The 70,555-nt window shown below is 46.3% G+C and overlaps 3 protein-coding genes across 6 annotated transcripts in view; 2 read left to right on the forward strand and 1 right to left on the reverse strand.

Annotated features, from left to right (window-relative positions):
• The window catches only part of Znrf1 (zinc and ring finger 1), a 99,785-nt gene extending 99,304 nt beyond the window's left edge, over positions 1 to 481 (forward strand). For both annotated transcript variants that reach the window (XM_055620790.1, XM_055620791.1), the window contains exon 5: positions 1 to 481. This exon is cut by the window's left edge. The gene's annotated coding sequence lies outside the window, so the exon portion shown is untranslated.
• Positions 482 to 651: 170 nt separating this feature from the next.
• On the reverse strand, positions 652 to 5,540 carry Ldhd (lactate dehydrogenase D). Its single transcript, XM_055620789.1, has 11 exons — positions 5,403 to 5,540; positions 5,149 to 5,261; positions 4,798 to 4,939; positions 4,476 to 4,617; positions 4,180 to 4,339; positions 3,740 to 3,939; positions 3,516 to 3,644; positions 3,307 to 3,434; positions 2,446 to 2,536; positions 2,240 to 2,351; positions 652 to 2,147 (listed from the first exon to the last, which is right to left on the reverse strand). The coding sequence occupies exons 1-11, from the start codon at positions 5,466 to 5,468 to the stop codon at positions 1,982 to 1,984; spliced, it is 1,449 nt and encodes a 482-aa protein (XP_055476764.1). The 5' UTR covers positions 5,469 to 5,540; the 3' UTR covers positions 652 to 1,981.
• A 21,523-nt stretch (positions 5,541 to 27,063) lies between these two features.
• On the forward strand, positions 27,064 to 53,159 carry Zfp1 (ZFP1 zinc finger protein). Of its 3 annotated transcripts, XM_055621492.1 has the most exons (5): positions 27,064 to 27,170; positions 31,082 to 31,150; positions 40,331 to 40,386; positions 47,824 to 47,908; positions 51,827 to 53,159. In XM_055621492.1, exons 3-5 carry the CDS (start codon positions 40,372 to 40,374, stop codon positions 52,894 to 52,896), a joined length of 1,170 nt encoding a protein of 389 aa, XP_055477467.1. In that variant the 5' UTR covers positions 27,064 to 27,170; positions 31,082 to 31,150; positions 40,331 to 40,371; the 3' UTR covers positions 52,897 to 53,159. The 3 variants fall into 3 exon arrangements, with proteins under 3 accessions (XP_055477467.1, XP_055477465.1, XP_055477466.1); XM_055621490.1 differs by lacking the exon at positions 31,082 to 31,150 and having other exon boundaries at positions 47,782 to 47,908; XM_055621491.1 differs by lacking the exon at positions 31,082 to 31,150.
• Positions 53,160 to 70,555: the final 17,396 nt, after the last annotated feature.

Consider the following 70,555-nt stretch of genomic DNA (forward strand, 5'->3'; position numbering starts at 1 on the left):
CCTGGAGACAGGCTTTGTGTACCCACCTTGGCTGTGTGAGCCCAGCTGCCTTGGCAAGGCTGTGGCTGAATTGGTTGGGGCAGTGCTGGGCCCCACACCGGGTGCTATTCTAGGCTCTCTAGGCTGGTGCTCATCTCATCCCCAGTGACTCCGCCCCCACCTGGCACACCAAAGCCCTCTTGTTGGCTGTCACGTCCTCTGAATTTGGACCCAGATTGCCAGTGCCTGGTGTGAGGGTGGGACTAGGCTTGTCTGGCTTCCTAGGTGACATTTGTGTTTGTCACCTTCCATCCAGACAGCTCTCTAGAATCCTGTGTTGTCCCTACTCTGCCTTTCTGAGAGGGGAGAAAAATAAGAGATGGGTTCTTCCCCTTTGCTCTTGGGAGCCCTCTTTGAAAACCACCCATCTAACAGCCATTTAATAGTACTGAAGCTCATAAGAGAATGTCCTCCTTAGGAGATAGATGCTGAATTATATAGCTGAATGACTTCAAGAAATGTGTAATCCCAAAGGGTTCCCCCCAAAAATACGCAAAGCAAATAAGGCAAAAATGTCCATTGTTGAATCTTCAGCGACTGATACTTCAGTGAATAGTGTATTTGTTCTTTCAACTTTTCTGTATGTTTGGAATTTTCTTTAATAAAAGAAACTGTGGGGAAATGGCTGTTTATTGAGTTGACAGTTATTGGAGGGCAATGTTATTGGAGGAACCCTGCCTGGCAGAACTTGGGAGGATTTGTGGGAGGAGTGAGCAATCTTGGCTGTGTCTAGGGGGGTGGGATTCACTAGAGCTCTCTTTCCCTGCTGCGTGTGGGACTGATGTTTGGGTTTCTTCATCCCGAAGTGGGTTGGGAGCAAGCCAGAGAACCATGAGACAGACCTTACAGAGAAGGGGTCCTAAGAGGTGAAGTTGGACTGAGAAAGCGTAGGGATGGCAGCCTCTCCCCAGGCCTGGTGAGAGAAGGGTGCGAGAGGCTGCTTCCCTGCTGTGGCCTCTTCCCGTTTCTCCAACGCAAAGAGCTAGGAAGACGTAGGGGAGACGGTGCTGCAGTTGACTTGGACCCCCGCTGGGTAAAAAGTCCGTAGAGACTGGCCCCTGGAAGGCGTCTGCAGCCGGCCCTAAGCAAATGCTGAATGTTTAAGATTTACGGTGTCAGGTGCCCTCTTGTGGACTTCTGGGGAACAACTGCCAAGTACCTCCAGACGGAAACTGGCCAGGGAATCTCAAAACTGCCAGGCCTCAAAGTGGGCAAGACCCTGACTTTGAAGGTAAAGGCTGGTGCTACACAGAGGATTGCCTCATCTCTACTTCTGAGGACCTGCCTAGCTTGGAGAAAGTGCTCTAGTCCAAGCCTTGTGGGGAAACTGAACCTCCCACCACAGGCAGTCTTCTGCCTCATGGATGCAGAAGCAGAGGGGTTGGTTGGGGCTGGCTTTCTTCCCCCTCGCCAGGCCACTGTCACAGGCCTAAAACAAATGGCTCATTACCCGAGGTCAGAGACCTGGAGGGGAGGAGAGGGTACAGCTGCAAGTGGGGCTCACATTCGTGGGGGTGGGGACAAAAAGGTCTATCACTGTGCAGTAGGGGGCCTTTGCAGGAAAGGGGTGTTCCTATCACTATATACAGGATGAATTGTGGTGATGCTCCCCCCCCATCCCACCCCCCTGCAGAGGAGAAGCCTCCACAAAGGAATCTGATCTTAAGAGTAGGCCCACACCATCTCTGGTAGCCAGGAAGAAACTCCAGTGGGAGACACTTCTACTGGAGTGAAAGGCTCCTAAGAACAGCCAGAGTAATAGCTCTCCTGTGAGTCCATCTTCCTCACCTTCACCTTGAGCCCCAACGACAGAGGACAAAGGTCTGTATCTGTACCCAGCAGGCAGAGATAGCATCTCTTGCAAAGTCAGTGGCTTGAAGAAAAGGTACAGAGCAGGGAGGGCCTCTGCATGCTGGGGACCGTGGGCCGAGTTACAAGATCCTCATAGCACTTTGCCTGGGTTCATGAGACCTCGGGGATCCAGTGTGTCTTTGAGCTGCCGCATGGTCGCCACGCCCACGCTGCCCATTTCCTCTTGCAGCAGCTGCCGCTTGCCCAGCCCAATGCCATGCTCTCCGGTGCATGTCCCGTGGAGTGCCAGGGCACGCCTAGGAGGCCGATTGAAGGAATCCTCAGCAGCCTCTCCTCCCTCTGCCTCTGCCCTCCCCAGCCTCCACCCCTCCCTGGCTCAGTCCTTTACCTGCCCAGATTTTCTGCAAAGGCTTTGACCCTCCTCTGCTCCTCCACGTCATCTGGGTCGACCAGCAGGATGCAGTGAAAGTTGCCATCACCCACGTGCCCAACAATGGCTCCTAGGGGCCCAGGGAACAACGCTGTCACCTCTAGCCTCCTTGCCCGGACCTTGGCTAACTCCAGTGCCCCCAAATGAAGTAAGTAGAACGAAACCTGTGAGTTTTGAGGCAATAAGCTCCTCCTTGGCCTCTACCAAGATCTCCGGCAACCGGGAAATGGGCACGCACACGTCCGTAGAATAGGCCTAAATCAGAAGGCAAGCTTGTGTGGTTCTCCCAATCACCCGCTGCCCACCTAAAGCAAGGATCACCTAAAGTAAGGGTTGTAAGGCTCAGGCTTATGACCAGTCCAGGGGAACTTGTCCTGGAATGAAACATCTGTCCTCTAGCCCACTTGCCGTGGGAGTATTCACTAGTCCAGGTCTTCACTACTCCCCTGAATCCAAGCCTGGACCACAGGCTCCCAGCACCCCATACTTCTGCGCTTCTGCATAATCTCAGCTTTCTCTTCTGGGTGGACTTGCCTCTTTCCTTTCTAGTCCTTCCCCATGAGGTCTTCCCTCTGTGTTTAAGATTTCTAAGGGCTGGGGCTGGAGCAATAGCTCAGAGGTTCAAAGCACTGGCTATTCTTCCAGAGGTTTTGAGTTCAATTTCCAGAAACCACAGTGGCTTTCAACCATTTGTAATGGGATATGATTTCCTCTTCTGCTGTGCATGAAAACAGTGTTCATATACATAAAATAAATCTTTTTTAAAAATAAAATCAAATCTCTAAGGGCTCAGCTCAACACTGCACCTGAGGCTGGCTCCCATGAATTTCCCCAGGTTTGGGGCATATAACAGTTTTCCCTTTAGACCGGTCTGGAATAGCTGGGTGCCATGGCCTAGAAGTCCCTGGGCCTCACGCCCACTCAGCCAGCCCTTGGTGGGCCTCAGCTGCCTCTGCGCAGTGAAGCAGTGGGTTGAGGAAAGGGATTGTGGCCTGAGCTGCAGACCCACCCCTGCCCCTGCTCACCTTCCTTCCGGGACACAAGGCTAAGGCTGCATACCAAGCATTGTGCCGCGCTGCCCAAAGCTCACTGCGCTTTTCAGCCTCCTTGGCCCAGGAGAAGTGAGAGCCCCCATTATCCTGAGTGATCGCCTCTGCATTAGGAACAGAAAGGCCGATCCTTAGCCCTACAATAAGACAGACCAGGCCCCACTGCGGCGCTCTCCCCAGCGCACCTGCGCGCTGCAGCTGTTCTGTCAGTGCCTGCTGGGAGCCATGGAACTCCAGGAAAAGCGTGGGTGCCACGGGGCAGTTCAATTTGCTGTACCTGTTGCAAGCATCCATCATGACATCATCCAGGAACTCTGGAACCAGGGAGAGGGCTGGTCATGTAAGGCCTGGTCTTCTAATGGGTCCTTTTCTGTGGAACCCACCCAGACTGACCCAGTCCCTGGCTCACCAATGCGGGCCACAGGCACTGCCGCCTGGAGGATCTGAACTGTGCTATCCACAGCAGCTTGAACACTAGGGAATGCACAGGTGGCGGCCACTGTTGTCTCTGGCGCAGGGTGCAGGCGCAGGGTGGCAGATGTAATGATACCCAGAGTCCCCTCAGAGCCCACAAAGAGTCCTGTGAGATTGTAGCCAGCTGCACTCTTCCTGGGCCCAGGGACACACAAAAGTAGCTGAGTGCACAGGCCACCTGATTTCCAGCCTGAAGCCTAAAGACACAAGACAGGCTTGGACCGGTCTCCGTGCAGCGCCAATGACCCAGAGAGGACTTGCACAGGGAGAGCCAACTCCAACACTAGCACTGGCCCTCCAGACAGAGTTCCTTCCGGGGCATTCCTGAGTGCCGCCTATCCAGGAGGCCCAGCAACGAGGTCAAGCCCTGCTCACCTATAATGGCGGCCCCGGCCTGCGGTGTGAAGCAGCCTGCCATCAGGCAGCACCACCTCCAGGTTGATCACATTGTCCCGCATGGTTCCGTAGCGCACGGCATTGGTGCCCGAGGCCCCAGTGGCTGCCATGCCACACAGAGAAGCATCTGCACCTGGGTCTAGAGAATAAAACGCTGTGGAGGGCAACTGGGGAGGCCCTTCCCCTCTTGTGGGAAAAATGGGGCCCTCTGAAATCCCCCAGATGGCATCCCCTATCCCTCGGGGCTCTGAGAAAATGATTAGCTCAAGGCCTACCAACAGGAAACCAAAGGCCACTGTCACGCAGGTGGGTATTGAGGGCTTTACGAGTGACGCCAGGTTCCACCATCACAGAGAAGTCTTCTGTATTCAGCTCCATGATGCGGTCCATATGGGTCAGGTTGATGCACACTCCGCCCTGGTAGCAAAGGTACCAAGAACGCTGCCCAACCTAAGTCTCTAGGTCTGGAGCAGCCTCTAGAGCCCCATTCTGGGGCTGAGGCCCCCAGCAGTTAGACCAGAGCTCCGGGATGGCAGGTGAGGACAGCCGTAAACGTGCTATGTATGAGGGGACCAGACCCAGGACACCCCAATATACCTGCACAGCACAGACTCCCCCCTCAAGACCAGTGCCTGTACCAAATGGGATGATGGGAACGCCTTGGTTGTAGCACAGGGTGGCCACTCGGCTGACCTGGTCCACATTCTGGGGCCACACCACGGCATCAGGAGGTTGACACCTAGGAGCAGACAGGACCCGGAGGTTTGAAAAGGTGTGGCGGCCTGTTGCCCTCTCCTTTCCAGGAACCTGGAGTTGTTTATGGACTTGAGGACAGGGCCTCAGCAGAGTGGGGCAGAGAATACCTCCCTCTTCAGAGAGAATTGCCAGAGTGGTGGGCAGAGATGAGGCCAGCCCAGGGCCCTGAGTGCCAGCAGCAGCTTCCGGTACCTGTGCATCGACTCATCGTGCCCGTGATGCTCCCTGACGGCAGAAGCAGTGGACACATGGGGGCTCCCTACAGCTGCCTTCAGGGCCTCCACAAAGTCCTGGCTGAGCGCGCCCTGCAGGGGAGAAGCAGTGCACGGGTCACAGGGAAGAGAGGAGCCACAGCCCTGCCCTGTGGCAGCAGGGAAGAGTGGGGTCTGGACGGCGAGATGACGTCACAGAGCCTCCGGGAACCCCGCCCACACACGGACTTCTACCTGTGACCCCCTGGAGCAGTAGCCCCTCCAGGGAGGCAGCCTCTGGGTTGCCACCCGAAGGAACATGGCCGTAACCGCCGCTAAGGTGAGAGAGAGTACTAGTCAGGGAGGAGGCAGGGCCAGCCTGCCTCTGCCTAGGCCCAATGGCTGCCCTGGGTGGAGCCTGCTTAAGGTGGAGCCGGCTTAAGGTGGCCCCTGCAGATCCGGAAAAGCAAGGACCGCAGCCACTTCTGTGTCTTAAAGTAAATTGCTTCCTGTTGCCCTTCAAACGCAAACACCGTGTGCGGAGGCTTTAAAAGTCCCGCTGGCTTCTCGGACTTCTCCATCCACTGCACTTCCTTCCAACCTCTTCTTTGACCACTAGGCTCCAGTTTCTCTTTCTATTCCATTAGGCTGGTCTCATGACCTTGGCACACACACACACATTGTACTCTACACCTGGAATCCTCTCCCGACTCCCCGACAAGCAGATTCTTCCTCACCCCTCAGGCCTCAGCAGCATGTCACAGAGTGGGCTGCCACCGTGGCCACAAGGAGGGAAACTGTAGCCGACCTTCCAAGACAGAAGTGGGTAGCGTAGCGCAGTGCCCCGGAAAGGCTTCCTTGCTGAGGAGTCCTGAAGAGCAGCAGGGCTGCCCATGGAGGTGAAGGAGAATACTTCCAAGAGCATCCTGGAGCAGTGTGGCTGCCGTGCTGCTTCCAAGCAACTCCCACAGCAATTCCAGGGGAGCCTCTGCTACCACCATTGAGATAACTTACCTACAGCTTAGACTTTTCCTCCTTTGAGTCAGGAATACAAACGCCTAGCAAGTTTTTATTCACTATTACTGTGTACATGTGCATGGTGAAGGGGCGCTCGGGCCACAGCGCACACATGGAGGTTAGAGAGCAGACTTTGTGGAGCTGGTTCTCTCTCTGCTCTCCCAACCACGTTAGGATGCATTTGCCAGAAGAGAAAAATTATACCAGGTATTATAAATGTTAGGACTGTGCAGCGAAGTTACACGGCGGGTTCACAAATCACGCCATGCGACTGGTTCCATGTGGGAGGTTTATTAAGGGAGGGGGGAAGGGGTCACAGAGACCGTCTCTGGGCAGGGCAGAAGAGAGAGACTGGAGGTGGTGTTAGGCCCAGCAAGAGCCTAAATGTAAGAAGGTATGAAGAGAACTCAGGAAACTAATCATCCATCGATGCAAAAAACGCAAGAGGTTCCTCTTGACCATTGCGCAATGGGGTCGGTCACCCCTGCTGGTCAGCTAGGAGTGGCACCCGGAGACAAAGACCTTAAAAGACACAAGGCGGGAATCTCCTGGGGTTGCCTTCTTGGCGATTTAGGATTGGATGAGGTGTTTAACTTTTAAAATAATTGGTTAGTTCTGGTCACCCTTAGGTCTAGTCAGCCCTGTTGTAAATATCTGATCTTCAAGTCAGTTTGGAATTTCCTGCCATCCACAGTTAAATGTGGGAGGGTGATTAACTCATCCCATGTCTGTTCTGAGGAGCGGGGGTTACAGGCTTTGGATCAAAGGTCAGGAGAAGGATTGGGGCCATTTGGCCCAGTTTCCAAACAAAGCCCATCTCACCGGCACTAGCCGGTGATTTTTTTCTCCATTTAGTAGAGATCTCTGCTTGTTCTCTTCCTTATCTCTGCCCTCACAGATGGCTAATGTCAGGAACTTTTACATTCCTCGGCTCTCTGGAGAAGCACTAAGAGGCTTTAATTAACATGGGCCTAAAACTTGCAAATATAAGTTATAAGGCAATTAAAAGAAACATAGGTTACAAAGTTAGTCTTATTCTTTCAGCATTTGTTGTTGGAAGAATGCATAGAGGAAGTTAATAAAGCAGGGTACAAAAAGCAAAAGCAGAATTCTAGATGAGCAGCAGAAAAGGTGTGAGGAAGGGCAGAATCCATTTCCATAAGAGGTTCTCGAAGGCCCAAGAGTAGAGGCCTCAAGCTGTTCCCTTTGCTTTTGTAGATTTGTCTGGAGTTGTTGGATTTTGTCTTTACTTACTATACCTGACTGGTTGACATAAAAACAGTATTCCTTCTGGAGGAAAATGCAAAGGCCACCTTCTTTAGCTGTGAGGAGATCCAATCCACGTTGGTTTTGAAGTACTACTGCTGCCAGCGAGTCCATCTGTCCTTAGAGAGTTAGCATTGTCTGAGTCACTTGCTGGAGGTCCTGGATGAACTAGGAAGAAAGCTGGTAATACAAAGGTAGTGACTAGTAGGTAGGTGACTAGTCCTGCTGTCCCAGTCCTGAGAGCTGCTGTGATTCCTGCAACAGCCAAGAGGGGCAAGATTTGAATTGCCCTCTATCCTGCTGGGCAACTATTGAGTCCACGACTGGGATTGGTAGGGGCTCCTTTTCATTTATTACCCCCAGCTCGGGAAGAGGAGCACCAGCATGCAGACAATGGTAGACCTGAGTACCATAAAGAATTGAGGTATTAGTAGCATAGGGCTTTGGGATTGAGATGAGGTATCAAGGATTATAGTTTTATTACACTCTAAGGAACTTAGCATTCCTACAGAGTATGTTCCAGATGCCTTGAAACAGCTTGCCACGCCAAAGAGGGTGATATGAAAAAGGTAGGGGGTTGTGGCAACATCAGAGTCAGGGCAGTTGGTGAATGGTGAAGTAAGGTTACTTGACAGAGTCACTGGAGAAGCTGTCAGCGGTAGTTCTGAGTTGGTCCCAGGTGGGACACACAGCCAGCAAGCTTTAGAACAGCCTGGTTGGGTCACATTAAGGAGCTTGTAGGCAGAGGTCTAAGTCTGAAGTAGGAGACAAAATGACAGGTTTGTATTATTTAGGTGGGGGGATGTCAGAGAGGCAATGGCCTTAGATGCCAGGGCCCACTGGCAGAGTCAAGCAGTTCCTGAGTGGGGAGTGAGGATTGAAAAATTTAAAGCAAGTCACATCAATACAAGAAAGACGTTCAAGGAACTGCCAAACTTGTTTTCTAAAACTACCTCCCTATAGCAGATATGGTCCAAGGTCACACAAACAAGTTTTAAGGAATTTGGTGAAACTTCCTCTTTTCTCTGTCTCAAGCTGAAGGCCAGGGTGGAAACTGTTTTTCAATAAATAACAAAGCAGCTTGACAAGCAGCTCTCCACACTTAGAAGAGTGTTTAATTACCTTCTCTACTTCTCCCATCCCCAGGGATTGGGTAATATACCAGGTAGGATCCTGTAGCTGAATGACCACAGATGGAATGGTGCCTAGCAACAGATGGGTTTTGGACATCTCAGACTTGGGGGTCCACTTGAGAGGCTGGTAAAGGAAGCGATGTGTCACAACTGGTAGGTAGGGTAGCTAGGGGAAGGAGAGAGGATGCTGATGAGCTTGGGGTCAGGTGAATGGGTGGAGTAAAGGAGATAGAGGCTCCCACTTTGGCTAAAGAGTCCCTTCCCAGTAAGGGAACTGGACAGGTTGGCATCACTAAAAAGGAATGAGTCAAGGGAACAGCAATGAAAATACAATTGAGTGGTGGAGTCCAGCAAGGCTGGCAAGGCTGTCCACCTACCCGACAGTAGGGGAACTAGAAGGAGAGGTTGGTCCCCAGTGCTCTGTCAGGACTGAGTAAGTGGCTCAGGTGTCCCCAAGGAAGGAGATGGACCACCCCGATACCATGATAATTACTCGTGGCTCCCTGCTAGTGATGGCAATGGTGTGGTCAAGGGAACCCGGATACCTTCAGTCATCTATGGCCAGACCTAGGATATTGGCAGGAGGGTGATCTGGGAGTGATGTCCCATATCATGGGAGAAACGGTTGCAGTCAACAACCCAACGTCCCTCTTGGTGGCATTTTGGACATGGCCCTGGTGCCTTGAGGGGGTTAGGACAAAACTGGGCCCAGTTACCTTCTTGACCACGTTTGAAACAATGAGTTCCTCATGGTTTAGGAGGCAAGGGAGCCTGGGTAGTGGCTGAGGCTGGTCAGATAGTCTTGGCCAGTATTTGGTACTTTTACTTGTGGGCTTTCTGATCTCTCCCATGGTACACCTTAAAGGCCAGTGCTAAAACTTCTGCCTGTGGAGTCAGAGGTCCTCTCTCCAAGCACTTAAGCTTAGCCCTGATATCAGGGTAACTATTGGAGAAAAAAATAGGTCATCAGAAGTTGCCTGCCCTCTGTACTTTCAGGGTCTAGATTAGTATGTTGTAAAGAAGGCCTTTGTAAGGCACTCTAGGATTGAGATGGGCTTTCATTCTTGTCCTGAATGACCTCCTGGAGCTTTTAATAATTAACTGGCTTAAGGGCAGCCTTGTGGAGACCAGCGAGGAGGCAGGTCAAAAATTGATCTCTGGCTAAAATGCCTTCTGGGGTATTATAATCCCATTGTGGATCCTGGTCGGGCACCGCCTCAGCCCCAACCATGTGTGCTGCGTTGTTTGGTGAACCTCATCTGCGTGCGTTCTAGCCTGTTCCCAAACTCGCCTGCACTCCTCAGGTAATAGGTTATTGGTAAGAATCATATATATATATGGAAGGTAATACTATAAGATTAAGTGAGATATTGAAATTCTTTAATGAAAGTAGAAAGATTAGAGGTATAGGATCCTAGTCTCTTTTCTACTTGAGAGAGTTCAGTTAATGAGAAGGAAACATGCACCCTAACTAGGCCATCCACACCAGCCACCTCCCTCAAGGGAAGAACGGGGGCTTGTTTTTGCTGAGTAGAAGAAGGGGGTGTCACTATAGAGCGAGCGTGGGTAACAGGGGGCTAGTAGCTGTTGGTGGGGTGAAAGTGGGTGCCAAAGAAAAATGACTAGGACAGCTTGTTGCTAGGGAGTGGGGTGAGGGTGCTGGAGAAGCCAAAGAGGAAGAGGAGGAAGCAGAGAAGATTGAGAAAAAGCCAGAGGTTGAGAACAGCGAGGTGGAGTTTCATCTACAGGGTCAAAGGTAGAGAACTCTTGAGGTTGAGACTTTATAGCTAGAAAAAGTCGGGTAGGAGAACAGAAAGAGCAGAGAGAAGGTTTAGAGCAGAGAAGAGAGAAAGCATGAACGTAAGATACCTTCTCCCATTTACCAGATCGCTGACAGTGATTAAAAAGATCCCATAAAATATTGGGACTTAGGGGCTGGAGAGATAGATGGCTCAGGGGTTAAGAGCACTGTCTGCTCTTCCAAAGGTCCCAAGTTCAATTCCCGACAACCACATGGTGGCTCACAACCATCCATAATGAGATCTGGTGTCCTCTTCTGTCGTTCTGGTGTACATGCAGGCAGAACTCTGTACACATAATAAATAAATAAATCTTTAAAAAAAAACAATAGTATTTTAAAAAATATTGGGATTTAATGTGCCGTTAATTGGCCAATTTGAACCATTATCTAAGGAATATGTAGGCCAAGTTTTATTACAGAGGCATATGAGCTAAGAGGCGTTTAACTCAGGCTCCACGTGTAGGGTTTTTTAATTCTCCAGAAGACATCCCAGTGGGAACGATGGAGGAATGAACAAATGGGCAGTTCCCATTGGGAGGGTAGGAGTCAGTGACCTGCCAGAGGCATGCCAAAGGCAAGATTTGACTCAGTATAGTATGGCCCTACCTGATTTAACAACTCATCAGCATTGGCCAAAGACCAAGGGCACAGCTGCCCATAGGAGACACAGTTTAACTAGTGCTAGGATTTTCGTAGGTGAGTGTGAGAGAGGGAGAAACTGTGCACGTAGGAGGGGGAAAAAATCTCTCCCAAGGAAAAGGGGAAGTCCTAAATGGAGGTCAGCAAAAAGGGTCAACCCTAGACAGTGAAGACCGTGGTTGGGGGTTCCTCTGTCTCAAAAGGTAGCAGGAAGTTGCCAGATACTCAACAGTCAGTCTCCCCCTACCAAGAGAGGTATTATGCTGACCATTGAGGGGAAATCACCAATCCAGCTGATAGCAATCTAGTTGCCAGACGGTGGGTCACAGGCAGGTTTAGAATGAAATAGGTTTCTAGCAGCTAAGGTGGGGTGCCAGCACCAAAAAGCAACCACCATGTGGCACTGGAGGCACCTATCCCCAGCCAAGCACACCAGTGTTAGGATTGAGCAGCAAAGTTACACGGCGGGTTCACAAATCACGCCATTCGACTGGTTCCGTGGGGGGGTTTATTAAGGGAAGGGGGAAGGGGCAGGGGAGAGAGAGAAAGATTAGAGGTGGTGTGAGTTCTCTTATAAGGTGACCCAGAGCACGGTGCAGGTGGCTTCAGGTGGTCCATAGGTGGCTTCACAGATGCCTGACATCTGGTTTGTCAGGTACCTTGGGGCTGGCAGTAGAGATGCCTGCTTCCAGATCCCAACAGTAGGTACCTATAATCCCACACAGGGCCACTGAGTTAGGATGAGGAGAAGCCAGTCTGAGCTACAAAAACAAAGCAAAAAAGACAAAATTACAAATTTAATCAACGATATAACTGTCTTTTATTCTCTCTCCATGAACTGTTGCACCCTCCAAGTATACAAAATTGGACAAAGGCCCAGTGGACAGTGGTGGAACAGTGGGGTTTAACATGGGTTAAGATTCTTTCTTCACAAAGAATATAGGGGTGGGAGTGGAGGAACTGATTGTTTAACATCAGTTTGGCCCTCTCAGTAAGGTTAAAGCAGAGGGGACTTTTTGTTGATGTTAGCATACAAAGTCCTGGGAGTCACTGTCACAGCGACATACATGCCTATCATTATACTCTGTTCTTTTTCACAACCCCACACTTCCTTCCCCAACCACCTTCTCTTCAGGGGTTTCCTTCTCACAAAGACCACGGTGGGCTGGAATCTCAGTGGCAGGAAAGCTAGCCTGATGTTTCCTTACAGTTTTGCTTTGATTGTATGGCATTGATAGTAACTCCACTTTGGTTTGGTCTCTGTTTTAGTTTCTTTTCTCGAGGTGTGACAGAAAGAAGAAGACAAGCTCCCCATCTGACTGTTGGCAAGCATTTCCTTCTCCCGTTATAAGATTCCCAGGGAAATTCTCATTTCTTATGGTCCTTTATCAGGGGCTTGTAGAGGGCAGAGGCCATGGGGAGGGAAAGTCCCAGGGGCTCTTTCAGGATGGAGGGGTGGAGTCTAGCAGCACCCCAGGCTACTCTGTCTTTCTGATAACCAAGGAAGGGTAAGGCATAGGTCTGTCTTTAGAACATCTTCATCCCTACCAAGATGGATACATTCTCAGGTTTTGTTTTTATACTTCAGTCCTGGGGTATAATATGCCTGTGTCTGAAATAAGTATCACAAACATAATACAAGTAGGGATCAAAGTCTGAAGACAGTTAATTTAGTTACTTGACATTAACCAAGTATTCGAGTCATTTCTCCATTTCACTTGGTTTTAGTTACTTTGGAAGGGATGGCACAGTGATTTCATTTTTGTTGGCTTTCACAGAGAGTTTTGCTACAAATCCCACACTGTCCTCTTAGTCACAATCCTCCTGCCTCAGGTTCCCAAGTGCTGCAAGCACTACCATGCCCAATGTAACTTCATTTCAATTTTAACATTTCCTCCCCTTGTCTTTGAATAATGTTTCTCTGGAGAGATGGCTCAGAGGTTAAGAACACTGGCTGCTCTTCCAGAGGTCCTGAGTTCAATTCCCAGCAACCACATGGTGGCTCACAATTATCTATAATGATATCTGGTGCCCTCTTCTGGCATGCTGCCACACAGGCAGGCAGAACATTATACATAATAAATAATTTTTTTTTTTAAGAAAAATGAAAGAAAGGGCCAGAAGTTTACAACTCAGTTATTTTCTGGGATTCTTGAAACAGATTAAGTGCTGCTGCCTTAAAACCATCACAAGCATACAAAACTCTGATCAAATTCCTCCCTAGGGGGCATCAAGATACACAAATCACAGTAAGGATTTCCTTAACGCCCTCATTTCTGTCTCAAGTGGTTGAACAGAACCTTAACTGGCTCAACAAAGGCCCCCAAATTTCCGAATTAACAATCCCATCATACAATCCTGGCATAATATTCCAAATGGTTCAATACAACCCAAACAGCTCAGAGTTCTAAAAGACAAAGCCAGGCACCACACAGCAATTACGAAAATGGTTCAAAATGAACCTAAACAGCTCAAAGGTGCCCCAAATCAACAGGAAGGCAAAGCCTGGGACGCACTGACTAGAAAGAAACTAAGAGTCAAAAATTTTTGAAGTCTGAAAGAAGTCTAAATACTCTTCTCTATTTCATCCAATGAAGGTAAGAAGCAACTGATGTCCTCCAAAATGGGAAAAAAAAGGAAAAGGTCCTGGAATAAAGTGACGCCAGCAGCTGTGTGGGACCCTTCAGTCTTCTTCATCTGACATCATCTTGCCCTAAGTGGCTAAAACCAAAAGAAGTCTCTCTATTCCTGGTTAGGTCACTGAAATTGTGACTTGGAGTTGGTAGGGCCAGAGCCTGGGCCCTGGCATTGTCTAACAAGTTTAGCCACCCACTGCCAACAGGCTGTCGTGCGCGGCCTTTGCCGATAAGGACGACGCAACAACCGAGGATTTCTTCAGTGGCAAGTTTATTGTACAGCTCTTTCTTGCAGATGGTGAAGGACCCAAACCCCTGGCAGTGCCCCGTTTAAATAGCCAGCAAGGCGACCTGTCCATCTGTAATTGGTGCTCTGCTCGAGTCCTCATCAGTATATGGCTGGCAATTGGATTGCAGCCTAAACCCTCATCAACATAAAGCTGCGCATGCGTAAAGCGCAGGGTGGCGCAGGCAAGAAGAACCAGGAAACAGGAAGCCGGCGCCATCTTGCAATGGCGGGAGCGGCTCCCGACATCTCCCCCTTTTATATATATTAAAGGCCATCTCAATCAGAAAAATAACACACCATGAGGTTACCGATCAGCCTGCTGAGCCAACAGCATCAGCGATCAAGGAGTTTACACAGTGTAAGAGACCCTCTGCACCTTGAGTCCCGTGCAATGGGAACCTGAGCCCTGGGAGGTGCAGAAGTCAGTCTTGAACAGCATCCTGGTGCAATGGGAACCTGTGCCCGTCAGGAGTGCTACAAGTTCGGACAGTGTCTCAACGATTGAGCATGTTAAGCCAAACTTGGGGGGATGCTCCCTGCTCTACAGCCAACATAGCCTGCACCATGGCCACATTTTTAAGATGTTGCTGTCTCTTAAAACGGCAGAGCAACCAAAAACAGAGGAACAGCCCCGCGAGCATAGACATGCCAAACATTCCTACACCAATCCATTCTTTAAAATAGGAAAATGCAGAGGACAACCAGTTAAATAATCCTTGAGTAACAGAAACATCTAGGCGAGTGGAATTAATTTGAACAATTGCTAGGCGTAATTTTCTCATTGTCTCATCAAATTCGGCGGACCAATTAGATTGTTGAGACATTGGCAAATATGGTAGCCCTATGGAGTCATTGGTGGTAAAGAGCCGGGGGAAGACTTGTGCATCATACATGACTGGCATTGGTCGTGGGAATGTTGATAGGATCCCCCAGCGGATCTCCTGGGTCTCCACCTCCAGGTTCATCTGCACTCCGCTCAGGATCAGGATCAGGGTTAAAATCAGGCTCATCTTGCTTGACCACTCTGGTCAGCCGCGCTGGAACCCAAATTGGATTTTCTTGATCCTGCGGAAAAACACAAACAGCTCCCCTGGATCTTATTAAAATAGGATCCGGTCTTTTCCATTGATTATCAAGAACATCCTTCCATTTCACTGTTTCATTTGATGTTCTATGACTGACATGTCTGTCTGCAGCAGACCATCCTTCAGAATCCAAAGTTAAAAAATTTATAGTGAATAAAACAAGGGAAATCTTAGTCTTAGGTCCCATAGTAGTGGGGCCTATTCCCCCTTTTTGTTTTTGGAGAATCATCTTTATGGTAGAATGAGCTCGTTCTACCACACCTTGCCCTCTAGGATTGTACGGTAGGCCGGTGATATGGCGAACGCTCATCTCAAACAAAACTGTTGAAAAGTTTTTGACGTATACGCTGGCCCATTATCAGTTTTGATCTGTTTGGGCTTGCCCCAGGCAGCCCACGCTTCTAAGCAGTGGGTTATAACATGTGCAACCTTTTCTCCCGGGAGAGGAGTAGCATGAACTATTCCCGAGCAGGTGTCAATAGAAACATGGACATATTTTAATTTTCCAAAAGTTGGGATATGAGTTACGTCCATTTGCCAAATATGAAGCGGTTGCAATCCTCTAGGATTAACCCCCACTACGGGTGGTGATCTGAAGTCTGCACAGTTATTACACTTCAAGACAATATCCCGGGCCAAGGCCCGGGGTATCCCAAATTTCCATCTAAGAGTGTTAGCATTTACATGGTAGAGATCATGGAAGGCTGTAGCCTCCTGTAGAGGGTCTTTGCAGACAAAAATCTGCTCAGTAGCCTTGTCTGCCAAGGCATTAGCTTCCGCCATGGGTTCAGGCAGCAGAGTATGAGCTCTCATGTGTTGAATGAAGAAGGGAGCTGTTCTGTGTCTAATAGACTGTTGTATTTCAGTAAAAACCTGTACCACTTGACTTTTACTATTAATAAACCCTACTGTCTCTAGTATCCGGACTGCACGCACCACATAATGGGAGTCCGAAACTATATTCAAGGGCTCTGAAAATCTCTTCAGAACCTCAGCAACAATGGCACATTCCACTAATTGAGGGGAGGTATAAGGAAAAGCCTTCTGAACCGTCTGTCCATTAACCACAAAGCTTCCAAGCCCAGTACTGGACCCATCAGTGAAAACATCAATAGCTCCATCAATGGGCTGATTTCTAGTGATTTTTGGAAAGATAAAAGCATGGTTTGTCACAAACTGAAGTAAGGGATGTTTAGGATAATGATTATCTATTTTTCCTGAATATGAACATTTTAAAATAGCCCATATATCAATGGTAGAACATAGCACTTGTACTTGATAACTAGTATATGGAGTAATAATTAATTGTGGCTCCATGCCAAAATGAGTAATTGCTAGTTGAAGTCCCTTAATGGCCAATTCGGCCACGCGAGTGGGGTAATGGCTCAGAATTTGACCAGGGGACGCTTGTAAATGAACCCAGAGCAAGGGACCATCTTGCCATAACACAGCTGTGGGCTGTTGAGGGGATGGAATAACACACAGCTGAAATGGTTGAGCTATATCAAAGCGAGTCAGGAAGGCTTTATTCAATCTTTCTTCAACCAATTGTAATGCTTTAGAAGCTTCTGGGGTAAGCTGCCTGGGCAAAGTAATGGCAGCATCGCCCTCCAAAACAGCAAACAGGGGTCTGAGCTCAGCTGTTGTCAGACTTAATGAGGGTCGAATCCAATTAATATCCCCCATCAATTTCTGATAATCATTAAGGGTGCGTAACCCATCTCTTCTGATAGTAAGTTTTTGAGGTGTAACACTTGTAGGAGTAATAATTGACCCAAGAAACTGCCCAACTTTTCCCTCTTGTACTTTCTCAGAAGCCATATGAAGCCCTCTCTGTGAAAGAGAGGAGGATAAAAAAGAAAAGGCTTGAGACAATAGAGTTTTATCATGATGACACAAAAGAATATCATCCATATAATGACAAATCCTTATTTTTGGATATTTTTTACGTACTGGTTGGATTGCTGAATCAACATATAGTTGGCACATTGTAGGGCTATTAGCCATGCCCTGTGGCAACACTTTCCATTGATAGCGTTGATCTGGTTCTTCATGATTAACACTAGGGAGAGTAAAGGCAAAACGCCTTCTGTCTACTTTATTCAGGGGTATGGAGAAAAAACAGTCCTTAATATCTATTATAATCATCTCCCAAAATTTTGGCAAGGCTGAAAGTAGTGGTAGTCCTCTTTGTACCGAGCCCATAAGCTGCATCTGCGAATTAATGGCTCGGAGGTCATGGAGTAACCTCCACTTCCCTGACTTTTTCTTAATAACAAAAATAGGAGTATTCCAAGGGGATACAGACCTTTCTACATGGCCAGCGAGCAGCTGCTCCTCCACTAACGCCCTAGCTGCTGCCAGCTTCTCAGAGGTAAGTGGCCATTGAGGAACCCACACCGGGTCCTCTGTAACCCAAGGTATGGGAATCGACTCCTCAATGGCCCCTAAGAAAAACCCAGCCCAGCTTTCCCCTGCCTTTTTTCCACTGGCACTGGGCTGGTCCTTCCTTGTAGATTTTTTCCCAAGCCTCTTCCTGGAACACATCCCATATCTTTCATCATTTTTTGACTCTGTACAGAATATTCATTAGTAAGCCTGAAATCCATCTGTTTTAAGACATCTCTACCCCAAAGATTAATGGGGAGCGGCAAAACATATGGTGTAAATGTGCCACGATGTCCCTCGGGATCCTCCCAGTGCAATGTCGCTGCACTCACCGAGGGAGTTTCCTCGTATCCCAGACCCTGTAAAGACTGGGAGGATTGGTTGAGGGGCCACTCAGTAGGCCACCAGGAGGTGGAAATGATGCTAGTATCAGCACCAGTATCTAATAACCCTTTGAATTCTTTGCCATTAACCTTTAAAATCATCATGGGTCGTTGGTCTAGTTGTAAAGACAAAAAGGTATGTTGTCCACCCGAGGAGCCAAATGCCTTTTCTCCTCGGGCCTCTTCTTTTCCAGGAAATAACTGATGGAGACTTGGCAAGACCAGCAATTGCGCTATTCGATCTCCTGGGGAAATAGCACTGATACCTCTTGGGGAAGAGCATAACACTCTAATTTGTCCTTCAAAATCCTGATCTATTACCCCAGGATGTACTATCGGCCCTTTCAAAGCAGTAGATGACCGTCCCACTATGAGCCCTACCGAGTCTGGTGGCAGCGGCCCGGCTAAATCGACTGGGATCGGCTGACAACCCATTACAGGGGTTAATACTGCTCTGGTGGTGGCACAGAGGTCCAGTCCTGCTGATCCGCTAGTTGCCCTTCAGATCGCGGTGCTCTCACAAACTCTCTGGACCGGGGTGCCTCGCGACCGATCGCCCCATATATTTTCGGGCCCTGAGGGCGAGGGCCCTTCTTCCCGTTTTTTGACTGTCCCGTTTCATCTGATCTTTCCGGAAGCGGTCTCCCATATATGTCTTTGATGGATCTACACTCATTAGCCCAATGCTTCCCTTTCTTACATCGGGGGCAAGTCTCTGGTTGTTTGTCTTGCTTTTCTCTCACAGGGTTGTCTGGAGCCCTGCACTGCCTCTTAAGGTGGCCCATCTTCCCACATTTAAAACATTTCATGCCGGCCGCCTTCTGTGCAGATAAAACGGCTGCTGCTATCCCGGCATTCGTCAACGGGCCTCCAACTTCCCTGCAAGCCTTCATCCAGGCATTCAGCCCTTTTCCTTTCCATGGTGTAATAGCGTTCCTGCATTCACGGGTGCATTGCTCATAAATCAGCTGCTCCACAAATGGTAAGGCAGCCTCTGCGTCCTCAAAGACACGCCCTGCTGCCTCCATCATACGGGCAACGAAGTCCGAGAAAGGCTCTGTCGCTCCCTGAATAATCTTTGTAAGATTCCCTGTTACTTGCCCCTTATTAGGGAGACTTTTCCAAGCTCTTACTGCTGCTTTGTTTATTTGCTGATACACCTCCACTGGAAGCATGTGCTGATTAGCCCTCCACTGTCCCTGGCCGGTAAGCATCTCGTAGCTCCATTGTGGCCTCTGATTCGCTATATTCTGATTAGCTTGAGCTGAGCACAGCTCGTGAAAGATGGACTTCCAGTCTAAATATTGCCCCAGAGTCAGACAGGCTCTTACAGTATTGTACCAATCGTCTGGAGTCATGGCATTGTCAGCCAGTCTTTCTATCAGCGCCACTGTAAAGGAGGCACTGACGCCATATGTCTGGACTGCTTCCGCTAATGCCTTCAACTGTTTAAGATCTAAAGGAGAATGATGTCTATTATTCTGAGCGTCCTCCCAGATTGGGAACGCGGTTTTAATCCGCTTCCTCTCTTTTTCTGATATCAGGGAAAATTTTGTCTCTGCGGATTTGGGTTTTTTAGTGGCTGACTTCCGCATGGAGAACCCGGAAGTGCCAGCATAGGCCACATATGGTGGCGGATCCGGGCGGTAACGCCCTTCCTCATATTTAGCTGCTTCCTCATCCAACTCTGCCTGCTCGTCAGGGTCGAGCCCTGACTCCTCATCAGTTTGTTGATTCTCAGAAGAGCTGTTTTCGCTCTCTGTAGACTCCGGCTCGCTCGATGACGAGGCAACTTTCAAATTCTGAAACTCCGCTAAACTGGGATATAGCGGGGCACCACTCTTCTTTTCCTTGCTACCAGTCTGTTTTGGTTTCTTTGACTTCTTAACTAGCTTTCGCGCCTTCGGCGCTTTAGCCTTATCTTCTTTGATCCCATCCTTAGGGGATTTACCGGTCTTAATTCCCTTTTCTGCTTCGGATAGACTGTCTTGATGATCTGCCAACACCCTCTGCCCTTCTTTCACTTTGTCTTTGCATTTCTCATCTTTCAAACATGATTTAATCAACTTGTAGATAGGAAAAGTCCCTGGCCTCAATGTTCCCTTCTCTTTCTCTTCTTCTAAGTCATGGCCTAACTTGTCCCAACAACCCGTAGTCAGGTCGCCCGATATTTGAAACCAAGGAGCCACCCGATCCACTTCCTTAATAAAATTACGGAGCACATACCTCGAAATTTTCAAATCCTTCTCCTTAAGTAATACGTGCACCGCTTCTAAAAACGGCTTTACTGGATGATTTCCCATGCTTCCTTTATCTACAGGAGTGGGAAGGATGGCTCAGTTATCTACCTGAGGCTTACAGTCCGTTTGTATCACAAGGTGGAGAAACACACACTTTATCTCGTTTCCCGCAATTAAGGCACAGACAGCAAAACAAAATGTAAATGGAACAGCAAGCAATAAACAATCCACCCCACATCCAATCAATCATACCTTGCAGAAAAGTACCGCGGTTCTCACGCCACTGACTTTGAATCCTTACTCGACGAGCAGTCGGGGTCCTTCGAAGCGATCCTCCACTCCGGGGTTCGGCGGTTCCCGGGTTTCGGCACCACTTGTCGCGCGCGGCCTTTGCCGATAAGGACGACGCAACAACCGAGGATTTCTTCAGTGGCAAGTTTATTGTACAGCTCTTTCTTGCAGATGGTGAAGGACCCAAACCCCTGGCAGTGCCCCGTTTAAATAGCCAGCAAGGCGACCTGTCCGTCTGTAATTGGTGCTCTGCTCGAGTCCTCATCAGTATATGGCTGGCAATTGGATTGCAGCCTAAACCCTCATCAACATAAAGCTGCGCATGCGTAAAGCGCAGGGTGGCGCAGGCAAGAAGAACCAGGAAACAGGAAGCCGGCGCCATCTTGCAATGGCGGGAGCGGCTCCCGACAACAGGCCACTTAAGCAAACAAATAATACTGAAGAGCAGAATAAGATTTATTAAATGTGGTCACATTACGTTGTTATTGCAAATGTAAATGAGTGTTGAGCTATAAAATATATATTGTTATTAGCCCTATAATTATTGTGGTGGTGGTATTTAGCCCACTGTCACAAATAATAAGACACAGATACCTGGTAGATTTTATAATTGCTTATTTACCTTGGGCAGATATTTTTACCTACACTGTCTCAACAACCTCACCATCCACTGTCCAGCTCCCATCCAACGGCATCCGCCTTAACCATCCTTATCTGGGCTACCTACCATCAACAATCTTATGAATACTTGCTTATATTTGGTGTTTTTCCATCCACACCATCCTTGGAGTCCTTCCTCATGGCCCATGTGGTTTCTTCTTCATGCTAACCCACTGTGGCATCCTCCTTTCTCCTCTCTTCCCATCCATCTTCTTCCCATGATCCTCCTGTCCTCAAAAGCCTGGGAACCCATTCTGCCCTGCCCAGGAATAAGCCATTTAATCAGCCAATCAGGTAGGTTTACACAACAAGGATAGGTGTATCATAGCAGTAACCAGACCTTGAGGGCCAGTAATTAGCAACCAAATACAAGCATCAGACCAACCCAACAATTCCCCTTTTCCGTCTAAATAAAAAGGCCATTTTTAATATAGTAAAAATAATTATGAAACTATTAAAAAAACTAATAGGTAAGAATATATATATATATATATATATATATATATATATATATATATATATAATGTCTAGTCTAAATGTATGTATTTGGCTATCTTGAAGAAAATATCTATCCTGTATATGAGAGTCTAAAGATTTGTACCTGTTATTTTTATTATAATTTGCATTTATAAACTTAAAAACATCTATCTAGACCTGAAATATATCTTTAATTTCTAAGCAACTAAGCTAGTTGGATAACTATGCCTATCTAGTCTTCAACCCCATTTTATTCCTTGAGAAGGAATAAAATTAATTACTTGAGTAAATAGGAAGTACATGCTAGCAGCTTCCAAAAATAACCAAAATGACAGAGACAGTTTGCTCCCTGAACAGCCACCCAAAACTCTCTATAACACTGGAGCATCATCTTCAGCCTCTGGCCCAGTATATTTGACAGATGTATATGTGAAACAGAAACTATTTAGGACTTGCTTACCCTGTCTTGGCAGAGTTTGGCAGTCTACTTGGTTTGTATTTAAGCTTGCCCATTTTAGGCAGAATTCTGTCTGTTGTGAAGCGAGGGCATTTTATTTGTCCAAGTGGCTGGTTTGCCACTTTTGAAGCCATCTCCATTTGGAGGTTCTTTGATGCTCATCATCTTCTTTGAGGTAGGCTGGGTGCTACCGGGAGATGACATGTCTCATTGTTAAAGAATCATTAAAATAATAAAAACATTTTAAATGCCATGTTCTGTAGGTCTTTATGATTTTTGAAGACTTATTTATTTTTATATAATCTATCTGTGTATAGAATCATGTCTATCTGTTAAATCTAGGATATATATTTCTGTGATAGATTAGAACAGTGTCTGATAGGAGCATGAGTTGATTACCAATTACATTTACCAATTACCAATTGTATTACCTAATATCCTAAAAGCTTATAATATCAGTTTTAAAAGTATTGAAAATTAGCCTTAAATTTGTATCAATCTAACAAAATTTATACCAATGTATCATACATACTTATTTTTGTATTACTATACAAAATCCTATGCCAATGAGTTAAAAATAACCTGATTTGAGAATAACAAAGTCTTAAGTTGAGTAGATTCAATAATCTACCTTCTGTCTTATTATTCCTATAAGATATGTTTTTATTTCCCTTTCTTTTCAACCTTTTCTCTCCTTATCTAAAAAAGAAAGATAGAGGAAAGAAAAGAGAGAAATCCTTGACTCTAATTCCGTCTTCTCTCTGAATAAGACCATTAATAACTTATAGCCATCTCTCAATGACAATAAACACTCGTAGCCGCCCAAAACAACCAAAAACTTAAGGGAAATGCAACTTCACTCTCAAGGTTGCTTCTACCTGATTTAGATACAAAAAAAATCCTATTTGGGGCCCAAAGGAAATTGGGGAAAATAGTTAAGTAAGCTGGCATTAACATTTGTGATCCAGTTTCTAAATGTTGAGAAATTCCAGACTTAATAGAAGTCCTGTTTGGAACAGTCTGAAACACTGGACCAATTGAGATCAGCAGCTTACTCTGAAGCTGTTTTGGGAGCAGGCTTTGATGAGGAACAGCAATTGAAGTACAAGTAGAATGCTGGAACATGCAGGATACTGGAACAGATGCGTCAGGGTCTCAGCATGCTGGAGGGATGGATCCTGTCAGGTTTGATCCAGCATCACTGGTGTCCAGTTCTTCTGTTTTGAAAATATATAATTTCTCACAAGTATTATACAGTCCTAAAATTATAAATATATGCACAGATCAATTAAGGATGGCTCTCTGCTCTTTGTGTGAGCAGAAGACATCTGTAAATCTTTATTCATGCTGTATGAAAGGATGGCACCTACATGTTATGGGAAGTTTGTAGCCAATAAAAATTATTGGTTTGCATAGACATCCAATCAGTCAGTTTTGGAACTATTCCCATGTAGTGTGATGGACAGTATAAGTTACCATTATTGTTAGATATACAAACATTATCATCAGGAAGAGGAGCCAAGAGGTCCAGTGACCCACTCAGCTCCAGTCCATCATCACTGTCTCAGCTCCAGTCTCTCCTGCAAGGTGGTTCTGACAAGTTGTCAGAATTGCATGAAATCTCTTTCTGGGAGACAAGCTTTGCCTCTGGTTGGCACCAGAATCCCAGCCTTTTCCTCTTTCCAGCTTGTGGTCCATTGTCTCAATAGCTTGATAGCCTAAGGGAGGGACACAGTATCTGTTTATACTATCTTCTTTCCTCTAAGAATGGTTACACAAACACATCACTTTTAAATAAGTAATTTCAGTCTCCTGATCCCTAAAGGCTCATGTTCATCTCATAATGCAAAATTCATTTAGCCTACATTTAAAGTTCCCAAAATCTTAACTGTTCCAAAATTGTTCAAGAGCCCCCCCCCCAGTGTCTTCTATGAAGTCAAGGCAATCTCTAAAGCAGGAGTCCACATAAAATAAAACAAAGCAACATACTTCCAATACGACACGGAGTACACATTCCCAGCTCGGAAAGAAAGAATGAAATGATAGCAAGGAAATATTTCCCAAAGCAAGATCAAAACCCAGCAGGGCAAACACCAAACCCTGCAGCTCCATCTCTGGCCTCTGGGACTCAAAACAGAACCATCTGGACTCTAACAGCCTTAGGCAGCTCTGCCCATATAGCTCTACTGAAGGAAGTACACATTTCCTCTGTACTGGCCAGGCTCCAATCCATGCCTGCAGATTTTCTCAGCAGACATCCCAAGGTCCTGTCATCTCCAACATCCTGGAGCCCCCATTGCAGTGTTAGGCTTCACCTTCAGACCTTCACACAGTGGTCTCTCAGGGCCTCCCTACAGAGAATCTGACTCTGCCACACACTGAATGGACTGGGAAGCTTTTTGGAACTTTAGCACAAACTTCTATGACCCCTTACTCTTGCATATTTCTTGTCTTAAAACAAAACAAAACAAAACAAAACACTACCAAGTGGAAGATATGGTCAAGTTCCATTTTCTTGCAACAAGGAAACATCTCAAGCTTGAGATGTATCTTGTTCCCCTGGGAACACAGTTACATCAGCCTCTCTGTGCCTTCCAGGCTGACCCAGTAAAAATACTTTCCTGGATATTTATTTTGGAGCAGAGAATCCCGTGGTAGCATTCTCCCAGCACTCAGGGAGGCAGAGGCAGTCAGATCTTTGTGAGTTGGAGGCCAGCCTGTTCTACAAAGCAAGTCTAGGACAGCCAAGGTTACAAAAAGAAGAAGAGGAGGAGGAAGAGGAGCAGGAGGAGGAGGAGGAGGATGTCAGGTTTCAAACTGAATATAGTTCAACTGGTAGCATGTTCACATAAAGCCCTATGTTCTATCTCTAGCCCTACACAAAGCACACCTTTAATTCCAGCATTTCAGGGGGAAGAGGCAAGAGAATCAGAGGTCTAAGGCTCTTCTGGGCTTCATAGTGACTACTCCACTCCTGGGTACTAACTTCAAGACCTGTCTTCAATATATGAGACCCTGTCTCAGGGAAAGAAAGAAGAAACAAAGAATATTTAACAAGGGGGCTGGAGAGATGGCTCAGAGGTTAAGAGCACTGGCTGTTCTTCCAAAGGTCCTGAGTTCAATTCCCAGCAACCACATGCTTGCTCACAACCATCTATAATGAGATCTGGTGCCGTCTTCTGGCGTGCAGGTGTACATGGAAACACACATTGCATACATAATAAATAAATCGTTAAAAAAAAACCCAGAATGTTTAGCAAAACTGTACATTTTAAGACTTATTTATGTATATGAATGCTGTATTCTGCATGCCAGAAGACGGCACTAGATCACATTATAGATGGTTGTGAGCCACTGTGTGGTTGCTGGGGATTGAACTCAGGACCTCTGGAAGAGCAGCCAGTTCTCTTAACCACTCCGCAGTCTCTCCAGCCACACTGTGTTTTTAAAACCTTCCTCTGAGCCTGGTGGTGGCTGTAGAAGTGCACGCCTTTAATCCCAGCACTCAGGAGGCAGAGCTGGTCGGACCTTTGTGAGTTGGAGGCCAGCCTGGTCTACAGAGTGAGTTCCAGGATTGCCAGAGCTAAAACAGAGAAACCCGTCTCAAAACAAAACCAAAACCAAAACAAAAAAACAAAAACAAACATACAAAAAGAAAACACACCAAAACAACACCAAAAAAAAAAAAAAAAAACAAAACCCAGCTTCCTCTGAACTCTTCCTTTATTGAAGTTTGCAAGTTCTTCAGAAAGAGTTCTCATTCGGTGGTATTAGCATAAGAGAAAGTGTGTGTGTGGGGGGGGGTTTCACTCTTCTTTTGGTATTTCCAGTTTCATCTCAAACTATGCATACCTTTTTACAAGAATAGGGACATTTCTATTCCTGTGCAGATGTGTGTGTGGTGCTAGGAATCTAGCCCAAGGTCTTTTCAAGCTAGCAAATGTTCTATTATTGAATTACATCTCCAACCTAAATAGGACCACACTTGACAGATTCTCATATAATTCTGCCTTTATTTTTCATTTCTCAGTTAATTAAGACACCTCCATTATGTGATCAACAAACATCGTTTTCAGCACCTCTTTCAATCCTATTTGCAGTTTATTTGGTTCACAAACACTGAAAGACCTATACTGTTTACAGTCTTTTGCAAATACAAACGAAGATATAATGCACATTCTCTTTTTAAAAGAATTTTAGGATATTTTTGAGGGTGTCTGTGCATGCCCTTACAAATGTGCCACAGTGTGGAGCTCAGAGGACAACTTGTGGGAGTTGGTTCCCTTCTTCCAGCATGTGGGGGATCAGGGATATAACTCAGATTGTCAAGCTTAGTGGCAAGCACCTGTACCCTGAGTCATCTTACCAGCCCTGTTTCTGCTGTCGTTTTGTTTTTTTGAGGCAGAATCTACACAGCCCTGGCTGTCCTGGAACTCACTATGTAGTCCAGGTTGGCATCAAACTCACAAGAGATTTAACTCCCTCCGCCTCCCGAGTACTGGGATTAAAGCCACTCCAACCCTGTTTTTGAGATTGGTCCACACTCTGTATCCCAGGCTAGCCTGGAACTCACTGTGTAGCAGCCCCGCTCGTTATCACACTCATAGAAATAATCCTGCCTCGGCCTCCCCAGTGCCAAGATTACAGAATTATCACAAACTAGAAACATTTATTTTCCTCTCTTTTCTTTCTGAGACATCACACATATTCCAGGTTGGCCTTGAACTAATCCTCATGCTCTACTTTGAGCATTGGGGTCACTTCTGTTCCTTTCCTCCTCCCCCGGATGAGATGAAAGGTTTGCACTACCACACCCAGAAAGGTGTGTGTGATTCTTACACAGTTGAGATTAAGGTTGATTTCTGCCTTAGTGTACATACTTTGTAGTTGAAAAGTGGCAATCGAGTACTCGTGTCATTTCCAAAAACCAAGGTTTTTAACGGCGTAGGAGGAGAGAAGGGACTGGACTCAGCCAGGTCTCAGATCAGAACAGTCCAGACTCACTTAACTGGGACAGCACATTCCCTGACCTACAAACAACGCGTAGACTTCCCAGAGTCCCCAGCGGCGCGGCTCGGAGGCCTATGGGAACTGTAGTCCTAAAACTAGCGTCACTGTTGGGAGGACTCTGGGATCTGCGCGCTTGCGCGAACGCGCTGGCGGTCGCCCTTCCCCCACCTGCAGTCGCGAGTGGGTGACAGGGCCCCCTCGTCCGCGCGCCTCGTGACCCGGAACCGCGAGTGGAGGCTAAACCCCTCCAGGTATGTTTGCACGGCCTGGGGTGCGCGGGCCCGGAGCCCCAACTCGGGCGCCTCGCGGGCTGCGGCGACCCCCGGCCGCAGGGTCGGGCCTCGATCCCTCCCGAGAGTCGTCCCTGTGGGCCAGCGCGTGCGCTCGGAGGAGGACGGGCGGCTGCCGGCTCCAGCCCCTCTTTGTCGCGCCTCTGCCGGGCTCGCGGGGCTCGGGCCGCGCGGGAGCCAGTCCGGAAGCCCGGCGGGCGCGCGCGTGCCCCTCCGCGAGCGGGTGGGGGCGGGGCCCACGCCGCCGGCCACGCCCCCGAGGCCGGTTTAGCGGCGTCCCGTAGCCTCCTTGGTGTTTGCAGTTAGACTGTCACGGAATTATCACCTCCCCCCCCCGTTACTTCCGGTTTGAGCTTCAGCATACACAGATTTGTTTATTTTTTATTATTTTTGGCTTTTCTGGGTAGATTAGGTTGGCCAGCAGCTTGCCATGTAGCCTAAACTGGCTTCGAACTCGAGAACTGTACAAGCCCACCCAGCCTTACCTCTTATTTTCCTGACTAGAATTGTTATTTTTACTTTTTTTTTTTTTAAGCTTTCATACAAGTATATATTGTATCTTAAGCATCCCCCCCATATCTTGCTGTCGCCTTTGCTTAACCCTCCCCTTCTGCTATTTCCCTTTAACCTCCTAGTTTCATTTCAGTACATGATTTTGTGCTTCTATATAAAAATCTAAGAACCACAAGTCAGAAAACACTTATTTGTCTTTTTGAGAGTAATTTGTTTGTTCTTTTTTTGAGACAGGGTCTCACTGTAGCCTTGGCTGTTCTGGACTCAACTCTGTAGACCAGGCTGGCCTCAAACTCAGAGATCCGCCTGCCTCTGCCTCCCAGAGTGCTGGGATTACAGGTGTGGGCCACCTTGCCCAGCCGGGAGTAATTTGTTCAATATGATTATATTCAGTTGCATCCATTTTCCTGCAAATGATATAACTCGCTCTTTTAAAAAAATCAATTAATTTATATAGTATTCTTCCTGCTCACCAGAAGAGAGCACAGGATCTCATTGTAGATGGTTGTGGTTGCTGGGACTTGAACTCAGGACCTTTGGAAGTACAGCCAAAGTACTGATTAAGTACTCAGAGACTTAATCTCTGAGTCATCTCTCTAGCCCATAACTTTTTAGCTAAACAAAAATCCCTTGTGGGGTTAGTCAGAAGGCTCAGTGGGTAAAGCCACTTCCCACCAATACTGAAAATCTAAGTTTGAGCCCTGGAACTCATATGTTGCTATGGAGATAACTAGAGAGCAGATTCCTGAAAGTTGTTCTCCAACCCCGACACACGCATGTGCGCACATGAAAAAGAATTCTGTATGTCATGTTTTCATTATTCATTCCTCTATTGTTGGACGCCTATGGTGGATCCGTAACATAGCTCTTTGTGAATGATGCTGGGGGAAACCCCCACAAAGCAATGTGCAAGTGTCTCTGTGATATGGGAATCTCCGTGTAAAAACCTAGGCGTGATGTAGCGGAGTCATATGGACGATCTGTCAGTTTCTGGAGAGACCTCTGTACTGACTTCCATAGTGGCTGGACTAACACTTTCCCCTGGCGGTGTGAGGGTTCCATTTGTGTGCATTCTTGCCAGGAAGTGTGGCCTTGTTGGAGGAATTCTGTCACTGTGGGGGCAGGCTTTAAGGTTATATATGTTCAAGCTGTGCCCAGTGTGGCACAGTCCCCTTCTGCCTGTGGATCAAGATGTCAGACTCTGAGCTCCTCCAGCGCCGTGTCTGCCTGCAGACCATGATGCTTCCCGCCGTGATGATAATGGACTAAATCTCCGAAACTGTAAGCCGTCCCAATGAAGTATTGTCCTTTAGAAGAGTTGTGGGAAGAGTTGTGCGGTCATGGTCTCTTCACAGCAATGGAACCCTAAGACAAATGGAATCTCACTGCAGTTTTGATTTGTGTATCTATGATGGCTAGTGAGGCTGGACATTTTTTCTTCTCTCCTTTAAAGATTTATTTATTTATTACTTCTACAAGGTTCTGCGTGCATGTGTGCCTGCACACCAGATCTCACTATAGATGGCTGTGGTTGCTGGGAATTGAACTCAGGACCTTTGGAAGAACAGCCAGTGTTCTTAACCTCTGAGCCATCTTTCCAGCCAGTGTTCTTAACCTCTGAGCCATCTTTCCAGCCCTGGTTGGACATTTTTTTTTTTTTTTTCATTATCTTTTAGGAACCACTTGTTTTGATGAGAAGCAGGGATCTGGTCTCAATGACTACTCTGTCATGCCAGCCAGTATTTTCGGTATTTTATCTGATTCAGCTTCCAGGTTGCCCACTTGGTGGCTTTCTCTGCCCATGTATTCCTTTGGTGGTGAAAGAGTGGTGAGTAAAAGCTGCTTTTGAGGTTGTGTCAGTGTTTCTAGCAAGAAAATGTCAGTTCTTTGTTTCATTGGGGAGCTTTTGGCCGTTAATAACTCTTCTTTCCAAATGGCCACATGGGCATGTAGTTCCAAAGACCCACACTTAGAGTCTATTTACTTACTCAAGTTGTAGAAATCCAATTAGGGCAGGAAGGACAGGAATGGCTCAAAGGGCTGTGAAGTCTGTGGCTAGCGGCACATCTGTGGCATGGTTTTCTGAGCTCCCCCTTTCAAATTCCGCTTTTTCTGTCACAGGGCATAATTTAGTGTTTGGCAGGTCAGGAGTGTCATCAGCGTGTGATGCTGTGTTAATGTGCTGCTTAGCCAGTGGTGTGTCTTTATCTTTGGGCGCTGCAGGACATAAGTTTTGGTGCTTCACCCTTGATCAAGAAAAGCTTGAGTCAGGCGTGGTGGCACATGCCTGTAATCCCAGTACTCTAGGAGGCAGAAGGAGGTGGATCTCTGAGTTTGAGCCTGGTCTGCAAAGAGAGTTCAGGACAGCCAAGGCTACACAGAGAAACCCTGTCGGGGGGGGGGGGGGGGGGGGGGGGGGAGGAGGAAAAAAAAAAAAGGGGCGGGGGGGGGGGGGGGGGGGGGGGGGGGCGTGAGGGGTGAGAAGGAAAAAGAAAAACTGGACCAGGTGGTTCCTGGGGCTTTGGAACTGGTTTGTGGGAGGAATTTGGAGGAGTTTGGAACCTCGGGTTCGAGAAGCCCTAAAACGCTGCAAGCAGACCGTAGTGGGCCACTCTGCTGGGAGTGCAGAAGACAGTGCCAAGAGAAACTTAGGGAGCTGGAGAGAGCACAGCAGTTCAGAGTACTTCCTGCGTTTGCTGAGAGCATAGTTCAGTTTCTAACAGCCATATCGAGGGACTCACAGCTCCAGGGAATCCGGCACCCTCTTCTGACCTCTTCAGGCACCCACACGTAGATGGCATGCACTTGTAAACATACACACATATGCAAAAATAAATCTTAGAAAGGGAGAGGAACATAGATAGTGAAGGCTACTGAGGTTTCATAGGGAGGCAAGGCCTTCTCTGAAATGGTCTAGAGGCCATTTATGTCATATGCTGGCCAAGAACTGGGCTGCCTTCTTTCTATATCCTGAGAATCTCAGGCTGAATTCAACAGTAGTGGATTAATTTGTTTGGTGGCTTAGTGATTAAGACACTACTGCTCCTCGAGAAGACCTGGATTCAATTTCTAACACCATCTTTTGGATGACATTCAGACTTTATGAAGCTTACTGCACGCTACTCCTATCCCAGTGTTCTGTGACAGACAACAGCAAGAGAGCAAAACTGTGTGGTCTGGTGGGGAAAAGGAGGGAATTTAAACCTGTAGGCTATGAGGCCGATGCTGAGAAAGAAGGCGGCTGCAGTTGTTAGAGAGGGAGACCTGCCCTCACTAAGACCTTAGGGAAAGTTCTCTAGGGCAAAAGTCCTGCCCCAGAGAAGGCTGCAGTTTGTAACAAAGCATTCACTTGAATGCAGAGAGCCTGAAGTCGGTTGCCACGGAAGGAGTCCTCTGAAAACCACCGCGTGGGAAGGTGTTTCCTCCAGGTAAGCTTGGAAGGCAGATGGGCTGACACAAGTCTGGCCCAAAAGGGCCAAGCTGCAGCTGGAATCAAGCATCATGGTATAGGTATAATAGATGCGAGAGTAAGGGGATCAGGAGGCTTATGCCAAATTTGTGGAAGGCTGCTGAGGCCAAACAAAGTGGCCATAGTAGGAAGCTGTGAAAGCTGTCAGGTCCAAAGGACACTCCAATTCCCCAAACTCCAAAAGGCTGTCCAAATAGCCAAAAATAAGCTCAGCTTGGACTGTAGGAGGATTTCTGGCACTTAAATTAAAGCCCGCATTCCCCAGGAACTTGTGGAGCTGGTTCCCATCTACCAAAAGAAGTCATTTCCCTTATGCAGCAGGGACATATGGCTACCGGTGGCACGTGTCAGTTTATCAAAGCCCATGGTGGCCTCTAGGCTCTCTCAGTATCACAGATACCTGTTGTGTGCCTCAGAATCCATGCTAGCATCCTCGCCTTTCTCCCCTTCCCAGGCTTCCTCCTCCCAGCTGCAGTGGTGGGATCCGTTTAGATAAGCCACTGGGGCATTCTCAGATAGCCAGGCTGAGTTCTATTTGTGACCGGGCATGTGCAACCAGCCCTCCATATTTGCTGGTTCAACATCCAAGACCTCATATCTTTCGTTCTCCTTATGATGGCAAGGGTTTTCCCCCTGCCTCTGCTATTCTAGTTACATTTTCTCTATTCTCTATCCCTTGCTGTTCTTTCTTCTCCCACGGGTAGCCCTGGCCATATTCAGTCTGTTTGCTTTCTCTCTGCTCTAGACTCCTCCAGATACCTCTGAGTATTTTCTTTCTGATGCACAATAAGAACTTTTCCCCTAACCTCAGAGCAGTCATGTTGGCAGTTTCCTTATTGCACTTTTTGCATACAAAGGTAAAGTCTGAGTTGCTGTGAAGATCCAAGGATGTTGGAGATGAGAGAATTGGGGGACTCGGAAGAAAGTTGTATGCATGGAGTTGAGCTGGTCCAAGAGAGAGGCTACATGAGCCGCAGATGGCAGGAAACTGCAGGGGTAGGAGTGATCTTGGAGCCTGGATAATTTTATCACAAGCCTCAGGCGCTAGACATGTTGTGAGGTCCAGCCAAAATCCAACACCAAGGACACAGCACGTTTTCTTAACCAGAGCAGCTGACCAGCAGGGATGCAGCACAGACTCAGCTGATACTGCACCCCCGACCCTTTTAGGTGAGCAGGTTTTTAAACTCAAAACCGGTAAGCAATGTGTGTAAGATAGTATCACAAGATGGAAACCCACAGCAGGTGGCCACCTGAGATTACACGAGGGCACAATAACAGGCTGGCTTCTTAATAATAGGTTTCTTTGAACAGGGAGTAAGAAACCGAGTCATGTTATTTGCAGTTGGAACATGGAAAGAATTGGAGGAAAAACCAAAAGGAAAAAAAAAATACAGAACACATCTGCATCCTCGACTTGACCTTAAGTGGTGCTCAAACCCCAGCAAATGGGTGGCTGGCTTAAGATGGTGTTATTCACACCAAGCTTCATCTTGTCATTTCTTCCTGTTTTTGTGAAAATAGATCACAATATTGATCATCTTCTGTATACAAAGGGTTATATGAAGTTCTCATGACCATAAGCTTAATAGATCCTGTTCTTTTTTGAGTGATATTAATGAGGGCATTGATTATATGAGGCCCTATGAGGAGCAGTAAGAACAAGTCAGAGGACCAGCTAGGGCTATAAGCAGGGTTGTTAGTCAGGGAGACCAAGTCTAGGACTGTTGTCTTTTTTGCTCTCTCTCTATTAGATTTTGTTTGACCTTGGCTGAAGTATCCCTGATGACTCCAGAGTGATTAACATAGAGATTATAAGGCTCCCCCAAAGCCGTGCAAAGTCCACCTTCCCTGTAAAACAGCAAAGCTAAATCCTCTTCTGCTCTGTAGTGTCACCTCAGCTAGAGCCCACTGATTCCCTAGCCGTTGGATTGTGAAATACAGGTGGCCCACATCTTTATCTATCTGTTCACTTAACATTCTAAGACTTCTTTCTCCAACAGTAAAGGGGGACAGTGCCTAATGTTGCTAACTTGGCAATGCCAGTTCCCACAAGCAAAGGTACTAGGATGGGGCTGGCTCTACATTGTCAGTTGGGAACTCCCCGAGAGTCTGATATGGGCTCTTCCAGCTTGTCCATCAAAGTAGTAGACCTGAGGAATGATGTGGACTACAATACAGAGCTCGGGGGTGAAGTAGGAAAAATGATAGGGGTGATACTAGAGGTGCATGCAAACCAAGTAGTAGTGGGTCTCTGTTGCAAGTCTGGCCAGAATCAGTTACAGCCTGTAAATCCCAAGAAAGAAAGGTATTACCACAGCATCCTTGATAAGGGGATCAGGACAAGGAGTGTAGAGGAATGTTAATTCAGAACATGGCTGTTCTGACAAGAGATCACATCTGAAGACCTTCTAGGTCTATGTGATCTGACTAGCAAAAGATCACATCCGAAGATCTAGGTCTTTGTGATCTACCTGAAATGCAAATATGCCTTTAATCTAGGAGACAGAGGCAAGTAGTTTCAAGGCCAGTCTCTTCTAGAGCAAGTTTCAGGTAAAGAAAAGCTTAGGTCCAGGTGTGGTGGTACATGCCTTTAATCCTAAACAGTGATGGTAAAGTTAGTTTGTAGAAGGAAGCACCCATGTTTGAAAGTGATGTCTAATTGAATGTCACAAACAGTGATAAATCAGAAAGACAGAATAGGATATGCCCAACTCTCATGAGAAGAGTGAGGAGAGGGAAGCTACTTAAGGGGCAATGAGAGAGACAAAAGGCAGTTTTACTGGGACAGTAAGAGAGAAACAGGTTGCAGAGAGAGAACTCAGGTGAAGACCGAAGGAGTCAGGAGATTAGAGCAGATTGAAGCCAAGCAGAGAAGTTCAGGGGCCGAGAGAAAGTCAGCTGGGAGATGAGTTTGAGCCAGAGCAGCTGAGTTGAACCAGCCCAGAGCTCAGAAAGAGCAAGAAAGGATGAGTTTATTAAGCAATAAGTCTCAGATGCTGAAAACATTCTAGACCTAGGTTAGCAGTTAGCAGAAGGAGGCAGTAAGCCCCCGAGACAACAATTGAACTGGGAGAATAAGTTTTTACAAAAGGGTAAGTAGGGAACATGAGGCATGTTCCTGTTCCTTGCAGATCCTCTAGTGTGAGGGAAGCATGGTTGAGCCATGGGCAGTTGGTGTTTGTTTTGTTTTTTCCAATCTGGTGTGTAGGAATCTGCCGAATGCTGGCTATATTGGGCTCAAGAGTGACTAGAGTTACCGCACCCCTGTGTAATAAGGGGTTCTTGGATCTAACCAAAGCCTTTGACAAAATCTTTTGTAAGTCGTGGCTGAGTCACATTGTGGTTAGCAGTCAGGGTGTCCAATAGGGGATTTTTAAGTTCTTGTTCAATGGGAAACAGGTGTCTGACTGTATGTATGGGTGTCAGCCTCCTGGTCTGGGGTTGCCAGGGCCACAGTCTCTAGTTTTGACTTAGGAGTGAGTAATTGACCTCCCTATTTGGTCCTACAGGGTTTGGGAGTGATCTGAAGTATTGTCCCTAAGTTCAGTCCCCAGGTCTTTTGCCTGTCTGTTATTTCCTGAGACTCCCAGGTCCATCCTTTATCCCAGATGTCTCCTAGAGGGAATCCCAACTTTTTAGGGTTATGGTTACAAGGTTACAGTAAACTTGAACGTTCTTTTTTTTATTAAGTATACAATGTTCTGCCTGCATGTACACCTGCACACCAGAAGAGGTCACCAGATCTCATTATAGATGGTTGTGAGCCATGTGGTTGCTGGGAATTGAACTCATGACCTCTGGAAGAGCAGTCAGTACTCTTAACCTCTGAGCCATCTCTCCAGCTCCAACTTGAAAGTTCTATTTGCCCCTATGGTAATAGCAATATAACAATCATTGTCTTTGGACCAGGAGGACCAAGATTCACATCCCCAGTTTTTACAGTGATAGTCTCCATTTTGTTCATAAAGTGATTCAAGATTCACAGGGCATACGTAAAAAGACGATCCCCAACTGGGCCCTGTGGTGCACACCTGTAATCCGAGCATTTTGGAAAGCAGAGGCAGGTGGGTCACTGTGAATTTGAGGCCAGACTGGTCTATAAAGTTAGTGTAGGACAGCCAAAGCTACACAGAGAAACCCTTTCTCAAAAACTAAAACTAAACTAAAATAAAATGAAATAAAAAATGATGATCCCTATTGAGACCTTTCAAACTCCAAATCTCCACAACGTAGCAGTAGTTCTAGCTCCTGAGGCCCCGGATAGTGAGGCACCGTGACTGTCCTATCGTTCCCTAATCCAGATCATAATGTGCAAAGCTCGGTCTTGAAAGCTAACGGACTGAGTAGCTTTTTTTTGCTGAGCTACCCTAGTTACCATGGAACCTGTTTTGAGTGTTCAGTAGTTTCCAGTCACAAACCTTAGGCTGATAATAATTGAAGCCAGAGGCAGGGACATGAAAACCCAACAGAAAAGAATCAAGATTTGACCAGTCTTAGCTTTATTGGGCGAGCAGGGTTTCACTTAATTGTCCATTGGTGGGTATTCAAGGGGTCTTCTTCCTTTGGATGAGGTAATTAATCCTGTCCACCTTGGCAGCTGCAGTCTGAGTGATCAGGATCGCTGTACAAGGTCCCTTCTGGAGGGGAGTCAGAGAGTCTGCTTGATGCCATTTAACCCAGACTGGAACCCATGTGGGACAGTGGGAAGCAGGTACACCACTCACAAGAGGTTGAACAGATTTTTCTGGATCTTTTTGTAGGGCCTGGACAGACTGGAGTAACTGTTAGATATTTCTGCAACTCCTCCAGTATGTCCTAGACTGAAGTTACAGTCTAGGACATACTGGAGGAGGTCTTTCACACATAATTTCACAAGGAGTCACTCCTTGAATATAGGGAATATTTCCAACTCTTAAAAGAGCAAAGGGGGCTGGAGAGATCGCTCAGAGGGTGAGAACACTGGCTGTTCTTCCAAAGGTCTTGAGTTCAATTCCCAGCAACCACATGGTGGCTCACAACCATCTATAATGAGATCTGGTGCCCTCTTCTGGCATGCAGGCACACAAGCAGAAGGAATACTGTATAAATAATAAATAACAAATAAATCTTTCAAAAAAAAGAGCAAAGGGGAGGAGTGCCATCAGGTCCTCATCAGGCTCCATGGTTAATTTAGTTAAGGTCTCCTTCAGGGTCCAGTTGATTCTGTTTGTCCTGAACTCTGGGGGTGATACGAAATTAACCTCCAAAGCTGTACCTTGTACAACCTGAGATATAAAGGCTCATCCTAACCCTGAATCCTGATTTTTGCTGCTGGACCATGGAAGGAAAACATGCCTGTGCCCTTGATTTGACCTTAAATGGTATTGAAGCCCCCAGCAAATGAGTAGCTGGCTTATACGATGGTGCTACCACACCAAACTTCAACCTTTCAGACATGGACCGTTGGGATTTGGTGTTTGCCTACTGGGTTTGGGGCTTGCTTTGGCACAATCTGTCCTTATTATAAACTAATTCCTCCCTTTTAGAAAGGGAGTTTGCCTGTGCCATCATGTACTGGAAGTATGGAAATCGTGGGTTTGTTTTGTTTTTTGTTTGTTTTCTAAGGCAGAGTTTCTCTGTGTAGTCTTGGCTGTCCTGGAATCACTCTGTAGACCAGGCCGGCCTCAAACTCAGGGATCCACCTGCCTCTGTCTCCAGAGTGCTGGGATTAAAGGTGTGGGCCACCACACCCGCTTACACTTACACTTTTGAACGGTGTTGGAACTGTTAAAGAAAAAGGAACTTCTGAAGTTGGACTGACTGACTGAATGCATTTTGTATCTAGGGACAAGAGTTGGAAGGTGAGGCTTAAAATTAATGTTTGTCTGTCGGGTTGACAAATGGAAGACTTGTGATAGTTAATATTGTCAACTAGACAGGATCTAGAATCACCTAGGAGACAAAGCTCTGGGCATGTCTTTGAGAGAGCTTTTGTATGGGTTAGTTGAGGTGGGGAGACACCCATGACCAGGACTGGGTGAAAAGGAGAAACATGAGGATCAGCTTCATCTGTGCTTCTGACAGCGACTCTGTGATCAGTTGCCCTCATGCTCCTGCCGCCGTGACTTTTCTGTCCTGATGGACAGTACGCAAACTGTGAGCCCAAACAAACCCCTTTCTTAAGTTGATTTTGCCAGGTGTTTAGGCACAGCGGCGAGAAGAGCAGCCAGCACACTTGCCGTTCCTCGAAAAGGTTGAATTTGTCTCTTAGTTTGGAGAAGGGGCGGTGAGGTGGCTGTTAACTCTACCTGCTAAAGTTTAGCTTTCTGGTGTTAGTGCAAAACCAAGCTGCTGTACCTGTGTGAAAGCACCAGAGCCTGGCAGGGAGGAGGCCCTATAACTGGTGATGTAATGGCTGGCTTTGTTGTGGCAACTTGACACAAGCCAGAGTCATCAGAGAAAAAGGAGCCTCAGATGAGGAAAGGCCTCCATGAGATCCAGCTGTGAGGCATTTTCTCAATGAGTGGTCAGTGGGGATGTCCTTGCCTATGGTGGGTGGTGCCATCCCTGGGCTGGTGGTCCTGGGTTCTATAAGAAAGCAGGCTGAGCAGGCCATGGGAAGCAAACCAGTAAGCAGCACCCCTTCATGGACTCTGCTCCTGCCTCCAGGTTCTGTCCTGCTTGAGTTCCTGTCCTGACTTCCTCCACTAATGGACTATGATCTGGGAGTATAAGCCCAGTAAACCGTTTCCTCCCCAATTTGCTTTTTGGTCATGGTGTTTTGTTGCAACAATAGAAACCCTAACGAAGATAGTTACCATCCCTCAGCCCGGATGATGAATTTTGCTTAATTCCAATTAGAAAGTACAAAGAGGCCAATACTGTCATCAGATGAGGCTTTGTCAGGGCCTGTGGTGGAGCTTCCAGGAGACAGCACATGGAGGGGTTGTCCTTTGAGAAAGCAGTGAGTAAAGCTCATGTAGTTGGCTTGACACGTGGCTTGCACAGGTGTGCAGTAACTGTTTTGTACAGGGTAGGATTTCCGCATGAGTATTGTTTTGTTTTTGCTGTTAGAGACAGCAAACCGAGACTAGCTCACACTAGCCTAGATGGAACTTACTTTATACTTTAGTCTTGTCTGGATAGAACCTACTGTATAGCCCAGGCTAGCCTTGAACTCAGGGCAATGGTCCTGCCTCAGCCTTCTGACTGTTAGGATTGTAGGTGTGAATAAACACCCCCAGCTACCTTTGTCTCAGTGTTTTGTTATAGTAGCAAATGCCTGAGAGAAACAGCTCAGAAGGGGATTTATTGTGGCACCTGATTTCAGTCAGTGGTCCCTTGAGCCCATCTTTTTTAATCTAAGGTGACATTGAACATCATGGCAGTGGGGTGCATGGTAGAGGCCACTCATCTCTGCTCACTTCCTGACAGCCAGGAAGCAGGAAGACAGGAAGGGGCTGCAGACAAGTTTTAACTCCCAGGGTCTACCCTGGCAACATGCTTCCTCTAATTAAGCCCCACCTCCTAGTTTTCACTAATGCTGACATGAAAGTCCATTGGGCATTAAGCCATAGATGAAGGAGTGTTCTCGTGGTTCAGTCACTTGTCAATGATTGAACTTGGCAGCTGGGGGCCAGCCAAGCCTTTGACTTTTGAGCCTTTCAGGGGCTCACCTCATCGCCAAACCTTGACAGTCGTGGAGCTATACTCTAAGCCCTTAGCATTTTCCAATTTTTTTTCCCCTTGTGATTTTGCTGGAGTTCCTTATTCTTTCATTCTTATTTCCCTTTTACATTAAAAACTGTTGTAGAGAGACTCTTGTGCCCTGTATGGAAGCATCACCTGTCAATAAAAAGCTGATTGGCCTATTAGCTGAGGCAGGAAATAGATAGGCGTTCCAGCAGGGAGAGAAATGAACTCTGGGATAGTCAGAGGCGGGGGATTTGCATGAAACTGAAGGAAAGGTAACCAGCCATGTGGCACATATTAAATAGATAAGTGGGTAAAATAAACTATGAGCTAGTCAGGGAATGAGCCAAAGCTTATGGCCTAGGCGTTTATTCATAAATATTGTCTCAGAGTTGTTATTTCGGAAGCTGGGGTACAGGAGAAAAAGCACAGAGTTATATATTAGTTTGGAGGTCATAGTTACTTTAAATTACTTTATTGACAGCCTCAGGAGTTGGGGTTCTGTTTTCTCTCTTGATGGTGGGATGTCTTATTTCTGCCTTTTTTTTTCTGTGTGTCTCATCATGTTTGATTGAAAGTAGGTATTGCCAGGGGCTAGTGTAGAGAATTTTTAATTCAGAACATGGCTGCTCTGGCAGATCACATCCAAAGACCTTCTAGGTTTGTGTGATCCAGCTGGAATACAAAAATATCTTTAATCCAGGAGATAGAGGCAAGCAGATCTTGCCTGTTATAGAGCAAGTTTCAGGTAAAGAAAAGCTTAGGTCCAGGCATAGTGGTACATGCCTTTAATCCCAAACAATGAAGTTAAAGTTAATTTGTAGAAGGAAGCACCCATGTTTGAAAGTGATGTCTAATTGAGTGGCAGAAACAGTGATGAATTAGAGAAAGACATCCAACTCTCATGAAAAGAGAGAGGAAAGGAAAGCTACTTAAGGGGCAATGAGAGAGAGAAGACTAGTTTTACTGGGACAGTAAGAGAGAAATGGGTTGCAGAGGGAGAACTTAGGTGAAGACCAAATGAGCCAGAGAATGAGGAGCCAGGAAGTGAGAGCAGATTGCTGGAGTTAGTTTGAGGCCAAACAGCAATTCAGAGACCAAGAGAAATGCCAGACTGTATAAATTAGCTGGGAGAGGAGTTTGAACCAGAACAGCTGAGTTGAACCAGCCAGCCCAGAGCTCAGTAAGACTAGGGAGGGTAGGGGAGGCTGCTATTAAGCGTTAACCTCTCGGAGGCTGAAAACATTGTAGGCCTAGGTTAATTGTACAGAGGCTGGACGCTTCCAGAATTAGGCCTAGGTTAACTGAGAAGGCAGTGAGCCTCCGAGACAACAATTGAGCCAGGCATATAAACGTTTCTTTTACAGGGTAGTATTGTTCAGGTTGTGTAGTAGTCTGAACAAAACATTTTGGGTATCAGGCAGGTCAGATCCAGAGTAACAAGCTTCCTTTTCTTCTCTTCCAGTTGTGCCTTCGTGCTGCAGTGCCTTTACCCAACCACAGAAAATGATGGGGTCCCAGGTGAGTTCTCTGTCTGTTACGCATTTGCTTTTTCAGTGCGCTTGTAGACTGTTATGTTTATAGAAAATGAAGGAGTTTTGACAATTCATGTGGGGGGTTTTTTATGTGGGAGCATAAGTTTTCAGCTCCTTTGGGTGATTACCAAGGATTGCTGGACCATATAGTAAAAGCATGACAAATTTTTGCAAGAAACTATGACACTATCTTCCCAGTGGCTCTAACACTTTGCATTCTCAACACCAGTGAGTAAGAGCTTCCATATTCTTGCCAGCGTTTGGCATGGCCAGGATTCTAGATTTTATCATTTTGATGAAAACGTAAAAGTATTTTGTTGCAATACTCAGTTCTCTGACACTTTTCCAACCTTTGTGTGTGTGAAGTGACCAGATCTATTGCTTAGTTTTTAACCAGGAGTTTTGTTTTCTTGACTTTTAAGGATTGTTTGTTCATGGTAAATACTTTTTATGAGACAGTCTCATTTTGTAGCCCTGAGAATTCTGCCAACCTGTAAGTATAGCTATCCTGCTAGTATGTGTTCTGGGACTGGAGAAATGACCACAGGATGAATTTGGAGATCAGTGGATGGACATCAACCAAAACTCCATGCATTGTATGATCTCCATAAGCCCTTACCTTAATGAGAGGACAACAATGTTTCTTGGGGTCTTCTGAAATGTCAGTTCAGAATCAGTATCCAGTAGACTCAGAAAGTCAGCTTGCTTCCTTTCCCCCAGTGTAAGTCACCCTTATAAAAGGCTGTAGGTCCCTCTGGGGAAGGACTATGGACAGGATAAGAGTAAAACTTTTAGTATTTATGGTTCTTCCTCAGGACCTGACCACTTTCACTTGTTTGAGAATTTTTCCATTTATACAGCTGCTAGGAAAAAAAAAAAACAACAAAACAGGCAGTAGGATTCTTACCCATTTCCTGGAACTGTCACGATTGATTAGCTAGTACCAAAGGTCCGTGTGAGTCATGCCATTATAAAATCCACTGTACCTGTGCTGACCATTACAGATTAGGCTGTTGTGGACATTGCTTTGTCTGTGCTGACCATTATGATAAGTACAATCATCTTGCCTTTATCAATTCAGTGCTGCCACCTGGCCCCTGCTACCTGGGGGCTGATTAAACTCCATCGGAGCAGCATCCCCAGCCCGAAGGTGTGGCACAAGGAAAGGGGCAACAACAAAGCTCTTCAGTGTGCTGGTGGCCCTGTCACTCTTTTGCATCTTACAGGATTAGTGAAGGGCATGTCTTCTGGGCCTTCCCAATGTGGAGGATTAGGTCTTACACAGGGAACCCACTCTAGCATTGCATTTTCCCTGAGCCTTAAAATCCCTTCATCAACGCTAAGCCTAAATGCTTCAGCCAACCATTCAGACTTTTAACACCTTGGTTTGTTTGTTTGAAACAGGGTTTCACTGTGTAGCCCTGGTTGTCCTAAAATTCACTCTGTAGACCAAGCTGACCTCAAACTTAGAGATCCACCTGCCTCTTCCTCCTAAGTGCTGGGATTAAAGGTGTGGTGACACCACCACCTGGCTTGACATGTTTTGTTTTGTTTTTTTTTAACTGTGGAAGCTTCCCTATCAAACCTAGAAGCTCCACTCAGAGGGCCCATATTAATAAACTCAGACCGACCCAGTTTTGCGTTCCTTCCACCATTATCCACACCCTTCAAATCCATTCTTCAAATCCCCAGACTTCTGCTTGAACGAATTAGTGAACTCATTAAGTTCCTCAGTCTAGTGCACCTCCTGTGGATACATTTCCTCCGGGGTCTCTTTAGCCTTAGGGCTGTTTGTAGGTCTAGAGGCCGCTATTGTTGGGTGCTGTGACGTCAGTATTGTCTTGCCTGCCAACTCCTTCAGAGAAAGTCACTGCTGGCTTAGTAGTCAATGAAGGATTGTTTTCCTCAATCAAAAGTAGAAAAGGCAACATTTCAGGGATGGGGCTGGGATTACATCAGGTGAGATAAACCCTTGAGAATCTGAGGATTCAAGTTCTCAGCCTCAGTCCTCCCACGATTCTCTGTCCCATTACGGGACTCTGTAGCCCTTTCGTTCACTGCTGACGTTTTCTGAGGCTGCAACTTGAATTTTCTTTGTAATTCAGCCAACCTTATAATGGGGGATTGGTTTGATTTTCCACAACTTGAGCTCTGTGGCTGCTGAAGAGAAAATTCTCTTCCAGGGTACACTTGGAAACCTTTAGACTGTTTGTGCAGATCTGGAGTCGGTCAGTTTTATTACTGAGTTTGTCCTTCACCTGCGATGCTGGAAGTGGGTTAATTTTATCACGGAGCTCAATTGTATGGAGATGCTGGAGCAACTGATCAGCATCGTTTTCTTTATTTTTCTACAAATTGTCAAAAGTTTTCTATACTTAGTGACAGCTTCTCACACTTGATGAATCAAATGAACTTGCCCCTAAATTTGTAGAATAAGCCACACCCTGGGCTTTCAGTGTTGTCTGAGCTTCTAGAAGAGGCTTCAGTAACCGGAGGTGTTGTTGGCAAATTGGAAAGCTTATCCTTGGTGCTTTAAAAAAAATTCATCTTTAGAGCCAGGTGTTGTGGCGCACGCCTGTGATCCCAGCCCTCAAGGAGGCAGAGGCAGGGGGAGCTCTGTGAGTTCCAGGCCAGCCTGGTCTACAAAGCGAGTGCAGGACAGCCAGGGCTACACAGAGAAACCCTGTCTCAAAATAATAAAATTTTTTCATCTTTATACTTCTGTTGCTCTAGAACCATAACACACACATGCATACACATATAATGTGTAATATAGAAAACATTAAATGTCTATATATACAGTGTAGTATGTATAAGTAAATATATATTTATTTATAATATATAAATCACGTGTGTGTATGTGTATGCATGTGAGTGTGATTAGAATGGTTTGGTGTGCAGGCTTTGGTCCAGCTAGTCCAACAATGGCTGTCTACAAACTGAAGGTCTAAGAATACAGTAGTAGTTCAGTCCTCAAGGCTAGATGTCCCAGCTTATCTTCAGGATATGCTGGAATCACAAAGAGGCTCTAAAGCCAGTGAAGGAATGGGCTTGGCAGGGAGCAAGAGCAAGCAGGCAAAGAAAACAAGTTTCTTTCTTCTGTGTCCTTTATATAGGCTGTCAGCAGATGGTGTGGTCCAAATGAAAGATGGATCCTCCCACCTCAGAAGAATCAAAAGTAAATCGGGTCTTCACACTTAAAATGACTTAATTAAAAACAGACAAATAAACAAACCCCTCACAGTTATACCCAGCCACTTGGGTTTTAGTTAATTCCAGTTGTAGTCAGGTTGACAATTAAGAATATCCATCACAGGATGTTTTGTGGGATGCATGCCTTCACAGATTGTATGCGTTAGTGATTTCCTGAGTTACCAGTAATGCATTGGTAGCACACTAAGAGATAAAAGCACTTCCCCTTGGAGCTGTTTAACAAGAGTGAGTTCAGGTGTGAATTCTCTACATCATGCTCCCTATATCTTCTGTTCTCTGTCCCGTGAGTCTGAATCTGCCTGATGGCTTCCGTGTGAATTTGTCCCTGCGTCTGTCTGCTCTGTAAGTGGTGTCCGTATGTGCAGTATGTGTCTACGTGTGAGTGGGGTCTGTCCCTGATACAGGGCTTTGCTCTGTCTTTACTGAACACCAGAAAGCATCACATGGGGAATGAGATACCCTACCAAAACCTTTAACAGAGTGTTACAAGGGATTAAGTCCCTGATCCCAGCTGACCCAGGTGACAAACGTTACTATCAGCCAGTGACCATGAACGGTTGCTTTCAGCCTTTATGGTGGGTTTTAGGAAGTTGCCTTCAGCTTCTGTATTTGCCGCTTTCAGCAGATGATACACATGATTACTCTGGGTCAGGGGCACAGAAAACATACTTAAGATTAATGCTAGGCATTAGCTTAGTTTGTACAAGTTGATTACGTAGTAAACCCAAGCCAACTATGGTTGGTTATTACATTGTTCTCCGAAAGACAGAGTAAATGAAGTTTGAGTGCACAACATGCTGGCCATCGTAAGTTTTAAGGGTATTATTCACTTTGGCTGTGAGGTCCAGCAAAGGGCCCATTCTCTTAGCATGGAAGAGATGTTGTCAGAGTACTGCAGTGCAACATAGTCTGTGTGCCACATGTGTGCCTGGTGCCCCTGGAGGCAAGAAGAGGGTACCTGATCCCCGGCACTGGAGTTGTGAGCTGCCATGTGGTTGCTGGGAATTGAACCCAGGTCCTCTGGAAGGGGAGAGCAGTCAGTGCTCCTAACACTGAGCCATCTCTGCAGTTCCTGTGCATTATAAATACTCTATCAGATAAGTGCTTTTCAAAGAAAAAAAAATTTGTTTTCATTTTTGGTATTTTAAAAAAATATTTCTTTGTTTGTTTATTTATTTATTATGTATGCACAGTTCTACCTTACAGGTATGCCTGCACATCAGAAGAGGGCACCAGATGGTAATAATCTACCATGTGGTTGCTGAGGATTGAACTCAGGACCTCTGGAAGAGCAACCAATGCTCTTAACCTCTGGTTTCTCTGTGTAACAGCCTTGGTTGTCCTGGACTTTGTAGACCAGGCTGGCCTCCAACTCCAGAGTGCTGGGCTTAAAGGTATGGGGGCTACCACACCTGGTTACTGGTTACAAAGAATTTTTTAGTTTGTAATTCATCTTTTTGATTACTCAGTGGCTTAAGCTTAGGTTTATGTTTTTGTTGGAGCTAGGGCTTCACTCTGTAGCTCACGTTGGTCAAGCCTGCCTTGAAATCCTGGTCATCCCACATCAGCTTCCCAAGTACTAGAATTACAGGTGCGCACCACCACACCAAATAACATCTTTTGAAGTTGTTCCTTAGGAGAGCATAGGTGACGTCCTCATCCTCTGCTTCATTTTTTTAATGTTTTGAGGGGTGTGGTTCTCACATCTTTAATCCCAGCCCTCAGGAGGCAGAGGCAGCTGGACCTCTGTAAATTCAGCTCCAAGTAGTACTACATGAGACTGTCTCTTTTTTTTTTTTTTTTATGAGACAGGGTCTCTCTGTAAATTTGGCTGTTCTGAACTGTTCCAGGACTGGCCTGGAACTCACAGAGTTCCGCCTGCCTCTGCCTCTGCTAAGATTACAGCTTGCAACACTGCATCTAGTTTTAAAAAACTTTGTGTGTGTGTATGTGTGAATGCTACAGCGTATGTGTTTTGGTTTTCAGAAGTTGGCTCTTTTTCCTTCCTGTGGGTTCCAGGGATTGAACTCAGGGTTGTCAGGCTTACCACTGAGTCATATGCTAGCCCTTGTTCCTAATTCTTTGTGTAATAACAATAAACATAATAAAGTGCTAGGGAAGGATATAGCTCAGCTAATAGTGTGCCTGCCTTGCATCCTTGAGGCCTTGGGCTTGATCCCAGTACCCCCAACACCCCAGAAGAGAAACCGTGTGCAGTGTGGGTGATCTGTACACACCTGGGTTAAGACCTGATCTGCTCCCTATAATGCCATCGCAGCTGAGCCCTTCTGACAGGGAGATTGTTTTTCATTTTTAATTACATTTTTAAAAATTTGTGTGCATGGGGTGAGGTTCGGGGCCTGTGCCATAGTATACATGTGGAGGTCGGAGGACAACTTACTTGCAAGGGTTGTTTGTTTGTTTGTTTTCCACCATATGGTAAGGAATTCAGATCTTCAGGCTTGACAGTAAGCACCTTTACCCAAGTAACCATCTCATTGGCCCTTTCTTTGTGTTCAGATTACATTAGCCAGTGTCGAGAGAACAAATGACTCATACATTGCTGGCGGCAAAATAAAAGATAGTCTAACTGGCAAGCGCAATGAGGCAGTCCTTAGCCTACTTACCTAAGACTTGTATGCAAAGTTTGCTGGGAGATGAGCCATGAAAAGGTCCTAGTGTAGCAGCTTTCCCAAAGGGTCACAGAAGCCTCCTCGGGGAAGTCATTACAAGGTCATGAGAAGCATAAGGAAACACAGAGCTCTACACTGTTGGCGCAGCTGGCCGAATCAGAGTGTGCATCAGTATTTAGTGTTCAATAAGGCTGCGATCGGCAGAGCGAGATGCCCAGTGTTTGGTGCATCTTGGCTTACCGCTTGCCTGCCAGCTCTTGGGAGTTGGTTAAAAGCAGGCAGATCTGTTAGATGGGTGGACTGAGTGTCTTCTGATCCAAGGCAGCTTGGTGTGGCAGGGGGAGAGAAATGTATTTAGCACACACCCAGGACAAACCAGGGTAAGTGTGTTTAAGAAGCTGCACAGAGGCAGTCTGCCCTCCGCTTGGTTAAAATCTGGCAGCGGCAGCGGTTATCTTGATGCTAGGCCTCAGAATGCCTGGGTTTGAATTCCTTCCAGCCCACACTAGAGGCAGTCTGGTGTCCTTACAGTCGCTGCTCATCTGCAAACTCTTCCTGGGCATCTCTGCCCATTTGTCCCTTCCTGTGTCCTTTTCTGTGTCCTTTTTTTGAGATGAGGTCACTTCATGGCAGTGGTTCTTAACCTGTGGGTTGTGACCCCTCTGGGGTCCCATTATCAGATATCCTGCATATCAGATATTTATAATTCATAACAGTAGAAAAATCAGTTATAAAGTAGCAACAAAAGAAATTTATGGTTGGGGGGTGGCCAGAATTAAAGGGTAGCAGCATTAGGAAGGTTGAAAACCACTGTTCTATGGATATATGGACCAGGATGACCTCTAACTCACAGAGATCCACCTGCCTCTGCCTCCCGAGTGCTGGGATTAAAGGCTCACGTGCGCACCTGGCTTCAGTGCATTCTTCAGTGGTTCCTTAAGAAGGAGTGAGAAACACGCTTTTTTTTTTGATTGATTGATTGATTGATTGATTGATTGATTGATTGATTATTTATACAGCATTTTTGCCTGCATGTGTGTCTGTATACCAGAAGAAGGCACAAGATCTCATTAAAGATGGTTGTGAGTCACCATATGGTTGAGAATTGAACTCAGGACCTTTGGAAGAACAGCTAGTGTTCTTAACCTTTGAGCCATCCCTCCAGTCCCTGAGAAACATACTTTTCAGACCTTGTGTTTTTGAAAGATCTTCATTTTCCTGTTATTTGATGCAGACCTCTGCATCAGTGTGGATTTGCCTCTTTCTAGTTTCTATTTTGAGACCTGGCAAGGTTGAAATTTGTTGTGTAGACCAGGCTGCCCTCAAACTCAGATCCTCCAGCCTCACCTCCAAAGTGCTAGGGTTCAAGGTATGCACCACTACACCTGTGCTGAATAAGGGTCTTCACTGAGGCTGAACAGGCAGCACAGTTGGTGTTATGGTGAACAGCTTCCAATGTGGCCAGAGTAAGTTTTCATGCATCCTTTCTCAGTCTCCCAAAGCTAATCGCTTTAGACCAAAACGTGTCATTTCAGGGATCGGTGTCATTCACTGATGTAACTGTGGACTTCACCCAGGAGGAGTGGGAGCAACTGGACCCTTCTCAGAGGATTCTCTACATGGATGTAATGCTGGAGAACTACAGCAACTTACTTTCAGTGGGTAAGGACAGCTTTGGGGAACGGATCTTTAAGCTGGAATGGCAGGAGTTGTCGAGAGTGTGGTTAGAATGGTCATGTAGAATTCTCTGGGGAAGCTACGAGTAGGAAAATGAAAGGCTAGTGGAAGTGATATCCGAGGTTTTGAAGTTTGAGCATATTTGAGGTTTTTTTTTTGTTTTTGTTTTTGTTTTTTTTTTAAGACAAGGGTTCATCTATCCCAGCCTCACCTTGAACCCCATTTTTCAATTCCAAAGCCATGTAGAGATGACTAAGAACTCAGGATGACCTGTACTTCTTATCCTGTCACACTTCCAGATGTTCATCTCTCCATATTTATCAGTGCCTGCCTCACACATGAGTACTGGGTGTTAGGATTATTCTCAGTTGACCAGAATGATGCTTTGTATTTTAGCTCATGGGAATTGACACAGATTTTTTTAATACAAGAATGACATTGTATCAATGTCACAGTCAGGCTTTTAAAGGTCTAGACCAGGGCAGAGTGATGCCCCTTTAGATCTGTTCAGGTAAATAGGGTCATAATGCAGCCACCCTCAGCAGCCTCTGTAAGAAAGCCTTAAACCCAGCGTGTGGTTGTATTGTAAGGGTATGTCTTTCCATAAAGGCGTGTGCCACCACAACCAGCTAACCCCAAGATCTTGCTGTCTACCTGAGAGGTGTCTTCAGAGGCACGGAGCACCACAACGTAATTGTCTCTGCAGGCCTGTGAGAAATGCTCACTTTAAAGTGATTTTGTGGGGCTGGAGAGTTGACTCATTGGTTAACAGTGTATACTATATGCTTTTGCAGAGGACTTGAGTTTGGTTCCCATTACCCATATTAGGTAGCTCACAACCACCTGGAACACCAGCTCCAGAGGGATCTGAAGCCCATGGCTCTGATGGCACCTGTACCCATACACAGGCCCGAGTACAGACATTAAAGAAAAACAAGTGCTGGGCATGGTGGTGCAGGCCTTTAATCCCAGGATTAAAGGAAGGCAGAGACAGAAGGATGGATCTCTGTGAGTTTAAGGCCAGCCTGGTCTGCAAAGCAAGTTCAGGATAGCCAGGGTTTGATGATCAAAGAATCATCAAAAATCAAATCCTGTCTTGAAAAGCCAAAACAAAAACCACAAACAAACATACATCTTTTTGGACCAGTGTGGAGGTGGCTCAGTGGGTAAAGGTGCTTGCTCAAGCCCAGTATCCTGAGTGTGACCCCTAGGGCCCATATTGGTAGAGGGAGCAGACTTAAGGCAATTATCCCCTGACCTCACTCGCATGCCATGGCAGGCATGGGTGCTCACGTGTACCACACACACACAAAATAGGCAAAAAGTATAAGTTGGGTGTAGTGTTACACACTTTTAATACCAGCACCAAGGAAGCAGATGCAGATAGATCTCTGTGAGTTCAAGGCCAGTCTGGTCTACATGAAGAGTTCCAGAGTAGCCAGGGCTCTCGCCATGAAAAGAGTGGTGGTGGGCTGAAGAGATACTTCAGTGATCAAGAGAACTCCAGAGACTATGTGTTTTGATTTTTAGCGTTTACATGAGGCTACCGGTCTTCTGTAATGCCTTCTTCTGGTCTCTGGGGGCACTGCAAACGTGTACACGGACATAGCATGCAGGTAAAACACCCATGCATATAAAATAAAAGTAAATAAACCTTTTAAAAATTATTTTATGTATGGGTGCTTTGCCTGCCCATATGTATGTCCAGGTGTATGCCTGGTGCCTGTAGAGGCAAGAAGAGAGCACTGGAGAACACTGGCGGCTCAGATGCCTGTGAGCCACCACGTGGGTGTGGGGATTGAACCCAGATCTTCCGGAAGAACACCCAGTGCTCTTAGCCTCTGAACCATCTTTCCAGCACCATGCATTTTTTAAAAATAAGTTATTTTCAGGGTGGGGGAGATTGTGCAAGTGGATTCCCAGAGCCCACAGAAGGGCTGGATGGGAGCCTCTTTGGAAGGCTAGCTCTTACTAGCCCTCTTTGGAAGGCTAGCTCTTACTAGCCCTCTTTGGAAGGGCTAGTAAGACTGAGCACATCAGTGAGCTCGGGGTTTGACTGAGAGACCCTGCCTGACTGACTACAGAAGAAGAGCAGTGGAAGATGATTTCCGACATCAGCCATGAATCTCCACCTGCATGTGCACTCACATACATGCAGACATGCACATCACAGGTACATGAAAGTAAGAAAAGGAAAAGCTCTGAGTTATTTGGGGGCTGGTGAGGCGGCACAGTATCTAAAGGCCCTTGCCCTAGCACTTTCATGACCTGACTTTAATCCTAGAACCTGTATAAAAGTCAAAGGGAGAAGATACTCCATGGAGTCTTCTTATCGCTACTCCTTCCTCATAGTTTTTGCTAGTTTGTATTTTGGAGACAGGGTCTGGCAGTGTGGCCCTGGCTAACCTGGACTCACTGTGTAGACCATGCTAGCCTCAAACTTATAGAGATCCCCCTGCTGGGATTAGAGATTTGTGCTACTATGCCCACCCAGTTTTTTTTTTTAAGATATTTTGATGTAAGAGGTGTAACATGTTGGTAGAGTGTTTGCATAGCAAAAAGAAAGTTCTAGATTGGATTCATAGCACCTCATAGTAAAGCAGTCATGGGGTTACACACATGTAATTCTAGCACTTGTGATACAGAGGCAGGAGGACCCAGAGTTCAGAGTTATCCTTGACTATATAAGGAATTAGAGGCCACCCTGGGATACACGAGAGCCAATCTCAAGAAAAGATTTTAAAAGTCAGAGCTGGAGTGATGGCTCAGTACATATTTGCAGCTGGGCAGCGGTGGTGCATGCCTTTACTCCGCAGAGGCAGGCAGATCTCTGTGAGTTCCGGGACAGCCAAAGCTATCAGAAAACAAAATGAAAAAGAGAACTTACTTGCTGCTCTTCCAGAGGACCTTGGTTCAGTTCCCAGCACCCAAATGGTGGCTCACAACTATCTGTAATTTCAGTTCCAGAGACTCTGGCACCTTCTTCCTAGCCTCTGTGAATACAATTATTTGGAGCCACTTGTTGTGACACATGCCAGTAGTAAAAAGGATTGCTGGAAATTTTAGGCCAGCCTGGTCTACACAGTGAAACCCAGTCTCAGAAAGGATAAAAACAGTACAGAGCAGAGTGGACCACTGTTGGCATGCCACTGCCATCTACACCGAAGTCAGCCACAGATGTCCACTCTCCCTGGGCCTGTTAACCTAACATCAGCTGCATGTTTTCTTGGCCTCTAAGCTAACTAGTTAGTGTCGTGAGAGGACTGGGGAATCTTCATTCCTGAACTGCTGTTTTCCCATGTCATCTTATGCTGATCTTTATTTTGGTTTGTGACCACAGGGAGGAAGTTAGTTGTTGAGAGAGGATCTTTTTGTATAGTCCAGACTACCCTTAAACTCAGGCTAGACTTCTCAAGTCTGCATTTGGAGTGTTAGGATTATAGGAACGAGCCACAGTGTCCCAGCTTTGACCTTTGTTTATTTTTTTCTGCCCACTTTTTTTGTTTGTTTGTTTTGTTTATTTTCCAAGACAGCATTTCTGGGTGTAGCCCTGGTTGCCCTAGGACTTGCTCTATAGACCAGGCTGGCCTTGGACTCACAGAGATCTGCCTGCCTCTGCCTCCTGAGTGCTGGAATTAAAGGTGTACACCCCAATGCCCAGCTTTTTCTGCCCACTTTAAGGTCATTTTGTCCTCCGGAACCCCCTCTTCCCAGCATGTATTTATTTTCCATCGAAAGCTTAAGAGGAGAGAAAGATTTGCACTGCAGATTTTTTTTTTTTTTTTTAATGCTAAGAGACTGGGTTGGAAACCAGAGTCCGCTCTATGATGGGAGCACTTGTGGGGATTTGCCACTCTAACAAAGAAGGATTAAGAAAGTGCCTTTCATTGTGCTTTGTCCTAGAAGTGTGGAAGGCTGACGACCAGGTGGAGAAGGACCCCAGAGACCCTGATAAGCAGATGAGGCCACTTAAAACCCTCAAGAACCAACCACCAACTGAAGAAAGAGGCAGTCTCTTTGAAAAGACATTAAATCTGAACACAGACTTCGTTTCATTAACACAGGTTCCCTATAAATATGATTTATATGAAAAAACTTTGAAATACAATTCAGACTTACTTAGCAGTAGAAGCTGTGTAAGAAAGAAAGCTGATGAATGCAGTGGATTTGGGAAAACACTTCTGTATCTGAAGCAAGAGAAGCCCCACGCTGGAGGAGAATATTCAGAATATAATGGAAACGGAAAGGCTCTCAGCCATAAAGAAGTCATCTTTAAACATCAGAAAATTAAGAACCTGGTTCAGCCTTTTGTCTGTAATTACTGTGACAAGGCCTTCTCCTTCAAGTCACTCCTCATTAGTCATAAGAGGATACACACAGGAGAAAAACCCTATGAATGTAATGTGTGCAAGAAAACCTTCTCCCATAAGGCGAACCTCATCAAACATCAGAGAATTCATACGGGAGAGAAACCCTTTGAATGTCCTGAGTGTGGAAAAGCATTTACCCACCAGTCGAACCTTATCGTGCACCAGAGAGCACATATGGAGAAGAAACCCTATGAATGCAGTGAATGTGGAAAGACATTTGCTCAGAAGTTTGAGCTCACCACACACCAGAGAATTCATACAGGAGAGCGACCCTATGAGTGTAACGAATGTGCAAAAACCTTCTTTAAGAAGTCAAACCTCATTATACATCAGAAAATTCACACGGGGGAGAAACGCTACGAGTGCAGTGAGTGTGGAAAATCATTCATCCAGAACTCGCAGCTCATCATCCACATGAGAACTCATACTGGGGAAAAGCCCTACGAATGTACTGAATGCGGCAAAACTTTCAGCCAGAGGTCAACGCTTCGGTTACATTTGCGGATCCACACGGGAGAGAAGCCCTATGAGTGTGCCGAGTGCGGGAAGGCCTTCAGCAGAAAGTCCCGGCTCAGCGTCCACCAGAGGCTCCACACAGGCTAGGTCCTGAGGCTGCAGCCAGACTGCACTGTGGCAAACCCACCAAACCAGAGTTCTTCCAGGGAGAGAGAGCCCTCAGGCTAAAGGAACTTGGGAAATCATATTGAGATGTAACCTAACTCAAAAACTTCAGAAAAAAAGGATACCGCAAAAATATACCGAAAGTTCTAATATCCAGCTAAAGAGTACATGTTCTTGTGTATGTATCCCAGTACCTGTCTATCTCTCCATACTCAGCTGTAAATACACATACCCAGCTCCATTTCCATGAGCTGCTTTGGCTTTTTGTGCTGCTGGGGACCGAATCTAGGGTCTTATCTGTGCTAGCCAAGTTTGTTGATTTTTGTTTTGTTTTGTTTTTGTGTGTGTGTTTTTTTTTCCCCACTGATCTACATCCCTAGTCCACAGTTTCAGAGGAAATATAAAACATAGACAGTACCTTAGAAATTTGTATGTAAGGATATGCCACAAAACACGAATTGTTTTAAATCTGTTATGTAAGTTTAATAGCTCCTGGAATTTGAAATTCTCATCTATGGTAATTTAATCACAGCAGACGATGTTTCCCATACTCAGCATCACGTGTGTCTCTGTACCTTTCAACCCAGTGTGCATCTAAAGGAAAAATGTGATGGACCTTAAAGTAGCATGTTAGCCTCTTTCCCTCTGCAGCTGGCTCGTACAAGTTGCTGTGACATTGTTACTGAGCTGAAGAAAAAGCAGTACTGCTGGAGTTTTAGCCTGATTCTGGGTTATGAATATGTAAAGGTCTGAGAGAAGTGAGGTCTAGAGAGTAAAAGGAGGCAGGTGTGAACTCTACAGAATAGAACCGTGCTGGACAGGGAACGTCCTCATCTATCATGTTCTTGTTCTTTCTCCCTGAAGTGTTTACAAGTGCATGTCTGTTTCCAAAATACTGTGCGCTCAGAAAGCTATTTTTGAATGTTTCTGTCTTCCTCTTAATGCTTTATGAATAGTCAAAAAAAAAAAAAATGGGTAGGGGTCCTGTTAGCTCAGAAATGTTACATCTCAGAGACGTCAAAGAAAAAAGAACTGTCAAGAGTTCTGTTTCATTGCTTTCTATAGTTACCGTGTGCATAATCCACTTTAGAAATTGTTTTTGCTGTGTCCTTTAGAGGAGGTATTTCTGTTGTCCCCATATAACACTGCCCTTTGGAACCTGACTTAGCATTAGCTGTCACCTTGTCACTTGGTGTTGACAAGATACGAGGCTCACACAGTTCCATGACCATCATGAGAGGAGGGAGCAGTAAGTGGCTTAGAGCGCCCATCCTGAGACACAGGCACAAGGAGAGCAGGCAACCCTACCCGTGAGTGTGGCATGGGCTTTCAGGCCTCCAGGCCAACCTCCAGTAACACATCTCACCTTCACCAGATAGTTCCATCAACTGGAGACTACGTGTTCAAACGTGAACCTATAGGGGCCGTTCTCATTCAGACCACAGTAAACTAGACTTCAGTGGTCTCTCTACGTTGGTGACTAACATTTACAAAGTTAGGTTTTCTGTCAGGTGTAGTTTACCTTTACTCCCAGCACCCAGGAGGCAGAGACAGGCAGATCTGAGATGGAGACCAGTCTGGTCTACATAGGGAAGCCCTGTTTGAAAACAAACCATGTTTTTTCCTAACTGAAAAATGATCATTTGATGCTTGATTTTTATTTTTTTTACAATTTATTCATTTTATATCCCAATTATAACCCCCTCCCCCTTTTTCCCTATTCTCTTCCACTTCCCATTGTCCACTGAAATTGAAGCTTGATTTCAAATTACAAATTTAGCTTTTTTTTTTTTTTAATTGGTTTTTCAAGATGGGGTTCCTCTATGTAGTCTCAGCTGTCCTGGACTTGTTTTGTAGACCAGGCTGGCCTTGAACTCACAGAGATCTCCCTGCCTCTGCCTCCCAGAATGCTGGGATTACAGATGTGTGCCGAAGCGCCCGGCCAGCTTTTTCATTTTGCATCGGAATTGTAAAGAACTGGATTTTTATTTTTAATGTTTTATGTGTATGGGTGTTTTGCCTGTATGTATTGTCTGTGCACTGTGTGCATACAGTTCCTTTGGAGCTATCAGATCCCCTGGAACTGAAGTTAGGCAGCTGTTAGACATCCTGTGGGTGCTGGGAATTGAACACCAGGTCCTCTGGAAGAGCAGCCAGAGCTCTTAATCACTAAACTATCTCCAGCTCCCTGGATTTTTCTTTTTGAAGGTAGTTGATTCTGACGTTGTTTTTTGAGACAGGGTTTCTCTGTGTAGCCTTGGCTGTCCTGGATTCACTTTGTAGACCAGGCTGGCCTCAAACTCACAGCAATCCACCTGCCTCTGCCTCCCCAAGTTCTGGGATTACAGGTGTGTGCCACCCTGCCTGGCTTGACTCTGACTTTTAACATTAAAAGAAGTACTCTCTCTTCATACCAGGAAGTTCATTCCTAGTGATCTGAAGATTTTTTTTAATGCCAGTACTAAGATTTTCTGTTGACCGAGTCATATTACAGTTTTAGTTAGAAATGATAAATGAGTGACTAAGCTAGACATGATGGCACACTCCTTTAGTCCCAGCACTTAGGAGGCAGAGGCAAACAACACTCTTGAGTTCAAGGCCAGTCTGAGCTTACGAAGTTTAGTTCCAGGACAGCAGGGCTGTTACATAGAAAAACCATGTCTTGAGAAAAAGAAGAGTGAATAAGTTAGAGTAAAAAAATAATGTGATGGCTGAATAAATTTTCATTGAAAAGGATGTAGGAGGAAACTTCCAGACCAGATGAGAAAGTATGAGCCTATGCCAGTAGGTTTTGATTTTCAAATAAAGATGTAGAGACCTTACATCCATGTTTGAGTATCTTTCTCCCCAGCTCTGGGGTTATAGGAAGGTGCGCAGCTTTTCATGTGGGCGCTGGCCGCAAGGTTGCTCCTGCTTTCGTGGGTCATGAAGCCGCACTCTAGTCCCAGTATACTTTCTTCCTGACACCTTTTTCTATCTGTGTTGATCTTTCAAACCTGCACCTTTGACTTGTCAACCTAGCGCATTTTGGTGGCCCAGATGGAATGCTCTCCTTGCCTCCCTTGGCCTGTCATCGTTCTGGTGCTTGTGGTCTGCCTGTGGGTGATTGACAGTCTCCAGCTGGGGCTGCTCTCGGGTAAGGCTGCATAGATTTAACATGTTTGTGATTAACTCAGAGTAACCAGTACCTGAGTTAATGTTGCCTTATGGGAAAAAAATTAAAGCACTTGGTGTCATTTTGCCAACAACAAGTCCAGATTGCATTCTCTCCTCACCCTGTGTCTTATCCTCCCTGTCTGTCGGATGAGTCTGACCCTGTGCCTGAAGGCTGTGTATGAGCTGTAGCAGTGCCTGGGAGTGTCAGTTACAGATGGCTTTTCTCCGTTTTTTAGAACACCACAAAAATCATTACCTGGTGAAGGGATGAGGGATACTTTACAGGAGCCTTTAACAGTTTTACAAGGGATCAAATCATTCCAACCAACCCAGACAAACACCCTTGTTTATAAAGCAATAGCCGAGTGTTCTGTGTAACGCTTAACGGTGGATGTCCATTTCATAAGGTTGCTTTCGGCAAATCATTACAGAACACACATGCATTCCTTTGGGTTGTAACTTAAGATACGTAATTTAAGATTAGGTTGTAAAAGAAAATGTAAATGGGAAAACCAGAGCAAGTGAGGTTGACTGTTACTTTTGTTTTCTCAAGGGCAGGTTAAAACAACAGGCTGAGTGCACAGTAGGGTAGCAGTCTTAATTCTTAGTGACCTCAAGGTCCAGCAAAAGTGCCGGTCTCAGATTATAAGAGATTTTTTTATTGTCCATTGCCACATGACTGGAAGTCCTTTAGGCTGTGTGTCCAGATCATTGTCCACCGGGGTACAAGCTGAGCTTCGTCTGATACCTTGTGGGGAGCTTTGCTTCTTGTCTACATGTTAGGGACACAAAGACAAGAGAATGGCCTGCCCTCTTCTGTGAGGTTGGAGATGACTTTTCTTCTGGAAGCCCCTCACCCTCAACATGGAGTGAGGCTAAAGCATCCCCTGAGGCAAATCTGCATCACAGTGAGGATTCTCTCCCCTCCTCCCTCTCCTTGTCTTCACCCCAGCTTTTCCTGCTGCCCTGAAGAGCAAGTGCCAGCGTCTAAAGGTAGTCTAAAGGTATTCGTGCATACTCTTTCCCCCTCAACAGACTTTCTGGTCTGCAGAAAAAGGCTTTCCGGGGTTGGGGTTTTAGCTCAGTGATAAGTCTTGGGGCAGGGGCTGGAGGAGACAAAATAATAGAAAAGTCAGGTGGTGGTGGCACACACTTAATCCCAGCACTTGGGAGGCAGAGGCAGGTGGATCTCTGAGCTCAAGGCTAGCCTGATCTACAGAGCTAGTTCCAGGACACTAGCGCTACACAAAGAAACCCTGTTTCAAACACACATCCACAAAGAAAAAGGTTTGACTTTTCCAGGATGTCCAGCCCCACCCTCCCTCAGGGCCAGTTCAAGCCCAGTTTTTTTTTTTAAGTGGTTCCCTTGAGTTTAGATCAGCATAACTAAACTAGGAGGTTTGTCTCTGGAATGAACCAGCTTCATCTCCACACGTGAAGATAAGGTATTCCAGAACACCCCAGCTTAGAGCATGGACCAGTCAAGTTTGTGATGTGACAATGTGGGGGGGAGGCGCTGTCCTCCATTGACGCCTTTGACGTGAGTGTTGCGCTCTGGTAGGGCACCTGGTGGTCTCATGGACTCTTTCAATCTGACTCATTCCTGGGATGAAAAGATGGTAGTCACTTAATTTTCCTTTAAAATGAAGTTCTCGAAAATAAGAATTAAAAACTCTCATGGAAGGAATGCTGACAGCTCTCGTCATTCAGCTGTACAGCTGCATTCTACGATTAGAAAACTTTGGTTGGGGTCTGGAGAGATGGCTCAGAGGTTAAGAGCACTGGCTGCTCTTCCAGAGGTCCTGAGTTCAGTTCCCAGCAACCACATGGTGGCTCACAATCATCTATAATGAGATCTGGTGCCCTCTTCTGGGGTACAGGTGTACATGCAGGCAGAACATTGTGTACATAATAAATAAATCTTCAGAGGGAAAAAATACATAAAACTTTTGTCATAATTTATGACCTCTTAGCCCAAGCCTTCACCATACAGGGCTCTCAGCTGTGGGAAGAATGCTACGTGCCTGACTAGATTCTCTCACACTAGCACATCTCCCCTAAACTCAGCCCCAGGTGATATCCCTGATGGTCCTTTGTGTTCACTCAAACCCCTGTTTAATCTGGTTTCTCTGCTACCAACCTCTACCCCCACCCCTCCCCTTCCTCTGATGACTTTCCAGCTGTTCTTCATTACCTGGTTTTCACAGTTCAGCTGCCAGGAGGAGGGAGCCTCAGCTGGAGAAATGTCTAGCTCAGGTTGGCTGTGGCGTTTTTCTTAATCGCTAAAAGGCTCAGTCCTCTGTGGGTGGCGCCTGCCCGAGGCGAGTCTGAGCTCACGAGAGAGGTAGCGAGCCAGGAACAAGCCAGCTTCTGTAGTTTCTGCTTCCTTCCCCCCCACTTCCAGGTTTCCACTTGCTCCGGCTCCGACTTCCTCAGCAGTGGGTTGTGAACTGGTGGTACAAGCCAAATAAACCCTCTCCTCCTCAAGCTGCTTTTGGCCATGGTGTTCACACAGCAACAGAAAAAAGAACATCTTGATAGGCACTCTCCCTCACAGACTCCTCCAGAACTTCATAACAGAACACTAAAAAGCCATCCCCTGTCCCTGAGAGAACATCCTTCCCCTTTCCAAGTGGCTAATGAGGACTTTGACACTATCTGGGCACACATCCTCTTCCCTATGTCTAAACTGCCACCATCTAGACAGCCTCCCTCAGCTCCACTGTGGTTTTCAACCCAACCTGGCAAGACTGGATGCTTGTGTTTTGATGCTAATTACTGGCCGTCAAGATCCGGTGACTGCCTGGACACACCTATCCTTGGCTGATTAAAGGCCTAAAACCTGGGCAGAGCTGAATGGGGTAGGCGAAGCTAAGGTTCCCCGGGCTATGAGAATCACAGGAAACAAACAGATGGGAAGAGAGGAGGAAGGAGGACGACAGGATGGGTAGGGTGGAGAAGAAACCACATGGGCCGGGAGGAAAGGCTCCAAGGATGGTGCCAATGGAAAAACACCAAAGATAAGCAAGTATTCGTAAGATTACAGATGAGAGGTAGCCCAGTTGAGCATGGTTAAGGAGGATGGCATTGGATGGGGGCTGTGAGGAGGATGGTGAGGTTATTGAGACAGCCTAGGTGAAATTTGCCCAGACCAAATTGTTTAAAGGCAATTATGAAATATAACAGGTGTCTGTTGAAAGAATCAGACTAACCTTGTAACCTATATTTTTTTTAATTGCCTTATAACTTATATTTTCAAGTTTTAGGCCCATGTTAGTTAAAGCCTCTTCGTGCTTCTCCAGAGAGCAAAGGAATGTAAAAGTTCCTGACATTAGCCATCTGTGAGGGCAGAGATAAGGAAGAGAACAGCAGAGATCTCTACTAGGTGGAGAAAATCACCGGCCGGTGCCTGTAAGATAAACTTTGGAAACTGAGCCAAATGGCCCCAATCCCTCTCCTGAATAGCTCCTGACCTTTAATCAAAAGCCTGAAGCCCCCACTCTTCAGAACAGACACAGGATGAGTTAATCACTCTCTCACCTTTAACTGCAGCTATATCTCATATGGCAGGAAATTCCAAACTGACTTGAAGATCAGATATTCCCCAGATATTTACGACAGGGCTGACCGGATCTATGGATGCCCAGAACCAACCAATTATTTTAAAAGTTAAATACCTCATCCAATCCTGAATTGCCAAGACTGCAACCCCTGAAAATTCCCATGCCTTGTCCTTTAAAAACCCAAGGCGTTTGTCTCCCAGTGCCACTCTTTGCTGACCAGCAGGGGTGACCCCATTGTGCAATGGTTAAAATAAACTTCTTGCTATTGCATCAATTATTCGGTCTCCTGAGTGCTCTTCATCCTCTTCCTAGAAGTTAAGAGTCCCCCGTGGGCCTAACATCTGTGTTTTATTTGATAGTGGATTAAATGATAACCATAGGGCTAATATGTATGTTTTATAAACCAGGCAAGCTTCATCTCCAAACATCAGGCAAAGAAAGGCTTCCCAAACTAGGCTCAGGACCCAATGCTCTCCTCACTCTTAGACAAAGCTCTCAAGATCTTTGGGGATCCCGTTGGTCTGGGTTTTTGTTTGGTTTTTTTTTTTTTTTTTTTTTTCAGGCAGGGTTTCTTTGTGTGCCTTTGGCTATCCTGGAGAACAGGCTGACCTCAAACTCAGAGATGGCCCTGCATCTACTGGGATTAAAGGTGTGTGTCACCACTGCCTTAACAGGCTGTTTAATATCCAAGAGGAACTCTTTCAAACCAGAATGGTTCCAACTGTAAAAGGAAAGAGATAGCCAGAGAGCCCTGTCTCTGTGAGGCTGAAGCAACTGCCTATGACCCCGCCCTACCCTCAATATCCCAGGGAACCCCAGCACTCTCTCTAGCAGTTACCCAGTCTTGTCTGGAAGTACTAAATCGGTGTTGGGTCTGAGGACCTGTCATCCTCGTCAGCCAGGGGTGCCCAAAGCTGCTGGGCTATACTCTCTCCAGGGGCCATGTCCAGTCTACAAAGTAGAGGCACACTGGAAGCAAGAATGTTCCTCTCACTGTGAGAGCAGGTGAGCTCCATCCAATGATGTCACACTCAGCCTGCCAGTCCTCATCCTCATCCAGGTGAGGAAAGAGGTCCAACATCTGAAGAGAGAGAGGCCCTTGGCCATACAGGCTCTCCTAGTCACCATTTCTATGAATGAACCTCAGGTGACTCTGGATGTGACAGGGGCCAAAATGACATTCTTTACTGATAGGCTCTCCTTTCCAGTTTGGCCCAGTCACCAGACTACCTCACTGGTATTGATGGCAAGTTCCAACCCACCTTTCACTCCTGTTAGCCTATGTGACCAATATGATAAATACCTTTTCATCCACTTTTCTAGTCTATCTCACTGCCTGTTCCTCTCCTAGGGACAGCATGTCCTAAACTTCTCCAGTTGAGGCATTCTGAAACTCCAGAGTCTCATGGCATTTCTGGCACCATTCTGCAATGGCCCGGAACTGTTGAGGTCCTCAAAGGCCCTTCCTGTCTTGTCTTCTATAGACACCCCCCTTCTTCATTCAAGGGGTTCTTGCCCAAGGTCTTGGATACCTCCATTTCTGGACATTGACTGAAACCACCCTTGTCACACTGCCCTGAAGCACCCTAAAACTTTCTTTGAAGGTCCCATTATTTTTTTTTAAGATTTATTTATTTTTATGTATATGAGTGCTCTATCTACACGTACACCTGCATGCCAGAAGAGGGCATCTGATCCCAGTATAGATGGTTGTGAACCACCTCGGGGGTGCTGGGCATTGAACTCAGGATCTCTGAAAGAGCAGACAGTGCTCTTAACTGCTAAGCCATCTCTCCAGCCCTGTTATTCTTTTCAAGTCTGAAGTACAAAAAGGCTTTCAGCCTCCCATTGATATAAAGTCCCGCCTCCACAATGGCTGGGTGGGTCTCATAGGATGGTCTAGGACCGGAAGGTCATAGATAAAGCTCCATACCTTTACATGTTTACATGCTTTCTTTTGTGCGCCCTTCCATGCAAGCTTTCCCATTCCTGTTTGCCTCTTAGGGCAGAACCCCTCTACCCAGGTACACAGCATCTGTCCTGGACTACCTGCACGGCCTATCTTCCCTTCACCCCCTGGGAGTAGCCTCCTTCAGTGTACAGAGAACTCAGCCAAACCCGTTCAGATCAAAGCACTGTCCAAGCTTTAAACACTCGCTTCAAATCTGGATGTGGTAGCAGATGCCTTTAATCTCAGCGCTTGGGAGACAGAGGCAGGCAGATCTCTGCAAGGCAAGGTGCTCTACATAGTCAGACCCTATCTCACAATACATACATGTACACATATATGAGATAAAATAAAGATAAATCCCTAATGGAACCATATTAAATGATGTTTTTTTTTTTTAAATACCAAACTCTATGTATAACAAGAGCCATTTTAAACATAAAGATGAATGTCAAGTCACTGAAAGAGAAGATTCTGCAGTGCCAATGGCTAGGCAGGCATGATTCATCTAAAGCAAAGTTGAAGACAGCATTGTCAGAAAGAGAGGGAGATCAGAAGAATGGTAGACTGAGGGGCCATTCAGGGAGACATCTACAAACGTGCCTGGCAGAGTTCAGCAACAAGGAGAGAGCAGACGCACAGCGGCAGAGGCCAAGCACATGGGAGATTGGAACACTCTCCCCAAAACTGACACAACTACACAGAAATCCACCAAAGATAATGTGAACCCTGTTTTTATCCAAGGTCAGCAGTTTTCAAACCTGAGCATGTATCCGAAACACCTAAAAGACTTTTAAGTCAGGGCTGGAGGGACGGCTCAGTGGTTAAGAGCATTGGCTATACTGCTAGGGGACCCAGATTCAACTGCCAAAACCCCTGTGGTAGCTCATAACTGTCTGTAACCTCTGTTCTAAGGGATCCAGTACCCTCACACAGACATACATGCAGGCAAAAGAGCAACGTACATAAAATACAAGTAAGTAAATTATTTTTTTTTTTAAAAAAAAGGAACATTTGCTGCTCTTCCAGAGGAGCCTGGCTCTCAGCACCCGAGTCAGGGGGCTCACAACCACACGGAACTCCGGCCCTGAGGTGTCTGACTCCCCTTTTCTGGACTCTGTGGGTACTTACACTCACGTGTGCATGCTCACATACACACAACACCACCAACAACAAAAATAACAAAAGTGACTTGCAAAGCAGTGCCCACCCCATAGCTGTTGTTTCTGAGTCTGTAGGCCTGGAGTGGGCCTGAGGTGCCTGGAGAACTTACATTGCTAAGGAGCTGCTTCCGAAGTACTGTTCTGCAGGGCGCCTGCCCAGGATTAGGTCCAGGACACTAGTTAGGAGTGGACTTCACAGGCAGGAGATTGCAATGGAGCAGAGAAGCCCAGCTGCCCGTGCCATACACAGGAGGAAGTGTCCTGGTCTGGTTGAAGCAAAGAAGAAATGGGGGCACCACAGACTTCTGTTGACACAGGTCTTACTGTGCCGCAGAGACCGGCCTTGAAGTGCACCATTTCCCAAGTGCACATTTTGTTATTGCTGTTGTTTCTTTTACTTAGAGACGGGGGTCTCACTGTGCAGCCCTGGGCTGGCTTGGAACTCACAGAGATCCACCTGTTTCTGCCAAGTGCGGGGTGGGATTAAAGCACTCATCACCTCCTGTGGGAAATAAGATCCTCAGCTCTGTAACACATCCTGGAAACTGGTGGAAACCAAGCTGTTTTTATATGCTGTTGTTGGGGGCCTGTGTGGCCTGGTGCTCTGTATTTGTTAATTGCCTGCCCCTGGCAGTCTTACTGATTACGAGCAATGTTAATAAAAACCACATGGTAGCCAGGCATGGTGGCACACGCCTTTAATCCCAGCACCTGGGAGGCAGAGGCAGGTGGCTCTGAGTGTGAGGCCAGCCTGGTCTACACAGTGAGTTCCAGGACAGCCAAGGCTACACAGAGAAACCCTGTCTTGAAAAAAAAAAAAAACCAAAGCAAAGCAAAGCAACAAAACAAACACCACCAGCACCAAGCTTGCACAGCCCCTCACAGGCCCCCAGCTTCTCTCTGGACTGTTACACCCATCACTCCTCCTCTCCCGCCATGGTGACTACATCCACTGCTGGACCCGCTCAGGCCACTTCCTGGACTGCAGCAGCTCCCACAGGCACCCTGGTCTACTGAGGCGCCTGTTAGCCTTGGAGGTGCCTCCCAGGAGCTTCAGGGGTAAATGTATCTCCCCAGTGCCTCCCTGGGACACATACCCCCCTCGGAGCCCCCAGGCCCCCCTCCCCCGTCCATCATGGGCAGTCATTCTAAGGCTTCCGACTTGTCTGGTGTGTTCCACTGCTTTTCCCAGGCTTCTAGGAGCTGTCTAGCAGCACACCGACACTATCTCCTAGGGTCCTGACCACAGGGTGAAACCGCATGGCCGGGAATAGCAGTCCCTGGTGGGGAAACTCGCGTGTGCTGTCAGGCTCTGTCGTTTTCCACTCTCGGTGCCGGGTCCAGTCAGCTGCTCCCGGCTGCAGCTTGGCGTATAGTCTGTCTGCTTTCCTTCCAGGCCTCTCCTCTAATTGGTTTGTTTGGTTTTTGAGACAGGGTCTCTCTCTATAGCCCTGGCTGTCCCAGAACTTAATATTTACATCAGGAAGGTCTCGAATACACAGAAATCCACCTGCCTCTGCCTCCCAAGTGCTAGTATTTTTTTTTCTCCTAGTTGTTAAGTATATTTTGATTAATTTGGGAATATGACTCTGGTTTTTCTTTTCTTTGGGTTTTTGTTTTGTTTCTCAAGACAGGGTTTCTCTGTGCAGCCTTGGTTATCCTGGACTCCCTTCGTAGACCAGGCTGGCCTCGAACACACAGGGATCCGCCTGCCTCTGCCTTTGGGATTAAAGGCATGTACCACACCCGGCCTCTTTGAATTTTTTGTTTTTCTGTTTTGGAACAGTTTCACACTGGAGGTTGGTAGGCATTGCATAGCCCAGGGTGGCCTTCGGTTCAGAAGAGGGCATCACATCTCCTGGAAACAGAGTTAGAGACGGTTCTGAGTCCCCAGGTCTGGTGGAAAAGCACAGTCCTCGCAAATGCTGGCCGAACCATCCCTCCAGCCCCAGGTTACCCTTGAACTCAGGGTAAGCCGCCCCCAGTATACCCTGCTACACCTCACTTCCTCACCCCGCCTCCCCATATCAGCCTCTCTAGGGCTGGGGTTCCATACATGACACAGCACACCATCTTGAGTCTGCTTCTTGATTGTAAGTTTTGTTAAAGTTAAATACAGAGCAAGCAGACGGGTGGTGCTGTCACTCGCCTTTTATCCCAGCACCTGGGAGGCAGAGGCAGGAGGATCTCTGTGAGTTCGAGGCCAGCCTGGTGTACAGCCAGGGCTACACAGAGAAACTCCATCTCAACAAAGAAACATAAAAAGGGGCTGGAGAGATGGCTCAGAGGTTAAGAGCACTGGCTGCTCTTCCAAAGGTCCCGAGTTCAATTTCCAGCAGCCACATGGTGGCTCACAACCATCTAAATGAGATCTGATGCCCTCTCCTGGTGTGCAGGCACATATGCAGGCAGAATAATATATAAACAATAAATCTAAAAAATTTTAAACCATAAATTAATTAATAAAAAATAAAAACCCAGAGCAAGTGTATTTGATGAAAATTTTACATGTAAATAGAGAAGTGTTGGAAATACAGATTACACACTGGACAGAGCTTGGTGGTACACGCTTGTAATCCCAACACCTGGGAGGCAGAGGCAGGCAAATCTCTGAGTTCAAGGCCAGTCTGGTCTATGAAGCAGGTCCAGGACAGACAAGGGTACTCAGAGAAACCCTGTCTTGAAAAACAAACCAAAACAAAAAAGAAACAAATTACATACTGTAACTATAGTTTTTCACAAGAAAAACTATACTATTAATAACTTCAAAATAAAATTCAAATAGTTTAATGTTGAAGTGATAATATTTGAATATATTGGTGTGAATATATTCGTAAAATTGATTCACCTATTTCTTTTTGGTAAGGCACAAAAGCTGGGTTAGAAATGGGCTGTGCAATTATCATAGTGACCACCAGGTGGCAGCCCTATCCCAAAGCTGCTGTGCTCAGGCTCTCCCAGAGGCACATTGGTACATGCCTGCAGGAAAATGGACCGACATTTGTTTGTTCTGTTTACATATTAATTACATTTATTTTAACTCTCTGTCTCTCCCCTATAGAGCTGCTGGGACTTTCTTACAAAGTTCCACTCTTGTTGGAGGTGGAAGTGTGGGTCTGAGAAAAAGAGATTGAATATGACCAAAATACATTGTATGAAACTATAAAAGAATAATTTTTTTTTTTTACTTTAACCCCTGAAATCAAAACAAACGTATTGAACTTTTTAAAGTGTATTGTGTGGGTATGTGTGAGTGTAGGTGCTTGAGGAGGCCAGAAGAGGGCGCCACGTTCCTAGGAGCTTTACAGGCAGTTGGGGGCCAAGTGTGGGAGCTGGGATCTGGACTCAGGCCCAGTAAATGCTCTTAACTGCTGAACTGTCTCTCCAGCTCCAACCTAAGACAGGATTATTATTAAATCTCTCTCTTTTTCGGTTGGGAACAAACATGCCAGGCAGGCAGGCACTCTACTGATAAGCTACATCTTCAACCTCTAGTCCTGATGTTTGTTAATTAATTAATTAACTAATTAATTAATAGTTTTGAGACAGGGTCTCACTATAATAGCTCCTGGCTATTATGGAACTCTGTATATAGAGCAGGCTGGCTTTGAACTCACAGAAGGCCATTTGCTTCCTGAGTGCTGGGGTTAACACCATGTTCTGTCTGAAGTGTTGTAATCTTATTTCATGTTTGCAATTCCTCTGCTTGGCCTTTCTTCTTTTGTTTTACTTTTTTTCACAAACTCCACCCCAAATCAAGGCTGTTTTCATGTCCTTAATAAATTAAATTGTCCAGGCAGCCTTACCTGGACATTAGAATGTTGGTGCACTTTTAAAAACTCTTTTATTTACATTTCTTGTGGCTCTTTTTCCCTACTCCACCCCAATCCCTTTCAACACCCCAACACCAGGCAGGGGAAAGAAAGGGTAAGTGGGAGAGGGAGTCAGTTCTCTTAGCTGCTTCCTGCTGGTTGGGGTTGTTGGGTTCCTTGGAGCCACACCCTTGTTTCAGGAGATCTCCGACTTCTCATCTCACTGCATCAACAGCAACAGGAGCTGCAGGGAGGAAGCAGCAGCTGTAGCCTTGTTCTTTCTCAGTATTTCTCCACACTCTCTCTGGGCTCTGGCATTTATTCTCTCTCCAGAATCCTCAGATTTAAACTATCTCAGAGCCGACGAGAGGCAAATAGTCTGCTGCTGTGGACCATCTGAATCAGTCCCACACCCCACACCTAGGATTAAGACAAAAACATGTTTATAGCCACAACATCAGAACATCTACTGTTCTACAAGGCAGAAAGAGGAGGATGAAATAGGAAGGAAAGTGCCTGAACCGGCTCTTTCCCTCCACTCTGATACCTTAGGAAAGAGGTGCCTGCCTCAAACAGCTTCTTCACTGCTCAGAATACAGGGGTCAGGTGCAACTGAGGAGCCAAGGATGACAGGAAGATCTCTTCCTTGTTCCCATCCTGTCCCTCCCAGTCCCCTCGGGATGCCACTCAGAGACAATCCTTGGTGGGAGGGAGAAGTGTTTCCTGGAGTGGGGGCGTTCTGGAGTGGGGGGCTTTTCAAAGGGCTTACCCAAAACTTCTCCCTGCTTGATCTGGATACTCGGCCCTCTTCCCTCTCTGCTTTAGCAGAGGTTTAAATAACGAGAAAAGAAAATACTTGAAAAGAAAACCCACCCATTGTGATTACAGATTCTGTTAGATATAGGAACATCAGGGGATGTGGGCAAGATTCAAAACAGCTGAAATAAACATAGTAAATAAAAGAAGACATTAGCAATATCAACTAATAAAAACCATTAAAGAATCCAACAGAGGTCATAGCCTCAGCACTGGGGAGGGAGAGGCAGGCAGATCTCTGAGTTTGGGGCTAGCCTGATCTACAGAGTGATCTACAGAGTGACAAAGAGCAGCCAGGGTTACACAGAGAAACCCTGTGCCTTAGCCAAGATTCTCTAGAGTCACAGAACTTATGGAATTAGTTTCTTTCTCTACATATAAAAAGGGGATTTATTGGAATGCCTTAAAGGCTGAAGTCCAGCTAATCCAACAATGGCTAGCTGTGGGGAAAAAACAAACAAACAAACAAACAAAAAACCTCCAAGAAGTAGTTAGGACTATTAGTTGTTCAGTCCCACAAGGCTGGGTGGCTCAGCTGGCTCAGCTGGTCTTCTGTCTATGTTGGAATCCTGAAGAAGGCTCCAATGCCAGGGAAGGGATGGATGTGTTAGCAGGGTGAGGGCAAGCGGGTAGAGGCTTCCAGCTGAAGGTGTGGGTCAGATTAAAGGCTTCATCTTTCCGCCTCAAGATCTGAATCAGAGATGTTTCTTCCTACCTCCAAGGTCTGGATTCACCTGCTTCAAACCAAGCAGAAAATCTCTCACAGGTGTGCCCTCCATTTCTGGATGGTAGTTCATTCCAGATGTAGTCAATTTGACAACCAAAAATGGCCATCACACCCTGTCTCTCTCTCTCTCTCTCTCTCTCTCTCTTTTTGAGACAGGGTTTCTCTGTGTAGCCCTGGCTGTCCTGGACTCACTGTGTAGGTCAAGCTGGCCTCGAACTCACAGAGATCCACCCTCCTTTGCCTCCCAGAATGCTGGGATTCCAGGCATGTGCCACCATGCCCAGCTCACACCTTGTCTCGAAAAACCAAGAGAGATGGCTCAGAGGCTAAGCACACTGGCTGTTCTTCCAAGATGCTGAGTTCAAGTCCCAGCAACCACACGGTGGCTCACAACCATCTGTAATGAGATCTGGTGCCCTCTTCTGGCCTGTAGGCCTACACTGTACACATAATAAATAAATCTAAAGAGAAGAAAAGAAGGAAACACTCTCAGAAACAGCAAAGAGAAATACACAAAAAGGACAAGTGATGTGAAAGATACAAGAAACAAGGTCAAATGCCAGTATCTAGAAAGCAGGAGTCCAGGAAAGGATAAAGAAAATCAAAAGGGATCTCAATCTCCATTTCAGAAAATAATGGAGGTAAATTCCTCAGATTTCAGAAAAGATTCAATTTACCCAGAGGTAAAGCAGGTGGCTGGAGCCCTGGAAACCTGCAGTTCCGGTTTTCAGGAGCTGAGGAAGATGGACAGGAGTGACCCTAGAAGGCTGAGACGCGCCTGGGCAAGAGTGAGATCCCATCTCTCTCTCTCTCACACACACCACACACACACACACACACACACACACACACACACACACAAATTCAAAACAGTGAATGCCCCCTGCTGTGTCCCAAATCACGCTACACTGGGCGCAGCACCAGCGTCGTTCAGCCTAGGCATTGATTGATAACTAATAAGGTCTCAGAGTTGTTATTTTGGGAACCGGAGCGCTGGTGAAAAACACGGTTACAAAGATTATGGGTGTGAGTCACTGCCCCCCAGCTTCCTAAGTCATTCTTAACCTTCCTTTCTGTAGTTTCCATTCTTCCATACCTTGGTGCTTCAGGCTAGGTTCCCCTCCTCCCCCCACGCTTTGCTTCTTCTTAAGCCGTTCAACCTAAACCCATCCATTGTGTTCTTAGCTTTCATTTTTGTAGTTTTCCACTTCAGGGTCTCTGAGTGTTTTCAAGGCCCACCTGTAATTCCAGGCTAGGGAGGCAGACAGGGATCCCTAGAGCAGGCTGTGCCAGGCTGGTCTCCACTAAGGCTCTGACAGCCTTCCGCCTTAGGCCCTGAAATCTGGACCCGGCCTCTATGAACAAGGTGGAAAAAGAGCTATCCCACCACCAACCCTGGGCCTCCGCACAGGCATGCACGCATCTATATGCACACACATAGAAACCCACAGGGAAAATATGCTAGCCCTCCATTATCTAAATACCCTGTAGACATTTCTTTTACTCAACCCCTGACCCACCTGTCCAGCTCCTCCTTTCCTTTCCTGAGACAGACACTCACGTGGCCCAGGCTGCTCTCCAGCTCCCTGTGTGACCAAGACTGTCCTGATCTTCCTGCCTCTACCTCCCCAGGGCTGTGTGAGAGCCATTGTACCTGCCTCTGAATGTGATGTAATCTGTGGCACTCTTTCTTTATGAGGCCCCTTTATCCTATTAGGGCCATTTTCTTCTAGTCTCCCTTTTTCTGCCTTTGATAACGAAATGAAGTTGGCTTTGGTCCAAGGCCCTTTCTGCGTCAACTGAGATGATCGTGTGGTTCCTCTTCCTTCATTCTGTTGACATGGTTCATTACCCTGATTGATTTTCTCATGTCAAATCACCCTTTGCACACTTGGGACAAATCCCACTTGGTCATGGCATATGATCCTTTTAATATGCTATTGGGTTCGCTCAGGTAGTGTTTTATGGAAGATTTGGTTTTGTCTATATTTATGAGGAACATTTGGTCTGTAATCGCCCTTTCTTGGGATGTGATATCACTTTCCCAATTCATTTGCAAATTCCCAGTTTATGGTATGGTGAGGATTAAACCTCACATCCTACCAACTGAGCTTTGTCTCTAGACTCTGAGGAGTGTGTGTGTGTGTGTGTGTGTGTGTGTGTGTGTGTGTGTGTGTGTGCACGCACATGCTCCTTTCCAAGTATGGGTGACAGAGGAAGTGTTCTGATGTTATTGTCTGTTACTTTCCACCTTATTTTGTTTGAGACAGAACTGCAGTTTCCTGTTTCAGATAGGCTGGCTGGCCAGCAAGCTCCTGGGAACCCCCTGCGCCATAAAGCTGGGGTTCCAGGCACGTACAGCCATACCTGACTTTCAACTGGGCCCCAAGATTTTAACCACTGTCCTCTTGCTTCCGCAAGAAGCCTTCTTCCCACCGAGCAATCTTCCCCTCTTT

This window comes from Psammomys obesus, unplaced genomic scaffold (assembly GCF_907164565.1).
Source record: "Psammomys obesus unplaced genomic scaffold, mPsaObe1.curated_primary_1811, whole genome shotgun sequence".
Taxonomy (NCBI): domain Eukaryota; kingdom Metazoa; phylum Chordata; class Mammalia; order Rodentia; family Muridae; genus Psammomys; species Psammomys obesus.

What these genes read in the sequence shown, in the direction of transcription:
- Zfp1 (XM_055621490.1), top strand. An exon ending in CAGCAACTTACTTTCAGTGG is followed by an intron (nt 47,909 to 51,826) that starts GTAAGGACAGCT and finishes GCTTTGTCCTAG; the next exon opens with AAGTGTGGAAGGCTGACGAC.
- Ldhd (XM_055620789.1), bottom strand. Translation starts at nt 5,468, where the DNA reads ATGTTCCTTCGGGTGGCAACCCAGAGGCTGCCTCCCTGGAGGGGCTAC. An exon ending in CACGATGAGTCGATGCACAG is followed by an intron (nt 4,940 to 5,148) that starts GTACCGGAAGCT and finishes GTCTGCTCCTAG; the next exon opens with GTGTCAACCTCCTGATGCCG. An exon ending in TGGCCTTTGGTTTCCTGTTG is followed by an intron (nt 4,340 to 4,475) that starts GTAGGCCTTGAG and finishes TTTATTCTCTAG; the next exon opens with ACCCAGGTGCAGATGCTTCT.